General features: G+C 36.1%; 1 non-coding gene across 1 annotated transcript; it reads left to right on the forward strand.

Annotated features, from left to right (window-relative positions):
- Positions 1 to 30059: 30059 nt before the first annotated feature.
- LOC124887512 lies at positions 30060 to 30165 on the forward strand. The gene has a single exon (XR_007045283.1). It is a non-coding gene; the product is annotated as a small nucleolar RNA R71 (small nucleolar RNA).
- The last annotated feature ends 41924 nt before the right edge of the window (positions 30166 to 72089 follow it).

Consider the following 72089-nt stretch of genomic DNA (forward strand, 5'->3'; position numbering starts at 1 on the left):
TTCTTATAAATAATCCTTTTAGGCTATCCAGCCTATGAAATACGACTATCCATATCAAATATCTCTCACATCCCCTCTACATACCACCTCAGATTTCCTCCTCAGGAGGTTCCTCCAAGGTATATATGGATGCAGGACTCTGTTCCTGCTGTACTGGTACCTCATAGGAGGCCTACTCTATAACCTCCTTAGACTGGGTTATATTTGACTATTGTACATATATGGTAGTGCCCTCCTTAGACTGCGTACCGCTGATGACTCCTCTTGCTCGGCCTCTTTAGATGAGTCTTGGGACTCTTCCTCAGACTGAGGGGTCCTGAGCTACTCTCTATGTGCCTAACTCAGAATTTGCCTCATCATTATCATGATCACTCAATGGAGGAGAATTAGAGGTGATCACGATGCTAATTTCATCCTCGGTCAAGCTATATGTACCTGTGCAATCTTGAGAATCTAAGTAGCCTGAGCCCAAGGCCTAGGATGAGTAAAAGTTGTCCCTCTACCCCAAAGTGACTGATCAAGTAGCAGCTATCCCATATTGCCCAATATAATAGTCGCAGCTGGCTAGTGCACCTGTCCTCTAGTAACTCTGCATGCCACCCTACCTGTAGCCTCTTCAAGTTATGCAATAGGGTACTCCTCCACTAAACTACTAGGATCGGTGGAATTATCTCATATCCTTATTATCTCAACCTTCTTCTTCTTAGTAGCTTTTGGTGCCATATGTACCTGAATAACTAGTCCTTAATTTCTATCAAAAATAAGGGATTGCATTAAAGAAAAATTCAAAATTTTAAAAGTTCAAATTTTTCCTCAATTTTCACACCCCTATAACTTATTTGAAGTCCCCATAGTCCAATGTGAACACACATATCAACAATCATGATTTTCAAATCAAACTAACAATCTCAACTTTGGGATTTCTCTATTCCTTCAAGTTTAACTTTTGGTTGGGGCCTAACATCAGAATTTAATTTAGAACAAGGCCCTGCAGTAATATTTTAGGCTACTTCAAGGATTCTTCATAAAAGCAAGATAGATTCTATATATTTTTCTTGGGAATGGACATATCAACTTGTTTATTCAATATATAAATTAATACTTATCCATTAAGAGCTGAGAAAGTTACCTCTTTTATGAAAATCTAGAAGTGAACAATGAAGAAACCGAGCAAAACCCAAGTTGGAACTTGTTTTTAGTTTGTTGGAACAAGTTGGTACCTCTAAAAAGTATTAATTTAGCCTTTATTTAAGTGCGGGATTAGTTTGTGATTTAAGAGGGAAGTTTGATTTAAAATGAAAAGTGAAGTTTTGAGGATTTGAATGAGTTAGAATGAGGCTAAAGATGTTTAAATAAGGATTGGGGGACCGTTTTAGGTCTCAAATACGTGTTGGTGGGACTAACATTTTAATTAAAATTTGGGCCCGCAAGTGACCTACCTACGACACCCACATGTGCTTGCCACATGTGGCCAACCCTGGGGTGCATATACCATATACGGCCAGCATGTGCAGGGCGCATATGGATCAAAATATTTGTCTCACTTTCTTGCATTCCAGACTTGGTATTTTAATAATTTTGCATCTACTTATTATCTCATAATTTGAATTTACAGTCTCAAAAGTATAAATAGGTAATAAATTCCATAAATTCCCATTCTCATCCTAACAAAATTCATCTTTTTAGTTTAATTCTCAACTTACCTAGCCTGTGTGGGACTCGTGGCCATGATAGGTTAGTCACACAGTCTCCTTACTCAGACTTCACCAACAAACCCATGGGTTACCTCTCATGTAGCACTTTATTTAACATCGCGACATGATGCAGGTACCTTGATTACTCAAAATTCATCAAGATACCCATAAGAGTACCCTTCTAGTTCATCAATACAACCTATCATCGACACCACCCTCGTGTTAGTGGACTGCTTTATTGATTTTCTGATTTTGAATATGACCTCTATAACGTTGACTCTAAACTTCATCTCTCATTTCTCCATGTCAACTATCTCTTAACCCGTGGCCATACATGATCGCCCTATTATAATAGGAATCTTAATGTGAACCTCACAGTACAGAATGACAAAGTCAGTCAAAAAGATGAAGTTATCAACTCTCATAATTATATCAAATGAAATGCCATTGGTTTCTTGACTGTGTGGTCAACTTTCAATAGCCAAATTGAAGTCAGTTTAGGAGGTTTCAAGACCAATTACTTGAGTGCATCCATAATAATCAACTTTATGTTGGATCATAAGTCATATAAGGATCCGGAGAATCGAGATAACCCAATATTAAATGGTAGAGTGAGTGCTCTGGGATCACCCTTTTTCTAGGCTAGAGACCTAGTAGTATATGTACTACATTGGTGCAAGCCATCAACATCCTCAGTCGCAGCTCCTTTCTTCTTTGTAACTAATTGCTTCATAAACCTAGCATGTCCATCCATCTGCTCCAATGCCTCAGATGAGGAATATTCAATCTTAACTCTTTCAGTATCTCAATGAATCGCTTTAATTTTCCTTCCTTTCCTTTCTGCTTCAGTTTTTAAGAAAAACATGGGTACGGTCTTGGAATTTACCTTATTTTCTATTCAATAATTGAACCTTTTCCTCTTTCGTTACCAACTGCATAATCACCACCTGTTTCCTTTTCTAACTCCACTATAGGTGTCTCATCAGTAGCATCCTCATCATGTATTGAATTTTCTACAAATGGTAATTTGGGATCCATAGCACCTCTCTTTTTTAGATTTGGTACCTGGCTACCTCTGGTTCAATGTTGCTAACATTTTCCTGAACTGGTGCTCTAACTTCTTAATTGCACTGACATGGGATTCAACTATTTGGGTTAATCCTGAAATATTGGCCTTAATCTACTTAAGGTTGATCTCATGATTTTCTCAACCCTTTACTAGTTTAATCAGCATCTCTTTCATTTTTGGATCTGTATCTTATCTTCCAGGTGGAATGTACCATTATCCCATCTCTCTGTAGTTAGATTTCTTTCTCCAGTCAATATGTCGTTCCTACTACATTTTCTGTATATTGTAATAGTATTCTTAATCTTGGATCCCTTTTTGTTGAGCTCAATAACCCACCAACTAACGATCCAAATAGTTTGTTTCCTCCTCTAATTCTTACTCGTATGTTTTGGAACTTGAACCCTGTGCTCCTACTACATTCACTTTCTCAGATCAAGCTATTGAAAATTGCTTTGCTAGTAACACTAGATTGGTTCTTAGCAGTAAAATCTCTTATGCTACCAAATCATCAGCTACTTTCCACTCGCAGGAGGCCCTAATAGCATATGTGTTAGATCCCTTCTTAGCCTCCCGAGTTTTCCACCCTTGGTTAGTGAGCGAGATTTGTTCTAGAATATCTTAAGTTTCCTCCTAATAGTCTTATAAAAGCTCATCCAGATATGGTGTCTTCCATGGCTCTCGAGCTGAAGGTCAAGGTTTTGTAGAATATCTCTAATAAGTTCATCCCTGACATCTGATGGTTAGGCATCATACTCAGCTTCTTTTTTAACCTGAACCATGCCTCGTACATAGATTCTAATTGTAGCTACCTAAAATTATAGATCTTATCCTTAAGCTACAACATCTTGGATGGAGGAAAGAACTGGTTTAAGAATTGCCTGTGCAACTAGCTCCATGTAGTGACAGATATTATTGAAAGTTCCCCAAGCCATAAAGATGCCTCTCTTGTAAGTGAGGAGGAGAACAACCTCCGTCTAAGTGCTTCCTGAATCACCCCTGAATGGCATACAAACTACAGATCCAAATAAAATTTTCAAGGTGTATATTTGAATCATCTTCAGGATAACCCTCAAACACACCCTTCCGATTTAAGAGCTAGATCATTGCGCTTGTTATGTCAAACTTGATGATTGGAGGTAAAACAGGAGGGATAATGGCTCTAGTTTTTGTTAGCTCAGTGTATTCCAAATCTTCGTCATCATCAATATATGGTTGAACATTTTGATATGTTGGGATCACTTGAACATGGGCTCCTCTAGCACTATTCTGATTTCCACTGAGTTCTGCTCGATGGTCTATTTGTTTTCTTTGCTCAACTAACTCTGTCTCCCTAGCTACCCGATGATCTTCTTCCGTTGACCTCATCTCATTTTCATCTTGAGCTTAAATCTCACTAGTCTATCGATCAACAATATCATGTATTTATTTAGGAGGAGGGGGCGGCACATCATCATAAACCCCTTCAGGAATATCATCTTTTTTTCCATCATCCTACTAGGTGTTTGTAGGATCCTCTCTAGAATCGAATTCATTGAGGTTAAGGGATTTACTCTACTCTATATGTGAGTCATACACTAGAGTATACCCAACGAAGAATAAAAAAACAAAAAGAAAATGTAAAAACTACAACAACTTCAATTCACAAATAAACACTGTATTCCCTAACAACGATGCCAAAATTTGGTAAGGCCCAAGCTATACCTCCACTCTGAAGATGATGCAATCGCTGCCATATAAAGTAACCCAACAGAGGTTGGGGTTGATTCCCAAGGGAATATATGGAATCATTGCTCTCAACTATTGTCATCAACAGATAGAATTGGAAAAGTAAATTGGGGGATTTGAGTATAAATTTTGAACAAGCGGAAAATATCAACTTTGATTGTAGTCAGTCGGAGGTGACACTAGGAGTGTGTTACCCCTAGATTTTTAAATCTATAGGCTAATCGTACTTTGTTGAACCAATCCAATACCTTCCATGCAGAATCAATAAGTTATGTACCTTCTACAGTCTTTTGGATGAGACAGTTTCAGTCATTGATTTCATTTTCTCCTCACCCATATCCCCACTTTCAAGGATGACATAGGTTCAAAGGTAATTGGGGGTTGCAACCCAAAATTCTTAGTTAAATCATAGAATAAATGCAAAAACCAAAATAAATAGATAATTAAGAAGATTAATCAACAACATCCATGCACTAATCACAACCTATTCAAGCATAACCCAAAGATTTAGATTTAGTTACTCATAGAGATAGAGAAGAAAGATATACAAATATTAACATTAAATTCATCCATGAAGGATAAAGGAAAGCTATCTCCAAGCTTTTAGTCATAATAAATCTCCAATAAGATAACTAAATTCTCACTTGGAAATCACTCAAAGCAAATTTCTCACTAAAAATAGTATAACAATGTATTCGAAGCTTCCCAAACTGAAAATTATATCCTAGAAATATTAGGGATTGGGCCTTTTATGTATTGTGATCGAGCGTTGTGAAATTCCATCATTGCCCCTAGGAATGTGCCAATCAGTGGTGATCACAGTTCTTTTTCTTTTGATTGCGACTTTTGCTACTGTCTCGACTTTTGTGATTGTGGGGTATCTTCTCACAATCACAACACATTTCCTTGTCTGGATGAGTCACGATCGTGATGTATCTTCGTATGATCGGGCCTTCTTCGCTCATCTTTATCAACTCCAATCGCTACTCCTCAAATTACAATTATAGTATTTAAGGGCCATTTTTGAGATATCTTCAATGTTTTTCCTGCACAACTTGATTTTTTTCCTTTCCAAAACAACAACAACAACAAACCCAGTGAATTCCCACAAAGTGGGGTCTGGAGAGGGTAAGATATATGCAGTCCATACTGCTACCTCTGAAGAAGTAGAGAGGGCATTTTAGATACACCCCCGGCTCAAGATAAAGAATAGAAAACAAGTGAGTGAATGACATAATTAAATTGGGAATAAGAAATAGTAAAATAAAAATCAGAGAAATATGAAAAATGTGAAATAAGGGTGATACAAAATAGGAACTACGACATAAGACATAGGACACCCGCCTAATCGTACCATACACTCACAAACCAAGGACACATATGTACAGGCCTAGGATTACTAACCGAACTATACATATACTACCTAGACTGCAAGATATAACCCACACACTCCCATTATCCTTCTACCCTTATCCACGACCTCCACACCTTCCTATCTAAGGTCATGTCCTCAGACAGCTGTAGCTACTCCATGTCATGTCTAATCACGTCCCTTCAGTATTTTTTTATCCTACCTTTAGTCCTCCTAAATGCATCCAGATCTAGCCTCTCACTCCTCCAGACTGAGGCAACCACTCCCCTCCTCATCATATGCCCGAACCAACTCAGTCTTTCTTCCCGCATCTTATCATCTACCAAAGCTACCCCTACCTTCTCTCAAATAATATCATTCCTAACTCTGTCCCCTCTAGTAAGCCTATGCATCCAACATAATATTCTCATTTCTGCCACCTTTAATTTTGGATGTTAAAGTGCTTGACTGGCCAACACTCCGCTCCATACAACATGGCCGGCAAGACTGCCATTCTATAGAATCTACCTTTAAGCTTGAGAGGAACCTTCGTATCACACAACAATCCCGAGGCGAGCCTCCACTTCATCCAACCGACTATAATGTAGTTAGAGACATCCTCATCAATTTAACCATTCCCCTGAATCGTAGACCCAAAATACTTAAAACTGTCCATCTTATAGACATCCTGGGAGTTTAACCTCACCACCACTTCATCCTCTGACCTCAAATAACGAAACTTGCATTCCAATACTCTATATTAGACCTACTTAACCTGAACCCCTTAGAATTAAGGGTTTGCCTCCAAACCTCTAATTTGTCATTCACGCATCCCCTCTCCCCACCCCTACCCCCTACCTCCACAACTCATTAATTTGCATTACATTATCCACAAATAACATACACCAAGGCACCTCGCCTTGAATGCTTCGTGTCAATACATCCATCACCAATGAAAATGATACCAAACGATATCTCCAAAAGCATAAAATACTCCACAAACTCACAAAAATAGTCCACACGTACAAGACATCAAACGAGAACAACAAATACACTAACTTAAAAAATAAGGAGATAGATAACTTGACACAAAGAGAACTTATTAGGTAGGAACTAAAGAGTATATCAAACTCTAAAACCTCTATAAAAAAAGTTAACAAACACCAAGTTCTTATGGGAACATAAGAGGAATGCAGTTCTCTCAAGCACTCTCATTTCTAGCCATTTCACAACACAAGTGGAACCTTTCACTTGTGATCTTCAAATGTTTGGTGGTTTACTCTATTCTTGAGAGGAAATATGATGTTCAATATTACAAGTGTTTTCAATAATGAACTAACTAAGGAACCAATCTAAAGAAACACCTTAAATAGTCTTTACAAAAAGGATGGCAAAAGGACCCCTTTGCCCTTAATAAAGGGGTGGCGGGTGTGGTTTGTTTGGGCCATCCTTGGGGTGTATTTTTGAGAACCTAAGGTAATCCACCATATTTCAAGATGTACAATACCTTGGGCAAGTTTGTAACAATCTCAACCACATCCATTTTCAGAAATACGCCTTGAAGTCTTTGTAGTTCACGAGCTTGACTTCTGGTAAATAGTCTCAAGCTCATGACATCCGTATCATCCTCTCCATCTTGAGAGGAGTTTGACCTCAAACTCATGGTTTTATCATATTCAATGGTATCAATCCATGAGAGACAACACACATTAAATGTGTTATGCACTTGGTATTCCGATGGTAAATTGATCTTGTAATCATTATCATTTATTATTTCAAGAACTTGGAATGGACCATCACTTCTTAGCAGAAAATTTCCATTTCTTTGGTTGGGAAACCAATCTTTCTGTAGGTGTACCCACACCCAATCTTCCGGCTCAAGCAGAAGATGCCTTCTCCCTTTGTTAACTCATTTTGGCTACCTCTTGCTTCTTCTTCTTAAGCCGCAACCTCACCATCTCATGTAAGCTTTTCATGGCATTGTCCCTCTTATTTCCATCTAATATAATAAAAACATCACTTTTCAAATGAGTTAGATCAAAGGGGATTAGGGGATTGAAGCCGTAGACATATTCAAAGGGTATGATGCCCGTACTCGAATGGATCACCTGATTGTAAGCAAATTCTATGAGAGGTCGGTTATCTTCTCAAGATGTCAACTTAATTTTAACCATGGAACGTAGAGTGGAACCCAAGGTTCAATTTACTACTTCCATTTGGCCATCGGTTTGTGGGTGGAAAGATGTAGAAAACAATAATTTAGTTCCAACCCTACCCCATATTGACTTCCAAAAGTGACTAAGGAACTTAAAATCCCTATCACTTACAATGGTCCATGGGATGCCATGTAACTTAACAACATTTTGATTAAAGAAAGAAGCAATAATTGCTGAATCTTCACTATTTTTGCAAGGAATAAAGTGTGCTATTTTGGAGAAATGATCAACAACAACAAAGATTCTATCCCTACCCTTTTGAGTTTGGGGCAGATCCGACACAAAATCAATAGAAATATCAAGCCACAGGCATGATAGAGTGGGAAGCGGGGTGTATAACCCGTGAGGAAAGAGCCTAGACTTAGTACTCCTATAATCCATGCATTGGCCGCAAGTTTTGATATCATCTTTGCACATCCTTGTCCAAAAGAATTGCTCCTATAATATTCCGAGAGTCTTATCAATTCCAAAGTGACCCATAAGACCACCGTCGTGTGCCTCCTCACAAACAAATCTCTCCAAGAACTAGAAGGCACACACAACCATCTCCCTTGAAACAAGAACCCATTAAACACAGCATAAGGACTAGAATATGAGGGCCTCCTTTCCCTACCCACGACTTTACTTTCCCTAAATATAGGAGCGAAGTAAGAGTCCTGGGGAAACAAAGTCTTGAGGCTCTCAAAACCCATTAGCTTAGATGACAAAGTGGACACAAGAACATGCTTTCTAGACAATGCATCGGCTACCACATTATCCTTCTCCTTTTTGTATTGAATCACATAGGGAAACGTTTCAAAAAATTCAATCCATTTGGCATGCCATTTGTTAAGTTTATTTTGTGCCCGAAGGTGCTTCAAGGATTCATGATCCATTTGGATTACAAATTCCTTGGGCCAAATATAGTGTTGTTAATTGTTGAACGCTCTAACCAAGGCATACAACTCCAAATCATATGTAGAGTAGTTTAGAGTTGCTCCTTTGAGCTTTTCACTAAAGTAAGCAATGGGCTTTAAATCTTGCATTAAAATAGCCCTTATGCCTACTTTAATAGCATCCCACTCAACTTCGAATATCTTATCAAAGTTAGGCAATTGCAATAATGGTGCCGAAATGAGCATATATTTCAAGGTCCTAAAGGCCTTAGATTGCTCTTCACCCTACTTGAAAGGTTGGTCTTCCGGATGATTTCGGTCAAGGGGGCAGCAAGGGTACTAAATCCTTTGACAAACCTCCTATAAAAATTTTCCAACCCATGGAAGCTTCGAACTTCCCCCATGGTTTTTGGGGTTGGCCAATCTTTAATGGCAGTTATCTTGAATTTGTCTACCTCCACTCCCCTCGAGATTACAACAAATCCTAAAAACATAACTTTATCAACACCAAAGTTGAATTTTTCAATATTAGCATACTATTCTTTCCGAATAACATCAAACACACTCCTTAGATGTAAAACATGTTCATTAAGGGACTTACTATAAACTAAAACATCATCAAAGTACACAACCACAAACTTGCCTATAAACGGCTTTATCACATAATTCATTAGCTGCATAAAGGTACTAGGAGTGTTGTTAAGACCGAGTGGCATGACCATCTACTCATATAGAGTCTTGAATGCACTCTTCCATTCATCACTCAGTTGCCTACGGATTTGATGATATCCGCTCCTAAGATCAACCTTATAAAACACACAAGAGCCATTGAGTACATCAAGCATATCATTTAGCCTAGGAATAGGATGACGATACTTTACCATAATTTTATTTATGGCTCGACAGTCCACGCTTATTCAACACGTCCCATTATTCTTTGATACAAGAAATATTGGGACCGCACATGGACTCATGCTTTCCTTGATGTATACTTTGCTGAGAAGGTCCTCAACTTTCCATTGGAGTTCCTTTATATCTATGGTATTGCTCTTATAAGTCAGCTTGTTCAGTAATTGCAACCCCAAAACAAAGTTAATTTGGTTCCTAATTCCTCAAAGTTGAGGAAGTCCTTGTGGCAACTCACTTGGAAATACATCATCAAATTCCTGCAAAATATTAGAAATAAAAGACGGGATAGGGGAAGTGGATGGGTTAGAATTTAAAACATTAGCCAAAATTAGCATGGGAGTAGTATTATCATACTCTTTGAAGAGGTCGTCCTTTCGAGCCAACATTACCATCGAATACCTACACCTCAATGCCAAAACTCCCTCCTCATTCTCACCCTCCCCCTCTTGGGTTCCTCCTCCTTACCCATGAGTTCCTTCTTCTTTTTCCCTTTCCTTGAAAACTCTTCATTTGTCGATGTGCCTCGCATATTTGTAATAGTGATACTGGTCAGAGGTTGTACTTTCGATGCTTGAACTCAAAGGAATAGTAGTTGGTTCAGCCATCATGCTTGGTTGACCTATCATATAGCCATAGCCAACCCAACAAAAGATTACAAGCTTGCATAGGAATGATGTCGCAAAGTACCTCAGCCTCATAATTTCCAACTTTGAACTGAATCACCACTTGATGGGTCACCTTCAATTCTCCATAATCATTCAACCATTAGAGTCTATATGGACTCGCATGTGGAGTATTCGTCAATTTCAAGTGATCCACAATCGAGGCACTAGCTATGTTAGCACAACTTTCGCTATCAATAATCAAGGAGCACACACTCCCCTTAATGAGGTACTTAGTGTGAAAGAGGTTTTCCCATTGTCTAGGATCATCCAAGTCTTTGCTAATCATAACCCTCCATACCACATAATTAGGTACTTTAAGTTCACCTTATTGTGGCCAAACATCCTCTTTATCATCATCACTAGGCCTCTCTGCCTCCTCTCTCTCTCCATTTTGAGAGACTTCCTCATTTTAAACCATTTCAAGTCCCAATTCTTCTCCCAAGAAATAAAACTTCCCTTCCCTCAATATCATATTTCTCTGATTAGGACACTCACTAGCCTTGTGTCCCCATCCATGACATTTGAAGCATTAGAATCCATTGACATTGGAAGAAATATTTTATTTGCCCCCAAACCGTGGAGAAGGTGGTAGAGTACTCTTGCTCATGGGTGGAGGGGTCTTAAGTGGTTGTTGTTTAAATTTGTTCCACCCCAAAGATGAAGGAACCAGTTTTTTCCACTTGGTCCAACCCGAGGACCCTTTGTAGGCTTTGGTTTTGTATGCCTACCTTTCTTTGTTCTCCCGCTCAATCTCTAAAGCATACCTTCAATAGTTTCAAACTCATGAAGTTTCATGTGCGTAGAGATTTCCTTAATTAGGAAGACCTTGAACCAGATGATGTTGTTGCTCACTTGATCTTCTCTATGATCAAGTTTCAAGATGAGTTGTTGAAACTCGACATAATAGGCTGCCACGCTTTTGTTTCTTTGCTTCAAGTTGTATAATTTTATAAGGAGTTCATGTTGATAGCTTTTGGGAAGGTAACTTTGCCTCATGAGATACCTTAACCGAAACCAAGGAGGGGGTTGTGCCTCAATTAATACATTGCCAAAACGTTTGACATACTCCCACCATGTGGAAGCGTATCCCTAAAATAAGCAATGGCATAGCAGCTCTTCTTCTCCTCCGTGATATCATGCACTTGAAATACTCTCTCGCATATGGATTCCCATGAGAGAAAATATTTCGAATCACTTTCTCCATTAAAGATCGGGAGCCCCATTTTTATGGTGTTGAGGCCAACATCCCTTTCCCGAGCACCTTGGCTGCCTCTACCTTCAAGCCCCTGGTTCTCCCTAGGTTCTACCCTTCTACCTCTCATCCCATCTTCCATCAAATAAGTATCATCATACATTCCAGACCCCCCCTTCGGTTCTACCTCACAAATCCCTTTTCTCGCATTGGTGGGTTTTGGACATTTGGAATTCGGTATGGAGGATTGGCATTTAGTGGTTGAGGTATTTGGATTGGCTGATTTTGGTTTGGAAGATTCGGATTTAAGGGTGGCATTTGGGTTCCAAATCCATCATGTGGGACTTGGGGATGTGGAGAATGGCTAGATCCTTCAAGGCTTCGGCCTTGTGAATAATAGTTGGCTTGAGGTATGGCATTTGGTGGGTACATTCTTTGGTGTGTGTCTTTGGGGGTAATGGTTGGTGATGTTTATTGGGGAGTTGAGGGTCGAGAACACCATTGAATTTCTACCCTTTCTATTCGGCCACTAAAAGAGGACACTTCCACTCCCAACTTCTCAACCGTAGCATTCACTCTAGCCATGTCCCGAGATAAGGACTCAAGATTAGCTACAAGGGCATTCATAACATTATGATCCATGGTTTATGCATTGGATGTTTCAGGTTCCATGTGTGGTGGTTCCATTTGCAAATGTACCTACAAAATGAGCAAACGTTAGCTAAAAATACTATCACACACACTTTTCACTCGGCTCACCCACTTGGCCCTTCAAATGTTGTAAGCCGGCTATCCATCACTGAGTTCTTAGGAATATGTCTAATCTTGAGTTAGAATGGATTTCAGTTTTGAATACTCAAGGAAGGTTTGTATGCACTCGAACCAAGAACAACTACGAATTGTAAATGACAAAAGCACCACAAAGAACGTTGACACGAAAGACGTACTCTAAAACTAGTTCACAACTTAGTTTGGTGTTACCTAGTTGTCAAATAGTATAGGAGACAAATATAAAGAAACTATTAGAGACAAGGAAAGAAACTTGTATGGTCCTATGACTTAAGTTTTGTTGTTGAAATGGCCCACACTTTTTATTTTTTGTCTGTTGGTGTTGTTGTTTTGTTAAAGTTTGATGTTGTCCAACTTGAATGATTCAGTTTTGTTGATTTGGTGAGGCTTTTTTGGTTTTTAGAGTGAAAAGGAAAGACTTGGAACTCTCTTTCCAGAGGTCAAGCTGTCAATCAACTTTCCACCAACTTGCACCAAAATGGCAAAACACCTTTTCGGCTTTGATTTGTTCTTTTCCCGTTTTGAAAAAAAGTTTGACACCCTTTTGGTAAGTAAGCTTTTTGTGAGGTATCTTGTCTATTTTACTCTTTGGTGTTTTCTTGAACTAATTCCAAGACAAATACAAGACTTTCACCTCTCTCTTCCTCTTTCAAATCAAACACACCTTCTGTTGAACATTCACTCAAGAACATTATGAGCAACAATAAGAACACTTAAGAACAACAACAATATTCAAGTCTCTGACCTTGAACAACCCTAAACAAAAGTCTCAAATCTTGGACCTTAGACTCAAGTGTGCAAGAGAAACAACAAACTAAAACACGAAACTACTAATATAAGAAAAATAACACCTAAATCTGGACACTTCTCGGCCAACAAAAGTCACCAGAAAACACCCACTTTTTTATTTATTTTTATTTTTCAACTAGAAGATCCCAAGATTGGTGGTGTAAGAACATGACCAGCCTTTTCTATGATACCAAATAATACCAAACGGTACCTACAAGAGCACAAAATAGTCCACCAACTCACAAAAATAATCCACACATACAAGACATCAAATGAGAACAACAAACACACTAACTTGAAAAATAAGGAGATAGATAACATGACATAAAGAGAACTTATTAGGCAGCAACTAAAGAGTGTATCAAAATCTAAAACCTCTACAAACAATTTAACAAGCACCAAGTTCTTACGGGAACACAAGAAGAATGCGGTTCTCTCAAACACTCTCATTTTTAGCCGTTTCACAACACAAGTGGAACCTTTCACTTGTGATCTTCAAATGTTTGGTGGTCTACTCTCTTCTTTAGAGGAAATATAATGTTCAACATTACAAGTGTTTTCAAGAATGAACTAAGGAAAAAATCTAAAGAAACACCTTAAATAGTCTTTACAAAAAGGATGGAAAAATAACCCTTTTGCCCTTAATGAAGGGGTGGTGGGTGTGGGCTGTTTGGGCTAGCCTTAGGGTGTATTTTTGAGAACCTAAGGTCAGCCCCCACATGTAAAGACGTACACTCCCTTGGGAGAGTTTGCAACAAGCACAAACGCATCCATTTTCATAAACATGCCTTCAAGTCTTTGTAGTTCACAAGCTTGACTTCTAATAAATGGTCTTGAGCTCGTGACACCCGTATTAGAAAATACGAATGGACTAAGATTCAATCCCTAGTGCAACCCTGAATCGACCAAAAAATGCTCTGAGTCTCCTCCCGCCATCCTCACCTGGGTCTTCCCTCCATCATACATGTCCTTAATAGCTGTGATGTACACTACTGAAACCCCTCTCACCTCCAAGCATTTCAAAAGAACCTCCCTTGGGACTTTATCATACGTATTTTCCAAGTCAATGAACACCATGTGCAAATCCCTTTTCCTTTCTCTATAATGCTCCACCAATATCCTAACTAGGTGGATTACCTCTGTCGTTTAACGACCATGCATAAATCTAAACTGATTATCTAAAATGGACACGACCCTCCTTAACCTTCACTCAACCACTCTCTCCTAAATTTTCATAGTGTAACTTAATAGCTTTATACCCCTATAGTTGTTGCAACTCTGAATATCACCCCTCTTTTTATACAACAGAATCAATTTACTCCATACCCAAGCCTCAAGCATTTTGTAGTAGTGAAAATATTGTTAAACAAATCAGTCAACCACCTTAAACCTGCCTGACCAGCATACTTCAAAAAATCCACCAGAATCTCGTCAGGTCATCGCCCTACCCCTCCACATCTTAAAATACCCTTTCTGATCTCCTCAACCTTAAAATACCTATAGTAACTGAAATCACAGCTCTCCTCTGAGTGCTCCAGCTCCCCTAACAGAATGCCTCTGACCCCTTTCTCATTCAAAAGTCTATAAAAGTATTCCTGCCATCTCTTGTTAATGTGAGCATCCTTCACCAAAGAACTTTCATCCTCTCCCTTAATGCACTTCACTTGATCAAGGTCACGACCCTTTCTCTCCCTAGCCTTAGTAAGCCTAAACAACCTCTTTTCCCCACCTTTCTCCTCTATCCCCCATACAAGCTCTCGAATGCTGCCAACTTAGCAGCTATAACTGCTAACTTAGCCTCCTTCCTTGCTACTTTGTAACCCTCCCTAATCACCCGCTTATTCTCTTTATCTTTACTCTTAATCAATTTAACATATTCCACCTTCTTAATATCTACTTTCTTCTTAATTTCTTCACTTCTTTTCTTTTTTATAGGTTTCACTTTATTCCTTATTCACTAAATTTCCCTAAAAATACACAAACACTAGAAATTATTCCATTTTATTAGAAAATTCGTCTCATATCATCAATTTAGTCATAATAGTGTGCAAGAAATCAAATATAAATGAGTCAAAAAATTTCCACTCGTCAGCACCCCTAACTTAAAGACTTTGCTTGTCCTCAAGAAACACAAATTCACAACCTCAATGAGACTATCAAACTAAACTTAACACTGAATCTAACACTTTTGCAATGCACGACCATAATAATTATGAGTTTTGTTTATACAAGCAATTAGTTAATAGGCATGTGAACTTCTAACCATGCAACTCCCTCAAATTCAATCAAATTTTGAATAATGAAATGAAATTTCAAGAATAATCAAGTAACAACAACCCATTCTCAAGAGATTACTCTCAATCAATAGTAAACCAAACTTGCTCCTTTACCTTACTTTCAAAATATGAAAACGTCACCAATCTATCCTATTTTACATGCCTCCTCAAGAAAAAAAGTCCAAAGCACACCATACTTTTAACATGCAATAAGGGATGAATGTTCAAGAACTAAACTTACATAGAAAATTCAAACAATTATCATTCCATATTCTTTCTCATATTTTTTATCGCTACTAACTCAAAAATACTTAGTTGGAGATCCCAAAAGACATTTTCTAGCTTGTAACGTAGGCTCGGGGAAGGGTAGGATAAGCATTTGGGATAAAGTGACTACACCATCCTTAAACTCCACATAACACTAACTAGATCAAACTTGAATCAGTGACTACTTCATCTCTTTTAAACCACACACATTCCTACCTTTTTTACTTTTGTTCACCTATCCATTGGAAGTGTTCTTTTTTTCTTTCCCTTTTTGCAATCTATCACTTTTCTTTCTTTTGTTGTTTCCTTTATTTTTATCCTTTATTTTTCATTATTAATTTGATTTTAGGAACTTATTTATAAGACCATGGCTGATGATCACCTTTTCTAAGTTTTGCCACACCCCTAACTTAGTATTTTAGCCTCACATCGAAATTTCAAGTTCAAAGAGATAGGGTTTAAGAGAAGGATAATTTTCAAATGGTTCATAGCTTGTAATATGGTTGCCAAAGTTAGGTTAATAGGCTCAAACAAGGTGACTAGTGATACATTCATGAATAGGTTGGCTTTTAGTCTAAATTGGTTTCCAAAAATCACAAAGAAGGCCTAAGAACATTTTACCAACCGCGTATAATCCAGACTAGCTTTGAACAACCAATAGGGAAAGTTATAGATGACACAAGTTTTAGAACAAGAATTATTCAACCAATACTCACTGCACATGGCATGCAACCTATTTTAGAAGGATCAATTTTACTTCCTACTTAAGAGAGAAAAGGAGTCATTTACCACATTACCACCAACTAAAGAATTAAGAGTCACAAAAAAAGGCAAAACGTTGTTACAATATCATTTACTTCCATACCCTTGATTTTAACAAAAAAATATTAGATCGAGGGGCATAATTATTTCATATTTCACTATGTAAAACTAACTATAGTTAGCACCAAGAAAGCCACAATCTCTCATTCCGGATCCAACAAGGGTAATAATACTATGACTACTCAGACTTTACCATAACAATTGGCTACTCAAACTTTACCATAGTTACAATGTCAATCCTAATTCATAGTGCTATGGGTTCTCAAACTTCCCCTACATAAATGACTGCACTACCTAAAAACAATGATATTACCTTAATAATGTCGTCACTCAATCCATCATAGTGAAAGGATCATACAAAAGGTTTAGCAAAAGAAAAACTACTTCCTAGAAATAAAGAAATGACTAATCCAACAAAATCCACATAAATCATACAGATAAAAAGGGTGCCTAATATCCATAACAAAACATCAAAATATCTGAATAACAATATTCATAACAAACATAAAATACAAACCCATGGGAACCCCCAACAAAAAGATTGTAGTGTCCTCAATACATAACATCAAAGTATATAAGAGTAAAGAGGCTTCCTGAAGTCGCATCATTGGCTGCTATCACTCTTAGTCTCTTCATCCTTAGCATTCGCAAATTCAGACTCATCAACCTTGCACTACTGTAATGGAATTTCACCATAAAATTCTTGCCTCACAGAAAAAAGTGGCTCTCTTGTCTTCATCATATTTGTAATGCTCCAAGTTTTTGGTCATTGAGAATTTTTTGAGTTCTTAGCTTTCTACCCTATAAATGACTCACCTGATGAGTCGTAGGGTGTCTTGATGGGTCAGGTGACCTAAGCCATAAGATGTCAAGTGAATGGTGTCTAAGTTTCTATCTTGGGTACAAATTAAGGGTATGAGTCATAAAGACTCATGATGAGTCATTGGTTACAAATTATAAGATGTTCAGTGTTTACCCAATTGGGTTTTGTATGGACTACAATTGGACCCTATGAATTGTAGGGTCCCAGTACGAGTGGTACTAGTGAGTCTTAGTGTCAACAGTGTATGGGGGTCCAAGAGATTGTCTTGGTCACGACCCGTGTTTACTAGTCATAAGGGTGGGTACGAATCATTGGTTGACCCATAGTCAATGACGACACTTTTCCAGCTTTTAAATTTAGGGCATTCTGGACATTTCCCCTTTTACCCAAATTAAACACCATGTCTTATAAACCCTTTAGGGTTTTATTAGAACTCTAAAACAATATTATAACTTATCAAAGACTCCAAAAGACTCTCTAAATTCCCTCAAACAAGTCAAGATAAGGTTTTATTAAGTTGGTTATCTAAGGACTCAAGGGTGGATTTTTCTCCAAATCACTTGCTGTTTAAGGCATGTTAATCTTCCCTTATTATTAATTTATTAATGGCATGTGTTCAAAATATTGTTTATGAGATGTTTATGTTGGTTTTTAAATAAGAGTTGAGGGTTTTTGAATATTTATTAATTGAACAATGTTTCTCATGGTTTATATATAATTTTCATGATTTAATTATTGTTTTGAACATGTGGATGCATCGGTACAGTGAATAAACTAGGGAATTGTGATTTTCCCAACTTGTGGTTATAAGACCAAACCCATAATATGAAACTAGTTTTTAATTACGAGAAATATGGGAATTTGCATAATTGAACTAGTCTTGAACAATTGCATGATATAAAGTGGTATTTGAAACACAATGGCTTTATCTAATGAACAAAGAATATCCTGTTCCCCCATCTTTTATTAGTGAACAAAGGGAGTTATTTTCCCTAAGGTAATGGAAATTATTCTGGTATATTGTTATTATCTTGCAAATGTAGTTGGTATGATGATACCAACAATGTATGTCTTAAGTGGCATATGGTTCAATGAATGGGAATATGTGATAATTATTTTAATTGGGCTCTAATAAGGGTTTTGTAACTGAGTGAAGAATATGGAGGTCTGAGTGACCAATACTAGAAACCACATTTGCCGACGCGGGCGTCAAAATTACCAGGGAGGTTTGCGTCCCCCATATTATTATTTCATAATTAGGGAGGTTATAGTCCTTCATAAATTATTACGTGATTGGGAGGTTTGAGTACCCCATCCATATATATGAGGTTATTCTCCAGTTAGTGCGACTACACGCACTAGGGCCCAACCAGAGGGTGAGAGTTAGGGCCCATATAGCCCTGGGTTCATGCTATGATAGTAAAGCTACATAATCTAGGTTAAAGTTTTAAGCGCATGTTAAACTTTGTTCCTTATCCTGGAATGTAACATATATATGTATATGCATTAGTTTTAAATGATTTTAAACTATTAGTCATGTCATTATGTTGTCTTTATCCCCAACTTACATGATAGAGTTCACCCAGCTTACTGCTTAGCCTTATTTTGTCTATAGTAGGGGCAATATCCAAACACTTAATTGATATTTAGTTTTAGTTCTTTGTTTAAAAGTCTTTGTTTGGACTACTGTGTCTATTGGACAGTGTCAATCAATTGTTTGTCTAGTGGTTGGTCGATGGTTATGGACATGGTTTAAATTTCCATAAGATTATTGCATTCTATATTAATATATATTCAAAATTCATCCGACATTGGGGTGTGTAGTTTTTGGTTTGGTTTGGTGCAGAGGGTAATCTCTGATCCATGCGGGGACTTAATATACCCATCATGGACAGGCCCTGGTTCTAGTCATGACAGAGATAATATTAGAGCCTAGGTTTGGTATCATTTGGTGTCTAACAAAGCTGCATTAAGTAGAGTCTAATTTATGGGTGTGTAATGTACCACACTTATAAGGAGAGACAATGAGGCATTTAGGAATGTTTATTTTTATTGTTGTTCTATTTTAAGCTATAGAGTGTAAGGTCTTGAATATTCTCTAATTTCCATGTGTTAGCTTTTTATATTATGCCTCCTAAAAGATATGATACTTGTAAAAACTCTTCTGTCCTATCTGAGGATAATATGGATGGAGCACATCCAACTTTAGAAGTTTAGACCCAGTCTAGGGTTACTGCTTCTAATTTTCCTAAGGGAGCTCCGCCGATTCACTCTATCCCAACTCAGGAACCTTAAGATAATATATCAAATTCTGAGTTTCACCAGTCGATTCAAATTCTTACAAAGTTGGTAGCCTCCCAGACTGAGTATATTTCTTTTGTTGCTCAATTATTTTCTGTTTCTTCTGTTACTCAATCATCTGAGGGATTTATAAGGAAGGGAGGAACAAGTGCTTTAAATAAGGTCAGACTAGTCATCTGTAGAGGGATTGTCCATCTAAGGTTGCTTATAGGGAAAATAAGACTACTTTTTATGCTTTATCCACTTTTATACCAAAGGGGGCTACTTTTGCTTCTGGCTTCGACAATGGTCAGAAACATCGGCGTCCCTCAATGTTGTTACTGGTACACTTAAACTCTTTTCCTGTGATGTATATTGTCTACTTGATCCTAGGTTTACTCTCTTTGATGTGACCCTTTATATGGATATTCATTTTGGTTTTAATCCTAAGTGCATTCTAGATCCTTTTTCTATGTCTACCCAGGTGGGTGACTCTATTATGGCTAGAAAGGTTTATAGGGGTTGTGTGATATTGGTCCATGGTAGAGATATCTTGGTGGACCTAATAGAGTTTGACATGTTAGACTTTGATATAATTTTAGGAATGGATTAGTTGCATTCGTGCTATGCTTATCTCAATTTTTGGACCCAAAGTGTCAATTTCCATTTCCCAAGAAAGTCGATAATCAAATGGGTAGGTAGTTCCATAGTGCCTAAGGAAACGTTCATCTCATATCTTAGAGCCCAAAATATGGTTTCCAAAGGGTGCCTCTATCACTTAGTGCATATTAAGGATTCTTGAATCAGAGGTCCTTCTTTGTAGACTATCTCTACTGTATGTGAATTTTCTGATAGGTAAATTGATTTTGGGATTGATTTTCTTCTGGTCACTCGCCCTATTTCTATCCTTCCTTATAGGATGGCTCTAACTGAGTTGAAGGAACTCAAGGAGTAGTTGAAAGATCATTTCTAGCAAAAGGATCATAGTGGATCCATAGAAGGTTGTGGAGATTAAGAAGTGGCCTAGACATATGACTCCATCGGACACTTGGAGATTCTTGGGTTTGGATGGCTACTACATAAGGTTTGTCAAGATTTTCTCTTCTATTATAGCCCCATAGACTAGGTTGACTCAAAAGAAGGTGAAATTCTCATGGCCTGATGCTTGTAAGGGTAGTTTCGAGAAGCTGAGGATAAGTTGTCTTTGGCTCTGATCTTGACTCTACCTGAAGGCACTGATCATTTTATTTTCTATTATGATGCATCTCAGGTGGGATTGGGTTATGTGCTGATGTAGTATGGCAAGATGGTTTCTTATTCTTCTAGATAGTTAAAAGTTCATAAGAGGAATTACCTGACTCATGATTTGAAATTGCTAGCTTCTGAATTTGCATTGAAGATCTGGCGGCATTATTTTTATGGGGTCCATGTTGATATTTATTCTAACCAAAAGAGCTGGGAATTCATGTTCACCAAAAAATAATTTAAGCCAAGGCAAAAGAGATGGCTTGAGTTGCTCAAGTACTATGACATAAGTATTCACTATCATCTAGGTAAAGCTAATGTGGTTGTTGATGCTCTTAACAAGTTGTCCATGGGAAGTTTGTCCTATATGGATGAGGAGAATAATAATTTGGTGAAGGATATTCACCGTTTTGCTAATCTCAAAGTTTGTCTCTCAGATTCTGAGGATGGTGGTGTGATTGTTAAGAGGTGGCATAGTTATCTCTTGATGCTGAAGTAAAGGAGAAGCTAGTATTGTATCCTACTATGGTGCAAATCAAGAATGATGTATATAGGCAGAAAGTGATGGTTTTTGAAATTGGTAGTGATGGTATCTTGAGGTACCAAGACAGATTATGTGTTCTCAGCATTGATAGGTTATAAGGAAAAATTTTGGCCGAAACTCATAAGTCATGTTATGTTATTCATCCCGGTTTGATGAAATGTATCAGAATCTTAATGAGATCTATTGGTGGAATAATATAAAGCATGATATGGAAAATAATATGGCCAAATGCATGGTGTGCCAGCAAGTAAAAGTTGAATAGTTGAGGTCTGGTGGGTTATCTGAAGAGATTGAACTAGTGGTATGGAAATAGGAGATAATTAATATGGATTTTGTTACCGATCTTCTGCAGTCTTGCCATAAATTTGACTCGATTTGGGTTATCGTTGATAGGATACTAATTCTTCTCACTTCTTGCCAGTAAAGACCAATTTCTCTTCTGAGGATTATGCCAAGTTGTTCATTGCGGAGATCATGAAGTAGCATGGTACTCTAGTTTCCATCATATCTGATTAGGGTAATTAGTTCTTATCTCACTTTTGGAGGTCGTTCCAGCGAGGTTTAGGGACTAAGGTGATCCTTAGTACTACTTTCCACCCGCAGATGGATGGCTAAGCAAAAAGGATAATTCAGGTCCTAGAAGATATGCTTCAATCTTATGTGCTGGATTTTTTTTGTAGTTGGGTTGACCACCTGCCTCTCATAGAATTTTCTTGCTACAATGTTATCACTTAAACATTGGTATGGCTCCGTTTGAGGTCTTATATGGTAGGAGGTGTATATATCTCATTGGGTGGTTTAAGGTTGTAAAAATAAGTTTTTTGGTCCTGATTTGGTTCACCAAGCCATGGAGAAGGTAAAGGTGATTTAGGATAGATATAAGGCCACCTAAAGTCGCCAAAAGTCCTACATAGATGTGAGGTGAAGGGAGTTAGAGTTTTTTGTTGGTGATTGGGTGTTCTTAAAGGTGTCTCCCATGAAGAGAGTGATGGAACTTGGTAAGAAAGAGAAGCTCAGTCCCTGTTATGTCAGTCCATACTTGGTCTTGTAGAGGGTTGGTAATGTTTCATATGAATTGGAGTTTCCTTCTAGTTTGAGCTCCATTCATCTGGTGTTTAATGCTTTAATGTTAAGGAAGTGCATAGGTGATCCTTTAATGGTGGTTCCTTTGGAAGAGGTGGGGGTTTTAGAATCCTTGTCTTATGATGAAGTCTTGGTTTAGATTTTTGATTGGCAAATTCATTGATTGCGGACCAAGGATGTGGCTTTGGTAAATACTCTTTAGAGGAACCAAAAGGTGGAGAAAGGTATGTGGGAAGCTGAAAAGTACATGAAGTCCAAGTATCTTTTCTTGTTTCCCATTTTGAATAATCATGCATAAGATATATATATTTCTTAACATCTTTGTTTGTTGACTTTGTTAAAGGAAAGAGTGATTTCCTTGGAAATTGTTTTTTGTCTTTGTAAAAGGTATGAGTAGTTGTATGTGGAGTCAAATTATTCTAATAAATGCCTTGTCCTGTCATTTGAGAAAGAATGATCCTAAGGGGGGGAGTATGTAATGCCCTGAGTTTTTGGTCCTTGAGAATTTTCCAAGTTCTCAACTTTTTACCCTGGCAATGACTCACCTAACAAGTTTTAGGGTGTCTTAACTGGTCAGGTGACCTTAGTCATAAGGTCTTCAGTGAGTGGTGTCTGAGTTTTTGTCTTGGGTGTAGCTTAAAGTTACGAGTCGTAAAGACTCATGACGAGTCGTTGGATGCATATCATAGGATGACTAGTGTTTACCCAATTGGGTTTTGTGTTGACTACGACTGGACCCTATAAGTCGTAGGATCCCATTACGAGTGGTACCAGTGAGTCATAGGGTCAACAGTATATGGGGTACCTAGACACTATCTTGGTCCTGACTCGAGGTAATGAGTCATAAGTAATGGCTACGAGTCATTGGTTGACTAGTAGTTAATGACGATATTTTTTTGACTTTTAAGTTAAGGGGATTTTGGACATTTCCCCTCTTACCAAATTAAAATCCATATCTTATAACCCCTTTATAGTGTCATTAGCACTCAGAAAAACAAATCAAATAACTTTTCAAACACTCTAAAAGGCTCTCTAAATTCCCTTAAGCAAGCCAAGCTAGGGTTTTATCAAGTACGTCATCTAAGGGCCCAGGGGTCAATTTCTCTCCAAATTTCTTAGGGTTTAAGGCATGTTACTCTTCCCTTGTAGTTTATTTCTTAAAGGAATGTGTTTAAAATATTATTCGTGATATGTTCATGTTAGTTTTGAAACAAGGGCTGAGGGTTTTTGAATGTTGATAAATTGAACAATGTTTCTCATGGTTTGTATATGATTTTCATGCTTTAATTATGGTTTTGAACATGTGGGTGCATAGGTACAGTGAATGAAATAGGGAATTGTGATTTTCTCAAACTTATGGTTATAACCCCAACCCCATAATATGAAACTGGTTTTTAATTTTAAGAAATATGGGAATTTGTAAAATTTAACTAGCCTTGAACAATTGCATGATATAAAGAGGTATTTGAAACCCAATGGCCTGATTTTATGAACAAAGGAAGTCATTTTTCCCCCATCTTATATAAATGAACAAAGGGAGTTGTTTTCCCCTAGTTAATGGAAATTGTTTTGGCATGATGTTATTACCGTGCAAGTTTAGTTGGTATGATGATATTAACAATGTATGTCTTAAAGTGGAATATGGTTCAATGAATAGGAATGTATGATACTTATGTTAATAGGTCTCTAATAAGGGTTATGTAGCTGAATCGTAAAAGTAGAGGTCTGAGCGACCAATAGTGGAAACCATATTTGCTGATGCAGGGGTAAAAGTGACAAGGGAGGTTTGAGTCCCACTACTTATTATTTCATAATTAGGGAGGTTCGAGTCCCTCGTAGATAATTACATGATAGGTTGCTTATTTCACCTTAGTATATGATTGGGAGGTTCGAGTCCCCTATGCATATATATGAGGTTATTCTCAAATTCGTGTGGTACACACACTAGGGCTCGACCAGAGGGTGAGAGCTGGGGCCCATATAGCCCATGGGTACATGTTATGACGGTTGAGATACAAAATCCAAGTTAAAGTTTTAAGTCCATGTTAAGCCTTGTTCCCTATACCTGCATGTGAAGTATATATCTATATGCATTGGCTTTGAATGATTTTGAACTATTTATCATGTCATTATGTCATCCTTATTTCAAAGTTGCATACTAGAATTTACCCCGCTAACTGTCTTTCGATGTTGTATCCCCATGCGATCAAAGAATTAGCCGTACTTCTACTCCTCCTGCTTAGTGATAAGGATTTGGGATCACCTCATGAGTTGATATTAAAGTGGTGAGCTTCCATAATTTGGAAGTTTATATTTTATGTTTTGGTCTCTGATGTCTCAGGTTGTTTAAACTTGTTTTGGCTATATGGGAGGCATGTCCCGACACTTTTTTGATATTCAGTTTTGACTCTTTATTTAGCAGTCTTTGTTTGGACTATTGTGGCTATTGGGCGGTGTCAGTTGGTTGTTTGGCCTATCATTAGTCGTGGTTATGGACTTAGTTTGAATTTCCTTAAGATTATTGCATGCTATTTTGTTATATATTCGGAAATCATCCTACATTGGGGTATGTTGTGTTTGATTTGGTTAGGTGCAGGGGGTGATCTGTGGTTTATAAGGGACTTGAGATACTCGTAACGGCCAAGCCCTAGTTTGGGTCGTGACAACTTTCCACAGGCCCTTCACCCCTTTCCACGTCAAAGTGAAGAATTTGAACTACTTCTTCCCTCTCTTCTTCATCTTCGCATGTGACTCACTCGACTCTTAGTGTGACTTGGACAAGGAAGTGTTAGCTTGCTCCAACTTAGATATGGTAGCCGCTTGCCTCTTTTAATCTTCAAGGAGATTATCATAATCCCTATAAGGGACATAGGAGGTAGGACCGACAGAAAACTCACCTGGTCTTGTAGGTAATCTGGAAACCAACTCCCATACCATTTGCATCTCATTTGTCAACTTCTCAAATAGAACCACTGACGATGGTCTACAAGTGTCAAATTTATACTGAACCAACTTATCCATATAAATTATTCTAATTTTGATTTTAAAAGTTGCACCTTCCCTGCACATTTTCAAGGGGTATATCAATGTCTTTGGTGCTATCCAAGTGTCCAACGGATACTTCTCAATGCCAGCCTATTTGTACAGCTCGGTGATCAGGGATGGAAACATCAGCATAGGCCTAGCTTAGGACTTTTATGCCCTGATCTCTGAGATAACAAATAGACCAACATTCAAAGGAATTTTGTCTAAAATACATGAAACTATCTAAGCTCACATCACCGAGATGTTTGTCCGATTCTTGCATAGAGAGACACAACTGTAAATGATCGTCAACCAAATCCTCGTCTCCACCATGAACTCATTCAATGTAATACCAAATTTTGTGGTCTCCCATGCTACATCTTTACCCAGGCCCAACTGCAAGACCAACTAACTACTCAGAGCACAATCCTTAGCAATGAAAATTGATCGAGGCATCCAGCAATCCATACACCCTATTGATCTCCTCAGATCTAAAATGGAATACCTTCGCCTTATCCTCATTATTGGGTTAGACAATTTTATGGATTTTATATTTTTGTTAAACTTACTTACCCATTGTTGATTAGCATGGCATGGGTTCGTGCAAAACATACCTATTCTGTTGCCTCCAACCTCTAAAAAATATGCAAGAGGTGTTTAGGAACTCGCTCCAAGGATATCCCTCTCTTAGGGAATACTTTCCTTCTTGCTAAGTCCTCGTAGTATGTATCTTGGTAGACGAGAGAGAGAAATTGGTTCTGGTCAAAATCCACTTCAACCTTCACTTCATCAATGTTTGGTATGCCATTTCTAGATTTTGGTTAAACGTCTAAAAACAATACACACATGAACTTTCAATATTATAATGTTAAAACAATGCCATGTGACTGAGAAAAGCTAAAGAAATGGTGGGAGGATCTAATTTGTGCTCAAACATCACTTTTTAGGAATTTAGGAAAACGTGCAGACAGGCCGCAGATGCTGCGATTGCGATTTGAGATTGTGATTGCAATACATGAAGTTTACATGAAGACAAGACTTAGACGTTACGATCACAACCTGAGACCTCAATTGCAATAACTTAGAGTTATCTATAGACGGGTCTCAAGTGTCTCATTCGCAATTTGAGTCCGCAATCATGATACTTGTGTACCCATCGTCCTCAAAATTTTCCAACCCTAATTTTGCATTATCTTTACCAATTGTGTAATAGATGATTTATAAATCAAAGAATATGAACCACCACTCATAATTACCCAGCAATTCCCTCAAAATCACAGAAAAACTCTCAAAGATTTTTTTTGGGCAAATTGTCAAACACTTGGTGTGTAATTCAAACTCTCGCTTCCTTGAATCTAATTAGGTACTCAATACTTCCCCAATCATGTACACACCAAGATAAAGATAAAACACACCAGATAAATCAACTTCAAGCACAAAAAAAAATTAAGATACAATCCAAATTTTAGGCTTTAAACATGAAACTAAGGAGTAATTTCAATAATTAAAAAAAAGATTATGAGTAATACCTGATCTTTGAGTGCAAATGCAGATGATGAACACTTTGAAAACCATTTTAAGATTGATAAAAATTAATGAATTACGGAATTTAAAGGGGAGAAGAGAATGGAACCATTATTGAGGTAGTTCAATTTTATTTATAAGTGATAGCACCACAATTGCAAAAGAGCATCACAATCGTGACTTTACTATCATGATCATATTCCTCCTTTGGAGATCGCAATAATTGAGGTCTCCTGAGCTGCCAAATTGTAATTGCGATTTATGTGTCGTGATCGTGATAACTTAGGCCTCTCAAGAGCCGCTTGGAAATAGCTTAATTCCCCTATTTATTACCTAGTGCATCTCCAAACTCAATCCCAATCCACTTTTTGACTCCAAATTTGTTCAAATCACTTTTAAAATTTTAAGAATTTTTGTATTAGTCAAAATGAAAATCCTAAGTTATTCTAACAATCTGAAACTCAAATGATACATGCAAAATTCGTGAAAATGATGGATTGCCTCTCATTTATTACTTTATTTAACATTGTGGAACGACGTCCCTTAATCATCATTTCGGCGTTTTAAATTAAAGCAACGTAACAGTAGTCTCTTTAAGTTCACCCCTGTGGTAATACTTCAATACTTTACCACTCACCATGAACTTTTTTTCTCATAATCCTCCAACTTAATTTTTTCATTTTAATATACATTTGAGACCATGAATTGGCCTAATAACTTAAAATTTTCTGCAGAATATTTTGACCTTTAGTTTAGAAGGAACACATTATCACTCAAATGAGACTTTAGGTTCAATTTCTTAACGTCATACTGCCTCTTCAGTTTGGGTTTTCTTGAAACAATGTATGGGAATGATGCATTTCACATCCACCACAGGCCACCCAATAGCACAAATAAACATTTTCAACGTAGACTTTGAAGCTTTCTTTTGTCGAGACGCTAGATCATCCATAATAACAATTGGCAAGGTGCTACTCTAACAAGGATTTCTATCATAAGAGCCAAGAATCGTCATTAAATTAACCATCTCATCATTTTCTTCAATCACCTCAAATCCCAAGTTTCGTAGTGCACCCACCAAGGGGTGATCCACAAGATTCTCCTTTATGGTTTTAGTCACCTTATCATCAGCATTATTGATCACTGAAACCACTTGCAAATCTATAGGTTGCTTCATCGACATACACACATTGAAGGAGACCTCTTCATTATTAACTCGAAATTTCATTTCTCCATAGTCAATATCAACTAAGGCCATTCCCATATATAAGAATGGCCTACCAAGAATTATTGGGACCTCGTGATCAATTTCACAATTAAGAAAAACAAAGTCAGCTGGAAAGATAAACCGGTCAACTTTCACTAAAACATCATACAACATATAAATAGGCTTTTTGATTAAATGATTGGCCATTAAAATCCTCATAGACGTTGGTGTGGGGATAACCAAACCTAAATTTCTTAAAAATAAAAGTAGTATCAAATTAATTCTTGCCCCAAGATCATATAATATTTTCCTAAACTTTTGTACCCCAATAGTGCAAGGAATACTGCATGCATCCGGGTCTTTCTTCTTTACCACTATTGTGCTAGACATTATGGCACTATAAGTATGGGTTAAGCATCCATGATTTATTTATTTTTAACCAAGTCCTTCATGAATTTAGCATAATTGGACACTCTTGTAAAGATTTTAACAATGGAATATTCACCGATAAGTTGCTAATTTAGCAAAAAATTTCTTTAACTTGGTATCATATTCCTTCTTCATGAGTCGTTGTATTAATGAGGGAGGAATCTTGATTAAAGACAAAGGAACAACTGGGGTTTTATCCAATTTTGTATCATTACCATCAATTGCTTTAGGAGCTTCCTCTTTTTCAACCCTTCTTTCACTTACCTTCAGCTTTTCAAGAATTTTCTCATTGGCCTTTGGAACTGCATTCTTTGTATTTTCTACCCGTTTTTACTTTTCATTAGCCAGTTCATCACTTCTCCTTTCATTGGGGTCTTCATTAATGTTAACAACATTATTACCAAAAGTTTGACCACTCCTAGTGACAATGGTTATGACATAGCATCATTTTTAGGATTAGTAACTGTGTCACTAGGCAATCCACCCTTGGTCTTGCATTGAGCTGGGTCAAGATTTGGCCTGCTTGAGTTTCAATTTGCTTGATAAAGGCTGAATGAGATATCACTATTTGATTGAGTTTTGAGAAGTCACTTTTCAGCTCTCATCATCTTATCGGTTCCCTCAACACATATCAAAATATGAGCAAGGGCATCTTCAGTTTTGAACTTTTCTGGGTCAATAGAGCTTGACTATTTACCCTTGGCCCTACCATGTTGAGGTACATAATTATCATAGTCTCTATCCTTATCTCTCTAATCCGGTCTCTATTACGATCTTTATCACACGAATATTTATCATGATCCCTTTTCTTTAAACCTTGATTCCCACTTTACCTTTGAAGGTGGGGTTGGAACCCCCCAATTGGTTCAACAAGAATAAAATTTATTCATCAAGAGACTCTAATTCCTCATAATTATAACCCTTAATACTCCTAGAAGCAACGACATTGAACGCCTTTGAAGGAGCTCCCATTATATGCTTGGTGAGAAGATCAAGTTGAGTCATCACTTTATCCATGTTCTCATATTTTTCCTCATCTTTTTTTTGTTCTTGGCTTACAAATGATATAGAGGGATCCGTCACGACTACCTCAGTATTCCCTGTGTTCCAGCCTCTACTTTGCTTGGTCACTTGACCTAACAAAACCACCACAACACCATAAGATATTTTTACAAAAGAACCATCGATTGTAATATCAACTATCTTCTTATTCAATTGATCTAATGCCCTATAGAAAATTTGAAAAAGCATTTTATATGGAACCTCATGATTTGGGAATTGCATTATCTTATGATTGAACCATTTCCAAACTTCATATGATGGCTCGCCATTAAGGTGGAAAAAGTTAGTGATCTCATTCCTTAGTTGCAACATTCGAGAAGGAAGAAAGTACCTATCCAAGAATGTTTCCATAGGCTCAACCCATGAAGTGTTGCACCTCACAGGCAAAGACTAAAACTATAAGACTGCTTCTTTCATCAAAGAGAATGGGAAAAGATGCAATCGAATTGATTATTTATAAATGTGGGCTATGTCAAATGGAGAGCACACATCAATGAAATTCTTCCAGTGTAGATTAGCATCCTTATGTGCTTACCCTCAAAATAACCCTTTTATTTGAAGAAATGAAGCATCATTCTAGTAATATGACACACTCCATTTCCTTTCATCAATGAAATAAAAATAGTACTAGCTCAGCCCTTATGCCTAAGATGATCCTCATTCTCAAGATTCCCATTAAAAGTGTAAACATTACTACTGTGATGGCTCATGTTATCGTCTATGCTATTATATACTATAAATCACCCACAAACAATTATTTTCATTTTAATGAGTATTAAATTATTGTTCTTGATTGAAAAATGTTCACAAATTAATTCAATTTTATTGAAATGGGAACATAAGAATTGTCAAAAACAACAAATAACGTAAACTAAAACACTGCGGCAAACCCAAGGTAACTAACAATGCTATAATAGTGAAAACTATGCTTCATGCAATGTCGCCATTTTTTATAATGCTCTAATTACACTCTTGAATTGATGTAATTGATTATTGTTAAGTAATAACCCAAATTAGGTTTGGATTGAATCCATAAGGTGTGAAAACATAAAATTCAAAATCCAAGTGTTGATAGATAACTAAAAGTTAAATCATAATATGAATAAAACCACCATAAATGTAAAATAGGGGGTTTAATTTGAATGTTTTTATAATGACAATTTCCTTGATTTTAGGACACTACTTTGCTATTGAAAGTTCTAAGAGTGCAATCAAGTTGAGAGACCTTGGGATTATTCAATTCTAGGTGTAAGTTCATGCATGGATAATAATTCATCCAAGTTTATCTAGGAGTAATAGGTATACTAGGTTAAAAGGCATTGATGTCAATTTTTTAATTACAACACTAAATTTACTCAAATGGGTTCTTTTGAACACCTCATTAGTATACTAAATTTTACTAGTCTAATATCTCAATTAACATCCTTATGTCTAAGAGATGTCATTAAATAAATTACTTCAAGTTATTGATTTTATTTACTCCTCAACCATATCCCATCTTTCAAGGATGAGAAAGGTTTAAAGGTAATTGAGGTTTACAACCCCTAATTCTTAGTTCAAACATGGAATAAATGCAAAACCCATAACAAATAGTGAATTATGAAGATAAATGCACTAATCACAACCTATTCAAGCATAACTCCTAGATTTAGATTTAGCTACTCATAGAGATAGAGAAGAAAGATATACAAAAATTAGCATTAAATTGATCCATGAAGAATAAAGGAAAGGTATCTCCAAGATTTTTATCATGATAAATCTCCAATAAGATAATTAAATCCTCACTTGGAAAGCACTCAAAGGAAGTTGCTCACTCAAAAATAGTGTAATAATGTATTCTAAGCTTCCTAAACTGAAATTAAATACTGGAAATATTAGGGATTGAGCAATTTATGTAATGTGATCGAGCCTTATGAAATTCCATCATTACCCTTAGGAATGTGCTCGGCAGTCATGATCATTGTTATTTTTATTGTGATCTCGACTTTTGTTGTTGTTTGGACTTTTGTGATTGTAGTGCATCTTTTTGTGATCGCAGCACCTTCGTTTATCAAGATGAGTCAGAATAGTAATATATCTTCTCGCGATCGCGACATCTTCTCTTGTCTCAATCAATCGATATCATGACTCCACATATTATGATATCCAAATCTGAAGGCCATTTCTGAGACATATCTTTAGCCTTTGTCCTACTCAGCTCACTTTTTCTCTTTTCCAACTTTCACTTTGCTCCCTCTTTGCCAAATTTCCCTAAAAATATCCATAAAGACCAGAAATTAGTGTATTTCATTAGAAAATTAGTCTCCTATCTTCAATTTAATCACAAAACTTTACAAAAAATGAGATATAAATAAGTGGCAAAATTACCACTCATCAATTGGTCCCGAGCTCACTACCTTGCAGGTGTTATCAAATCAACTAAACCAACATATGATGCATAAAAATTGTGAACCAACTCAATATTATAAGATTCAAAAGGATCTTCAATCCAACCAACCCCTTGTATAATGCCTCAATCTCTTGTATCCCTACCAAGTCAACTGTGTAAATATGGAGTTCCTCAGCAATGTCCCATCTAAACCCACCCTTCTCAGTCAGCTCATCATTCTTATCATGTATGTCCTTCATATCTTGAACACACAACATCCTATTTTTTTGGCCTAAAATCATCCTAGATATATATATGGAATCATGTATCTCAGCAGTCGATGCAGATGCAACAGTAGTATCACCCTTACCCTCAACAAACTTGGAGGACTCTTCTCCTTCTTTAGACTAAGAAGCATCTATATTTCTCTCACCACTACCTAGCTTGGTTAATTCCACTCTTTTCTCAGACTAGTGAGAGGTAGTATCATCCTTTTTATTACTAAACTCAGATAATTTCTCTCTCTTTCAGACTGGGGAGAGGTAGGTATTTGTGTAATAGGAGCCAGTGGAATTCATGGTTGAGGTTGTGGTGCAAGTTATGGTATAGGTTATAGTACAACCTTAACTGCAACTTCCTTCTATTTCTATCTCCATTTATGGAGAGGTACTAGTGGGGCATCATCAATCGAATCCTCTTTGGTAGAGCCATTTTTCTCATGGGACTCATCTTGGAGTCTAGACTGTGGGTCCTGGGCTCTATCCATCTTTTTGGGGGTGGTATTACATTTTTTTTATGTCCATTTTGGTGGCATAGTACCTGTGTAGACAAGAGCTAGTATTCAAAACACATAAATGGGTAATCACTTAGGAAGTATTATGAATTATAGGTTTGAGTCACGAATCCAATCTACAAGTCATAGACTGGGTTCACGACTCGTGGACTATAGGTTATAGTACATAAGTCTAGTCTACAAGCCATAGACTGGGTTCACAAGTAGTGACCCTAACTTATGAAAATCAGAAACAATAATTTGAGGTATGGATTCTTAGTTCTAAGTCCCACGAGTCTAGTCCGTGAGTCATGACTCCAGTTCATAAATCGTTGATTGGACAAGTGGGTTCAAACCAAGCCTTAACACACTTGCACAATATTTTATACAATTCTAATTTATAAAATTTTCACCTACTTAGTTCATGTTTGATTAAGCCACCTCAACTACATATATACCCTATCAATTTAGAAACACCAAATCATCAATTTAACCTTACATAGGGTAATAAAGAAGTAATTCAAAATACTCATAAAGTGAATGAAACATACATGGCACGAATGAGAATTTTTGATAGGAAACAAGTTGGTTTCTCACTTGAAACTTCTCACAAATGGTGAAATCTTGCTTAGTATGTTAGGATTGATCACTTTTAGAGAGTAATAGGGTTTATATTTTGAATGGAAAAGGAGGGAAATAAATAGAGTGGTAGAGTTTTGGTTTAATTTTGATTTTTTTAATTGATTTTGGTATAAAAACCATCGGGTATAGGTTTTAGTTAATGGGAAAAGGGTTGAATTTTGTTTTTGGGTAAGTTAACATGGGAATTTTATTTTGAAATAAAATATCAATTAAAAAAAATCACCTGGACCCACGAGATTTGACTTGTGGCTCATATACAAAGTTCATGACATGTGGGTTGAATTCATAGGTCATATTTTTAGACTTAAGGGTCTCTGATTCTAACAGGTTCAAGCTATGGGTCATAGACCAGGTCTACGACTCATGGGTTGCACTCATAAATAATGTCTTTCAACCTAATTTCATTTTTAATTTCCACAAGTTAGGTCTATGGGTATTAGGTATCATTCATGACCCATGGACTCAACCTGTGGGACATGTTCTGAGCACAAGAATTCAGTTCTACTTTTCATGAGTCAAGTCTACAGTTCGTAGACGTAAGTCACCACCCGTAGATTCTCCTTATAAGTAAACTTACCTGGAATTTTATAATTTTTCATGTTTTGCTTATGTCAACAATTCCTGCATACTTTTAACCCTTAGAAAAATAAAACAAAGTGAACACTAAACCCTTGGGTTGCCTCTCAAAATGCGCTTGATTTAACATTGTGGCACAACATAGAAATGTTGGGTACTTAGATTTCACCAATGAGCCCATGAGTTTTCTCCAATAAAGTGCTTGATTTAATGTCACAGCACAACCCAACTCCCTTGACTTCTTATAATTCATCAAGGCTTAAATTCGTATAAAACTTTATCTCTTCAGTGTGTCCCAAATGTTGTGTAACACAATATCCTTCCACCTCTAATATGGCATCTCCATTTAGTTGTATCTCTATTGCACCATGTGGAAATTACTTACCACAATGAAAGGTCCAAACTGTCTAGACTTCAATATGCCAGGAAACAAGCAAAGCCTTAAATTATATAGAAAAACCAAATCTTGGAATTCTCTCTCCTTAATATTTTTGTCATGGTACAATTTCATATTTTCCTTTTACAAGGATGAAATTTTATTGGCATAGATCTGGAACTCATCCATCTTATTCATCTTCTCTAGTTATAAGTGTGCTGCATCACTCAACTCAAAATATAACTTTCTAGTGCCCATAGTGCCTTATGCTTAAGTTTGACTGGCTTGTGGAATGCTTTGCCATATTGATGTGCCATGGTTTCATGGAACTTTTGATGCTTAAAATTAGAAAATTATGTAAGTACTTAGGTCATTTTGTTAGATGTGATATGGTTTTAAGCTTATTTTGCAAGAAAATAAGTTCTGGAGCGAAAGACTAAAAAATAGATAATGGAAAAAAAAATTGACTACTTACCGACCTATTTACTAGTCATAAATGGTACCAACACACATTGTTAGTGGGTTCTTAAGTAGTAGAAAAAATTTTGAAGACGGGATTTACAAAAGACTACTTACTGATCCACTTACCAGCCATAAGTGGTACCTACACCCATCATAGGTGGGGTCATAAGAAGAGAAAAAAATATTTTAAAGTTTGGAGCTCCCACTGAAACCTATGAACCCACCTAGGGTCCGTAGGTAGTACCAACAACCCATAAGTGGGTTCATAGATAGGTGACAACATAATTTTCCTACTTTGTTTTGGATTGAATTTTTAGGGTTTTTGATGTAACTATAAACACCCATTGATATTTCATTATTTTGTTACACACTCTTTATACTTACAATATTATATTGATTTTGAGATACATTTTTGATCTTGGAATCGTTGTTTTTGGTTTTTATGGTTTGAGATTAATTTGAGATTCTAGATTTCATTCTAAATTTATTGTAAGATAATTCATATGCATTCTTTCATAAATTCAATGGGTGTTCTTGTAAACGTGAGTAGCTAAGCCTTATAACTTGGGTTGTGGGAATAATAATGGGATTACAAAGTAGAGAAAGTACAAAGTCTTCCTTGATTGATGTTCTTACATGTATTATGATTTTCTAAAGAAGATCACAAAGTAATTTGAGACCAAAAAAGAGATAGTTAATCTGGAATCTAGGACAAAATGTTAGTAATGTGACACTTTGAGACTTAAAGAAGATGAGTGAAATTTACCAAGGGTGTTCAAAAGGTGATACATAAATTGTTAGATTATGCATGCAAGACATCGAGATAGTTTGATGAGAATAATAAGTATGTGGACTTAGGAAGTTTAGGGGAACACATTCCTAGTATTTATCTCATACAGATCTCAACCTAAAGTGATTAAGATTTGTTACTACAATTACTATTATCAATAAATCCCCCTATTTACTTTCTGCACTTTCTGGAATCTTTAGCAAGTTTATGACAAAGATTCATCTTTTTCTCTATGAGTTTGACCCCGACCTTTGTTGGGTTCTTTATTTGATAGCAGCCCAATTATACTTTCTTGGAGGTGTAATTTTTGGAGACATCAAATTTTGGATCTATTTTAAGGAAATATGGTTGTGGAGTGATTGATTTATTTTTTTAAAGTTGTTAATTTTTGGTTTTTGGCTATTTTTAGGGTATACGTGGTGTATGACCAAGGTGAGTCTTAGTATAGCTTTCCACCCATAGTCAAATGGGCAAGCAGAAAGGACTATTCAAATATTAGAGTACATGTTTCTTGCTTGTGTGATTGATATGGTGGTAGTTGGGTTGAGAATCTACCTCTAGAAGAGTATGCTTACAATAGTAGTTACCATTCTAGCATTAGGATCGCCTAGTGTGATGCCTTATATGGTAAGAGGTGTAGATCTCTAATTGGATGGTTTAAAATGGGTGAGGAGGAGATGTTTGGCTTAGATTTGGTTCACTAAGACATGGAAAAGGTGAAGGTGATTCAGAATAGATTTAAAGATGCCCAGAGTCGCCAAAAGTCCTATGCAGATGAGAGACAAAGAGAGTTAGAGTTTGAGTTTAGGGATAGGGTATTCCTGATGGTGTCTCCCATGAAGGGAGTGGTGCACTTTTGTATGAAAGGAAAACTCAATCCCCGGTATGTTGGTCCATATTATTTTGGTGAAGGGTTGGTAATGTTGCATATGAGTTAGAGTTGCCTTCTAGTTTGAGCTCCATTAATCCAGTGCCCCATGTTTCTATGTTGAGGAAGTGTATGAGTGATCCATCTCAAATTGTACCTATCAAGGATATTGGTATTTCAGATTTTCTTTCTTATAAGGTCCTGATTGAGATGTTGGATCGGTAGGTTTGCCGGTGGCAGACCAAAGATGTAGTTTCAGACAAAGTTCTCTGAAGGAACCACAAGGTTGAACAAGCTACACGAGAAGCGTAAGATGACATGAAGTCCAAGTATCCATTCCTATTTTCTACTCTAGGAATTCGTGCAGAAAGTATATTTTCTTTATCATACTTTTGTTTTTAAACTTTGTTAAAGGAAAGATTGATTCCTTGTATCTTTGTCTTCTAACTTATTTAAAGGTTAGAGCTGAGTTGGTGGGGTGTAAATCATTATAGTCATTCCTTGTCCCATCATCGGGGACGAATGATCCAAGTGGAGTAGAATTGAAACACCTGGGTTTTTATCCTTTAAAAAATTCCATGAGTTTAAGATTCTGGAGATCATACGACTTATGGGTACTTGTTACATGATATGGTATAGTTTAGGGTACTCACCTATTATGATAATCAATATGGTCTAGGGAGCATTAAGTCAAAGGTATGAAAGGACATCATAAGACTCATATAGAGGTGGAATGAGTTAGCTGAGCCAGTCGTATGTTTCTAAATGTGTCTAGCATAGAGGATTTTGCCTAGGGTATAGGTTATGGGTACTTGTCGTATATTTTGGTATGAGTTGGTCATTGGAGTCATATGTTGGACAGTGTTGAAGCACAACATTCTGTCTAGGGTACGAGTGGTGTGTACCACTCGTATGATTGTGTATGAGTTAGGGGCATTCGTACTCTCCTACATGCATTTTTCTACTTTTAAGATAAGGGTATTATGGATATTTTCCCTCTTGACCAACTTAGAAAACACATCTTATAACTTCCTTAGGGCATCATTATCTATCAAAAACATATCAAATAGACTCTTAAACACTCCCAAATTCTCATGTTCAAGAACACTTAGGGTTTTCATCAAGTATATCAATTATGGATTTCAAGGGTGATTTCTCTACATCTTCTTTGGTATGTAAGGCATGTTTCTCCTCTCTCATTGTTAGTTCAAACTAAAACCATGTTTTTCATGGATGTTTTTCAGGGTATTATTGTTGTATGTTTTAGGTTTTGAAATATATGTGGGGTTTTGGTTACTAATGGTTATATAATGTTTTCCCATGTTCTATCTATGGTTTTTCATGTTATAATATTGGTTTAGACATGTGGTTGCATGGGAATGGTAAATTGATTAGTAGTTTTGGTTTTGGAAACTATATTCCCTCAAAATTTTTATTCTAATGCCTATGAAAATGGTTTTGTCTCATAGTTTGACTTTAATTGAAAACCTTGCATTGCATAGTATGGTAATGTAACCCAAATTGGTTTGAATGGTTTGGTAAAGCCTTGGTAGCCATGGTACTGGTTTAATTGGAAATCATGTGGGGTACATGGGAATCCCCTTAGTGTACCTTGCATTGCATAATATGGTAATGTAATCAAAATTAGATTAAATGGTTTGGTAAGGACTTGGTAGCCATGGTATTGGTTTAATTGGAAATCATGAGGGCTATATGGGAATCCCTAAGTGTTGGCTAATGACATTGCTTGCAAGCTATAGTCGGTATGATGATACAACTACATAATACCTTGGTAATTAACACATGGAATTGGTAGTTTAGTTGTATGATAATTGTTTTAATTGGGCAATAATAGTGGATTGTGATAGCTTACTGTGAAGGTGCGAGTCCAAAGGATGGACACTGGAAACTTATGTTTGCCGACATAAGGGTTAATCATGGTGACCTTATACTTGTGGGGTAGATGGGAATCTCCTAAGTTATACTTTTATATATATATATCATGGAGGGTGAAGGGTACACGAGAATCCTCATCCCCTGTTATAGCTCCAGTTCGTGCGGCAACACGCACTAGGGCCCATTCAGGGGGTAACACTAGACCCCTAAATCTTGTGGGTGGATTATGACGGTAAAGCTACACAAACCCAGGTTAAAGGTTTTAAATGCATGATAAACTCGGCTCTCTTTCCTGGCATAGATTTTATATATATATATATATATATATATATGGATGTGATTGCATATGATTATTCACTTTGTTTCAAATGTTAGCATTATTTTATCCTTATCCTGAGTGCATGCTAGAGTTCACCTGCTAACCCATCGTCGGGCACTGTATCCTTACACGATGCAGGAACTGGCCATACTACTCCTCCTGCTCAGTGATTGGATTTAGGGATAACTTGTGTCGGATTAAAATGGTGAGTTTCCATGCTCCGAAAGGATCCATTTCATTTTATGGACTTCTCTACATACTTTTGTTATTCCTTAGACTTTGGTTTATCCTATGGTCAGGGACATGTCTTGATCGAGTATTGTTTAAAATTTGGATAGAGGCTTTGTTGGACTACTTTGGGTTTCTATGGGCAATGTCGAGAATAGTGTTTTCCTTGGCATCGGTATTGGTATTGGGGCTGACATCGGTTTACTGTATTTGATTTATGATTGTTCCATTTTGTTATGTTATTTATATTCAGAATTCATCCGACATTGGGTGTAGGGTGGTTAAGGTTGGGTATTTGGGGTGGTCTGCGATCTCGGTTGGGCTTGAGGCACCTAACATGACTAGGCGTTGGTTCGGGTCATGTTAGCATAGGTGTCATAGAAAGCTCATGTTTGTGAAAAATATTCCCTTTCCTCTGGCATTAGTCACAAGACCTAGCATAATCATATGCATCCTTATAAATAGTAGGCCAATAAAAACCACATTGCATAATTTTGTGTATAATGCGTGTACCCCCATGACGACCCCCAATTGAGGAAGAATGACATGCCACCAGAATAATCATCATTTAAACCTTAGGAATACGTCTCCTAATAATACAACCATCACACACCTAAAACAAGTACAACACATCCCAAAAGAACTTCCTAACCTCATGTATAAATATTTTGCACTGTTGAAATGACATATCTTCTGGGATGCATTTTGCGCCCAAGTGCATATGCAAATGTACGTTGTCTACCAAAGTAATACAGTGTCCTTTTGAAAATCTAAGTATCGATCCCACAGGGACTAGTGTTAAGCAACTATTAAATTCCAATTCAACTATTATGATTAAATCGTAACTACAAGGTGTTTGAAAGTCATAACTAATAGTAAATTAAATAATGTGTTACTTTAAAGTTTTTTGGTCAATCAATGGGGGTAAACCCAGGGGTAAACCCAGGGTTAAGCCACCACGAACAATCATACTATGCTTTAGAACTTTGTTGATTAGGTTAATTATCTTGGTTGTTGGTCCAAAAAAAGGCGTTGATATTGCGACTATGGTCTTTCGAATCTCTAATCACTTGTTTAACTTAGCCCCACAACTACATTGTAGAGCGGGATGCGAGTACTAAGTTACATGCATTCATATTTCATCCCATTATTTAACCAAATAGGGCACTTAGGTTTATTCCTATCCTAAATGTAAATCATAACTTCAAGCAATTGAAAGATTACGATCCTATTCTATTTATCCCATGTTTTACCTTATCATTAATCCTTCTGGGTTCATAATATAGTTAAGCATGTATTATAAGGGTAGATACTCCTTAAAATAGAGATAAAAAGGATTAATAAAACAATTAACAATGATAACCAGCCAAAATCAAATCAATTCATAACAATAATACTCTAGTTCTTGGCCTTAACACTGGAAAAGGTTGTTTAGCCGATCATGGACATTACTGTAATCACAATGAATGAATACATGTAATGGAAGAAAAAACATAATTTAAGTGTTATCCATCCTTACTTCATGTCCCAAGGTCGTCTAGTGTGTTTATACAAGTGTTTAAGTGTTCTATTTATAGTTGGAACACAATTGCCGAATTGACATAACCTCGGTGCCATGCCCCTATCATGGTGCTTAGGGGTCGTGGAATGATAATATATCATATTCCTACTGTAATTTTACATTCCAAAATATTTACAAGGGCGTTCCATGCCAATCTCGTGCCATCTAGGCTGCCTGGCACACCAAGGACTTCAAAACACCCAACTTTGCACAATGTTTGTGACATGCTTTTTTCCTTATAATCCAAGCTTTGTAGTGTTGTGTCCACTTGATTTAAAGCTTTTAAAGAAACTATATATCATAATTATCCAATAAAAAAAATTCCTATGACATAAAAAACCACTCATTAGAGATCAAAACAACATAAATGCAAGACGATTAACTAGTAAAGAGCATAGCTCAAGCTAAGAGTACTAGTTTTGTCCTTTGATTCTTAACTTAGTGTTTTGACTCCAAATTCATTATGAACACACCTTAAATACTATAAATACATAAATTGACACTTATATACAATACTAAATCATTAAGAAAAATAGAAATCCTCAAAACAAGACTAATCAAGTCCGGATGACAACACTGAGGTGCATAAATCCACCTCAGATCACCACCCCATAGTTAAAGCCTTGCTCATCCTCGAACAACTCTTTAATCTAAGCATCATAATACGATAAGACTACACACTTCTAAAACAAGAAATACGTTCAAGCTAGTACAATGATGACTACAAAAAAATCAAGTTTCACATACCAACATGTCTTGTACAATTGAGAACTCAAGAATACTACATCAAAACATCCTAACCTTAAGAGTTGACTCATCATGTTGGTAAACTTGTGCATATTGCTCATTCATATAGATCATACAATTAATGTAAATATCATCAGATATATGTCCTCACCACAGGAGAGATACCCATATCCACTCACATAAATGCAGCTTTATCACACATAGGGTTCAAGAATCAAATTATGTTCATTCTCACAAAGAATTCACAGGTTACACATGATGAACTATAGGCTTTCCCTTAGTGTAGTAATCTACTAATATTAGAATATTAAGGCTTAGGATCAAATATGTCTTTAAGGGTTTTAATGTGTTCTAAGAGGCGGGTAGGAATATTTTTTTCCAAGAATAATGACTATCTTCCATAAGCGCTTTAATACTTTACACATACATTAAGATCAATCTCTGAACAACTAATTTTTTACCACTTTTATCTACACACTCTTTTTTGTTTTGCCCCATCTTATTAAGCCAGACAGATATAATGTGTAGGGAGGATTATTCATCAACTAAGGATCAACTTTAGCATAATTTTTCTCTATGTTTATTACACAACTCACAACCACACTACACATCAATTTTATAACACCAATAGATACTTTTTGGGGCCTCACTTTCACCTATTTTATTCTTATTTTAACACTCCTTCACTTCATTAATTTCAACTAAAGCGCTTAGGAGATTTGGCTTAAATTACGATCAACTAAAAGGGGAAATAAGATACATATACAGCTTCCAACAAAATATGCTAAAGGCTCAACAAGGCTAACTAGGACTATGCACAAGGGTAGGTAAAAGAGATATTAAATATGGCTATCGGTTAAATGCCTACATCATCTCCTAAACCCACAGTCTTTATTTTGCTTTGTACATACACTAGGCAAATTCTAGACATCATGTGCAATAAAGAATATACAAATAAACTCACACACATATGGTATATGATCAACTCAAGTAGGATCATATTGTATTGTCAACCAAAGAATATCATGAATTAAACATTAAGACAACAACATACAAGAGTCATAAACTAGAGCCTAGGAGTCTCAAAAATAGTAATTCACGGACAACATGCTTTTGCACACAAACCCACTTGCATCATACAATCATACATAGCACCAATCAAAAAATCTCAATTACTCCTAACACCAAAATTTAAAATTTCCTCCTATAAAGGATACTAGTTTCAAAGGGGTCTCCGTGGAAAAGAATCGAAGAAAAACAACCACGAGGTGGGTCAAGTGTGCACCTACTAAATAAAACCCACAAAATAAAATCTAAAAAGAAAAATCTTTTTTAATTCTTCAAATTTTTCAATTTAACCCAAAACAAACTAAGAAAGCAACTAAAACTAAGACCTTACAACATCACTTTACTCGAAACCATGGGAATTTCCCACCCGATTCTTAAAACATACTTTGTCCCAAAATTAAACTTAAAAGTACAGATAAAAATACTCCTTGAGACCTCTAGTCCTAGCTAGCAGCATCTTTAAACATCAAGAGGGTCCAGGGACCCTACACTAAGTCTCTATCATGCTTCTTAGTTCGGGTCTCCAGTACTCAGACTTCCCATCAACCTATGACTCAACAAAAAAAATATGTAAAGTAAAAACTAAGAAATACAAAAACTAAAACCTACTTTAACTTGGGATGCCTCCTAAGCAACGCCTGCTTTAGTGTCACGGCAAGACACAACATCCCTAGTTAGCTAAATTCTTTCATCCTTTTCCTCTGTAATGACCCAATTTATGAGTCATGATGGCACCTACCAATTTCCACTATTATATAAGCCAATGCCACAACTCGAAGCTAACATAATGGGTTAATAAGTAAGAAAGGCCCAACATAGGCAAAATCCAAGGACATCAATTGTAAATAAGGGTTATAGATAGAATAAATAGTCAAACGAGATACCAATCTCAAAACCCGATAGAGCTAGTATAAGAGCAACTAATAGGATCAATATAATTTTAAATCTTGAATAGTTAATTCTTCTGTCTCAAATAATAAAGACTGGATACAAAAGATAGAAAGAAAAAGGGTAACTCAAACTTCAAGAGCTTATCCTATCTCCAAAAATCAATCATTTCATGAACCACAATCAATGGCGACAAGTAATACTCAAATCTACACCGAAAAGGAACAGAAGTATAGTATGTGTACCAAAATAATGGGTACTTAGTAGGCATCATCAGTTGACTGAGCTAAATTATGATATAATAACAATAAAGGAAAAGAAAATCATAACGAAGTCAAGGTACAGAATTGAACCTTAATCATCTCCATCATTACTTTGTATAATCAGTAAGTGATTCGGAATAACAGTATAACATAAGGCATCAAAGGCATCAACATATGCCAATATCATAGTACATAAAAATTATAAAATATCATAATCACAACATGTTACAAGGTATCAATGCATGCCTATATAGCCGTACATAACAAGTATGAAATATCAAAATAATAATATAGCATAAGATATCAACGCATTCCCACACCGCCGTACATAAGAGATAAATAATTTGGAATCATAAAGCAACACAATTACAATCATAAGAAAATACAAGTAAGTAGTTAGCGATCATACAACAACTAGTGTATAATGTAAAGAACCCATAATGGCATCTCATTCCATCGGAGAGCACATCTAAGAAAGCATAAAAGAATCAACTTGTCAATATATATATATATATATATATCCAACCTTCTCATTATGTAGTGTGCTAACCTATTTGGTATGTTAATCAATTATGTAGTGTGCTAACCTATTTGATCATGAAATGAGATCATAGAGATCCCCTAACACAAGGTCAAGTTGAAAGATTTCCTATCGTTCGAATTTTAGTAAGCGTCGAAACTTAATACAACTTCAATCAACCATAACTCCTTGTATATGACAAACTGGGTGTCCTACTATATATCAAATTAAATCTCTTAGAATTATCTTTCCAGCGATATTAATTTCACCTAAATACAATATCGGAGGAAAATGTTATGCCTATTTTACTCCAGCATGCCAGCCTGGAAAACTGAGTGACAATTTCTGATAACTTATCACAAGTATGACGACTTATCAGGAATGTAGTCAGCCTTAGGTAGAAATCCATCAATTCCAGCCCCCCAGTGAAGACATTTGTGATGACTTATCATAAGTCTGATGGCCTATCACAAATATCGTCAGCCTTAGATTTTCAGCAACTGGGAAGCAGTTTAGTAAGGGTATTTTGGTCTTTTTCCTTCACTTCCCGTGACTTATAACCTTCAAGGAGCATATTATATTCCATTCTCTTTAGTTAAATATCTCAAAATTCACTGCACACCTTCAACCACAAGGTTAGGGTTTTAACATAAAAACCCAATTATCTAGAGATTCAACCATGAGAATTTGATAATTCTTGCATATTTGAATTCCCCATTAAGAGGGATACGAGGGACACCCAATACTTCAAGAATAACCTTCAGGAATTTTTAAAGTCATCCAAAAGCTCTAAGTTTAAGGTATGTGGGTTTTAAACAAGAACACCCTTTCGTTCTTGTGCCCAAAAGTTTTAGTTTTTCTAAAAAAAAATTCGTATTTTCAAGATGAATTCATATTATTTTCCTATATTTTAAGTTTATGAAATTATGGAATTGTTCAAGTCTTGAATTGAATGATTTTCTTATTTAATTATGATATAAATTGAGAGTTCATGAAATAAATTGCACATTCCTATATTGATATCATATTTTCAAGATATTCCAAGATTTGTTGTCGTGAATTGAGCCTTATTATGAAATTATGAGTCTTTGAGAATGACTTATTGATACTTTTTAAATTGTTTTAAGAAGAGAACATATATTTCTATGTTATTGACACTTTAAAGCTTACTCATGATAAGTCTATTAAGATTTCAAGAAAGAAGTGAGTTTTGATCCTAAGTTAAGAAAGAAATCCACATCCTTGATTTTGATATAAAGGGGATGCATTTTGTCTCCCATCACATTTTGTTGAACTATTTATAAGGTAGATTTTCTTAATTTCTGAGCTATGTAAGGGAGTAGTATTTAGCACCGAGTTGGGCTTGATTCCAAGGTCTCATGCCCTAGAACTATGTGCCCCTATAGGTTTCTGATCTACCCCAAGTAGGTTAAGATAGTGATCACTAAAGTTAAGGTTCTATCCAATGGCAAGGATAGAACGACTCTCCCTAATGTAGGTAAGACATTGGACTCCATGTAGCTCACATGGTTTATGTCGGTTAGAAGAAACTCCCAAAGTAGTCCTCCACTCTATCTAAGATACCAGTATATGTATTTTGAAAGATATGAGTCCAAGATTTCTAAGGCTCTCAAGTGTCAAAATCTTTAAGTTTCCAAAGAAGTTCCTAGTTTTCATAAGATTAAAGTGCATGCTCTAAAAGATATTGTTTTAAGACTTTATCTATCGTACAAGTTTGAGAATATAGAAAGAATAAAGATTTAGAATGAAGTGTAATGACTCATGTGATTTACATTGCCTGTTTTCTTATTCATGATTATAACGGTTTTAATTCAAGCTATGTGAGTTATCTATACTAGCATGCATGTTTTCTATAAGGATTTTTTATATTGATTATTTAATTGCATACACCCCTATATACTCAATACAATCCCAAAGTCCTGATCCACATATACATCTATGTGCTACATTATCTCATAATGAAGGTACAAAACTTAGTATACATATTTAGATTCAGTCAGCTCGCAGCTTCCAGTCAGCAAGCGATGAATCCTTTTGATTTAAGGGTTTTAGCAGAATAGACAGTTTGAGCAGTTCTTTGTTTTCCTATTTCAGTCGTATTGAGTTGGGATAGTTAGGAGTCATGACTCAGCTATCTAAAGTCAGTACTAGTAGAGGATTCATAGACAGTCAGTAGAAGTTAATGTATTCAGATTCAGTTTTGATTTGTAAAGTAGAGTTGTAATCTTGTAAATTCAGTTTTGTATTGAGCAAATTTAGAAAAGAGTTGTTTTCCACTAATTTGTATAGATTTATACTTTTATTCAGTTGCTTATGAGTTATACCAGTAGAAGGGTTAGCTTGGGGTCACTTATGACCCTAAGCACCGTGTGACATCTCAGGACTCATTTTTGGGGTGTTAAAAACTTGGCATCAGAGCACCGATTTCAAGATTCCTAGGGTGTCTGTGAAGCTATGTATAGTAGTGTCTTACATAATGGTATAGAGACGTCTGTACTTTTCTTTGAGAGGCTATAAGGCATTTAGGAAATGTCTCCATTCTTTCAAGTCTGAAATCGATCTATAGAAATGTTCTTTAAGAAACTTACATAGATTCTCATCTTACTCTATTTGAGCCATCTCTACCTTATTTTCAAGGTATCAGAATTAGTCAAGCTTAAATCTTTACAGATAGTTCTTTCTCAGATAGTCTCCACAGATAGTTATCAGATTGTACGCGAGCTAGAAAGTATCCCATCAGTGCTTTTGAGTTTCGATGATTGAAGTGCTTTATTCATGATTCATAAAAGTTGTGCACTTAGCCCAAGTCAGATGTACTTCCAGATTCCTCCTCAGAATCTATAATGTAAAGCTATACTTACCTATCCATGTATTATTTTTGAGATAGCATGATTTATAAGTTCTAGTTCCTTCCCAGCTAACGCTCTCAGATTGGCTAGCAAGAAGCTTCAGAAGTCACACAAAGCAGCTTGAGAGTAGAATTCTAGTTTTTTATAAGTCTCTCAAGATCAGAGCTATGTCCTCACTCTTATGGGTCATATAAGTAAGACAGAATAAGATGTGTATTCTTAGATCATTGAATATTGTGTGTCAAGTTTCTATCTCTTGTAACCTTTTTATCATTGTTTTGTTGAAAAATCAAAGTCAAGTGAAGTCATGTGAGGCCTATTTCTATTCACTAGCAACTTTTTGTGCATCTTATTATTTTTGTGTTGGTTGAAACTGGGGGTTTAGAGGTGTATTGACAAGAAAAGTGGTAAGGGCAATTCACTAACTATATGTATAGTCGAATCTTGTGCATAGGATTGAGTTAGTAATGAAGTGATATAATAGGTTTTACTAGTGTATGCAAGAGCATAAGTTTACTTGATTCATAATCAAGTTTGACGTTGTATATATAATGCATAAGTACGCCCAAGGTTCTATGGGGCTACATTTGTTTTTTAGGATTATTGCATATTGTGGGGCCAGTAGTACCATTGAGATGTTAGGTGGAGAAAGACTAGTTCAATAATGAGCAATGTTCTTGATAGCTAAGTTAATGAGTTATGATTGAAGATGTTGAGCCTTTTTAAGTATGAATGTGATTCTTATGGTTTAGAAATATAAATTTACAAGAATGATGTTGGTAGACTATGACAAATTGTATGGTCCATCAAAGGTTTGGAGATACCCATGCTAAGAGTTAGAATCTAAGTTTGAAATTTTGATGTTGTGCACTCCAACTATGGGTATGCTCATGCAGATTCAAAGTTAGTAAGTGTTCAAGTGTTATATGATGACTATTGGGGCTATAGAAAGATAGGGTGTAGCTCAGAAGTAAGTATTAGAAGTGGGTTTTATGCTTTTAGATGTAGTCATTCAGGTTAAGTTCTTTTGTTCTTATGTGTTGCTATATCCCAGACACTAGAGTAAAGTGATTATAGTTAGACTAGAGTTTATATAGTAGTTCACAGCCTTAGAGTGATGGCTTACATCTAAGGGGGAGATAATAGAACAAGCAACCAAGTTAAGCCTTCAGATTCTAGTAGATGTACCAGTAAGTTGTAGAATAGCTGTGAGAAATATTAATGCTTGACCCAATATTATTTCAGTATTTTTAGTTCTCCCAATACCTACTCATGCCTTAAGTTTAGTTCTATGATCTTAATTCATGTTCATCCATATGATGGAGAATTATTTACTCTCCTAGTTCCCAAAAATTAGGAGTTCCGGTTCTTTCAGAAGTTGGAATCATATTCCATAAGTTATGAACTCCAAATTCAGGTCATGCAGCTCATGACTCATGTACTCAAGCTTTGGAGTATGCTCAGTCCAAGTACTCAAGCAATACTTTTAATGATCAGCGAAATTCGGATTTATATCTTGCATGTCCTCAGATCATACTTCTTTGATAAGTCCATGACGCTATATATTCTATTTCTCAAGCCTCAGTTGAGTGTCAAGTTATTCATAGTATCCCTTATATTTTGGGCCCTCATGTTCTAACCTTCTATTACCTTTCCTTCGGTAAAGATAGTGATGATAATCAGTTGTCTGGATGGGAAAGAGTAAATAGTTCTTGTTACTAGAGGATTGTTGTATGCTTATTTTAGCTAAGGCAGTAAATTGTGAAGTAAGATAGAAGCCAAGTCTTTAATACCCATCATGGTTAGTCGAAGTTTTATATGAGATGTTTGGGTAGTTGAAATCGTATGTATGTCTTCTTAGGAGTAGTGTATGGAAGTTTTTCTTGATAGAGGTTTGTAAGTTGTGACAAAGATATTTTAGAGGAGTGTGTTTAGAAGTGCATATGTGGTTATAGAAGTGAGGTTTGAACATCATTTTTTTATATTTAGATGAATGCACTGCACATCAGTAAAATGTCTAGTATGAGGTTAAATGTAGTTGTTGGAGTAGTAATGTGGATTTTCATGAGATAAGAAGTTATGAAGTGCAGGATGTGTTGAATTATGGTTCAAATAGTAGTATAGTGTTATGTGGTATACCCTGTAATTATGGGTTAGGCTTGAAGATGGTAAGGGAATTTAGTTCAGTTTAGACATGAGTATAAGGAAATATCAACGGCCTGTTAGAATTAAAAGATGAATCAATAAGTATGGTTTTTAAGGTAAAAGATTAGTTGACAGAATATTTTAGAAGTATGTCTAAGTTTTAAGTAAGGTGTTGCATTTCCTAAAGCCTAGTAAATTCTATCCCAGTCTACGATTCAAAGGTCTATGATTCCAAGTTATCGAATTGCAGCAATAATGTAATCCCTTATTCAGATGTCTTGTTCAGATCTTGACCAAAATTCTTGGCTCCTTCAAATCATTAGAACTCCCTAGAAGGGTGTTGAAGAAACCCTCCACTTGAACATGAGTATCTAGTATGATTCTGTTTGAATAGACAGTAGTTCAGTTTAACAATCAGGAACATAGATTTCTATGGATTTCCATTTTTCAAACTAGCCTAGTTTTACTACCTGAAGTTTTATAAGTATGGTCATTCCGAAATAGTTTTGCAATTACAAATTCAGCTCAATTTATGTATCAGGTATCAGTTTCAGAATTCAAATATCTAGTCATGATTTGGTTCATAAGTATTCACCGAACGATCTTTGTTTCCCAAGCATTCCAACTCAGATACTGTTATATCCATTGTGTGATCTTAGCGTTGTTTTCTCATGATTTGTGCCTACATAAACTATCACCTCGCAGTCTATAAGTACGATCGCACCTTGATCACATAAAGCAAATTCTAAACTCTTAGCATGAGTTAGCTCTTCATAAATGAGTAAAAAGAGCAAGTTAGCTCAGATTCATATGAAGGTAACAGCCTTCCGTTATTCAACTCCTTTCTAACCAAAGATTCAGTTAGATATCTAATTTTATCATTAGTATATGCATTCATCGAAGTATGACAAAGTTTAGAAAGATATAAATTTAGTTTAATAAGTTATTTCAACTGTGTATCCTCAGTTTTCTCTGTATTCTTAACCAAAAGAGCAATATTCGGGGATGAATGATCCCAAGGGGGAGATAATGTAACACCCCGCATTTTGGGCTAGAATGAAAATCGTCTTTTCTATGTTTAGATGTTCCAAAATTCATAAATCCTAGGAAAATTTTGTATGTTAATCAATTATGTAGTGTGGGAACCTATTTGAGCATGAATTGAGATCATAGAGATCCCCTAACTCAAGGTCAAGCTGAAAGGTTTCCTATCGTTTGAGTTTTAGTGAGCGTCAAAACTTGAGTTGACTTAAATCGACCATAACTCCTTGTATATGACTAAATGGGAAGCCTACTATATATCAAATGAAAGCTCTTCGAATTGTCTTTACAATGATATCAATTTTAGCTAAATATGATATCAAAGCAAAATGTTATGCCCATTTGACTTCATCATATCAGCCTGGAAAACTAAGTGACGACATTTCTGATAAGTTACCACAAGTGTGACGACTTATCACAAATGTCATAAGCCTTAGGCAGAAATCCATCAATTTCAGCACCCCGGTGATGACATTTGTGACGACCTATCACAAATGTCGCCAGCCTTAGATTTTCAGCAACTGGGAAGCGATTCAGTAAGGGTATTTTGATCTTTTTCCTTTACTTTCCACGACTTATAACCCTCAAGGAGCGATTTTCTTCCATTCTCTTTAGTTAAGCATCTCAAAATTCTCTACACACTTTCAACCACAAGGTTAGGGTTTCAACATAAAAACCCAATTATCTAGAGATTCAACTGTGAGAGGTCGATAATTCTTACATATTTTAATTCTCCATTAAGAGGGCTTCGAGGGACAACCAACAGTTTGTGAATAACCTTCTGGAATTTCTGAAGTCATTCAAAAGCTCCAAGTTTAAGGTATGTGGGTTTTGAACAAGAACACCTTTTCGTTCTTGTGCCCAAAAGTTTTAGATTTTCTTAAAGAATTTTGTATTTTCAAGATGAATCCATATTAATTTGCTATATTTCAAGTTTATGAGATTATAGAATTTTTCAAGTCTTGAATTTCATGATTATCTTATTTAATTATGATATAAATTGAGAGTTTATGACATAAATTGCACATTCCTATATTGATATTATATTTTCAAGAATTTCCAAGATTTGTTGTCGTGAATTGAGCCTTATCGTGAAATTATGAGTCTTTGAGAATGACTTATTGATACTTTTTAAAGTGTTTCAAGAAGTGTACATATATTTCTTTATTATTGAGACTTTAAAGCTTATTTGTGATAAGTCGATCAAGATTTTAAGAAAGAAGTGAGTTTTGATCCTATGTTAAGAAAGAAATCCACATCCTTAATTTTGAGATAAAGGGGATTCATTTTGGAACCCATCACATATATTTGAAATGTTTTTAAGGTGGATTTTCTTAAGTTCTGAGCTAAGTAATGGAGTAGTATTTAGCACCAAGTTCGGCTTGATTTCGAGGTCTCATGCCCCAGACTACGTGCCCCCGTAGGTTTCTTATTTACCCTAAGTAGGTTAAGATAGTGATCACTAAAGTTAAGGTTCTATCCGATGGAAAGGATAGAATAGCTCTCCCCAATGTGGATAAGATGTTGGACTCCATGTAGCTCACATGATTTATGTCGGTTAGAAGAAACTCCCAAAGTAGTACCCCACTCTATCTAAGATACAAGTATATGTATTTTGAAAGCTATGAGTCTAAGATTTCTAAGGCTCTCAAGTGTCAAAATCTTTAAGTTTCGAAAGAAGGTCCTAGTTTTCATGAGATTAAAGTTTATGCTCTCAAAGATGTTGTTTTAAGACTTTATCTATCTTACAAGTTATGGAATAAAGAATCAATGCAGATTTAGAATGAAGTGTAATGACTCACGTGATTTACATTACCTATTTTCTTATTCATGATTATGATGGTTTTAATTCAAGCTATGTGAGTCATCTTTACTAGCATGCGTGTTTGCTATAAGGATTTATGATATTGAGTTTTTAATTGAATACACTCCCATATACTCAGTACATTCCCAAAATGCTAATCCACATATACGTCTATGTGCTACATTGTCTCATAATGTAGGTACAAGAATTAGTGTGCACATTCAGATTCAGTCAGCAGGTGATGAATCCTTTTGATTCAAGGGTTTGAGCAAGATAGACAGTTTGAGCAGATTTTTATTTTCCTATTTCAGTCGTATTGAGTTGGGATAGTTTGGTGACATGACCCTGCTATCTAAAGTCAGTACTAGTAGAGGCTTCATCGATATTCAGTAGAAGTTGATGTACTTAGTTTCAGTTTTGATTTGTAAAGCAGAGTTGTAATCTTGTAAATTTAGTTTTGTATTGATCAGATTCAGAAAAAAGTTGTTTTATACTAATTTGTACAGATTTATACTTTTTATTCAGTTTCTTATTAGTTATACCAGTAGAAGGGTTAGCTTAGGGTCACTTATGACCCTAAGCACCATGTGACATCTCGGGACCCATTTTCGGGGCATTACAACGGGTATAGACTAATGTGGCCACCGACCTTATTTTCTCCTATTTTGTTTGGGATTTTGTTTTAGGGTTTCCTCATGTACTATAAATACTTTTTTTGAATGTTTTAGTAGGAGTTATGTACTTTTGATATTCACATACATATTTTGATTTCAAGATTCAATTTTGATCTTGAGATTTACGTGTATTGACTTTAGTTGATTAATTCAGTAACAGTTACGGGTTTTTATAATTCTTATTATTGTTATTTCAACTATGAATGATATTGATTTCTTTAGAAGTATGAGCAGCTAGAACCCATAGCAAGGGTTGTGGAAACCCTAGCGGATTGACAAACTAGGGGAAGTTAGATTGTTGTATTGAACCGATACCCAGGGCATGCATTGCATTATCTTCACTATAATACATTTCTTAGTGGTGGCCAATGTAAAGATCCCGTCTAAGTTATTTCTACTTACTCCAAAATAGAAGTAGCGACCAGGAAACGATAATGACCAAAGTAATTTGTAATTTAACTATAAATTCATGCTACTAGGTATTATCTATGTAAGATGGTTAGATATCTTCAATAACTACTGACTCAAAATGTACTAGTTAACTGGGATCAAGATAAGGGTTAGTAATTCGACATCCTGAGACTCAAAGGGTAAAGGGTGAAATCAATCTACTCATCCAAAAGACTACAGATGTCACACAACTTATTGATTCTGGCTGCAAAGTATCTAGTTGGTTCAATATAGCACGATAATACTAATAAGTTTAGAAGCCAGGGGGGAAATAATCCTAATGTTCACTAATACTAATCACAACCAAAGTTGAATTTTCTCTTTATTTGACATTTCCATTTAAATCTCCTATTTACTTTTCTAGTTCTTAATTGTCGATTACAACATTTGAAATCCATGAGTCCACATATTCCCTTTGTATTTGACCCTAACCTTTGTAGGGTTACTATATTTTGAAAACAATTTTATCATCATCTGATAGGAGGTATTGTTTGGACGTCATCAAAATTTTGGTACCATTGCCAGGGAATACAGTGTTGATTTATGATTTGAAGTCATTACAGTCTTTGAGTTTTTCATTTTGATCTTAGTTGGGCATACACTATTGTATGCCTAGCACACAAAGTAGGGAAAATCCCTTACTCCCACTGAATCTGAATCCAGAGAGGATTTTACAAACACCTAGTAGGATGTCTATGTATAAATGGGATAAACTTCCTAAAGGGATTCGTGATGTTTTACCTCTCCCTTCTTTTGAAGGAGTTTAGGATATTATTAGTCAATAGACTTGTCAGCTTTTAGCTCAATCTAAAAATAAGAGAAGGATAATAGAAGAAGCTCAACATATAGATCAGGAGGCAGTGTTAGCTGAGTAGAGACATATAGCAGACCGCCGAGCACTACTCGATGGAAACATAAATAGGAATAGAGGAGGCTGGCCTTAAGTGATCCCAGCATATTAGTATGTTTATTTTTATGATAATGAGGAAGAATATTTTGGATACGTTAAGCCGGTAGAGGCTGGAGCAATTATTCCTCCTATTTTTCCCTCTGATGTCAAGTTTAACATTTTTAGTACTATGATTCAGCTCTTACACTTGAAGGGCATGTTAGCAGGGTCGCCTGCAAATGATGCAAATATTCATCTAGCAAATTTTACTGGGATCTTCACTTTATATACCATAGCTGGGGTATATCAGGAGTATTGAGACTGAGGTTCTTTCCCTTCTCGCTTACTAAAGAGGAGTTTTTATAGTTAGGGGAACTTCCAACAGGTTCTATCACTTCATGGAGCAAGTTACGCAGGCAATTCTTTAATAGATTATTTCCTCCATCCAGAGTATTGGAGCTCAAGTATGAAATTTAAAACTTCAAATAGTTGGTGTCAAAATGTAATACCCCGTATCATTCTTAGTTCAGTTCATCCCATAGTGCATGCATAAGAGGCTTAAAGCCTAAAAATTTAGCTAAGTGTTCAGGACTTAACCTTATTTATCCATGGTCCCTTTCCACCCATGGAGTTCAAGAATCCTTCTTTTATATCAAATTGTGAGCTTTTATATGTTTTATGATGAATTATCCCCATGATTGTTATGAATTTTGATTATACATCATGTTTATAATTATTTACAATGGAATTAAACCTTACATGTTGGAATGATAATGTTTCCATGTAAATCCCTAAATTATGGTTTTTGTATAGCATCCATATGATTATTACATATTTTAAGCTGTTCCCATGCTTTAATTCATGACCCTCATGTGTTTGATGAATTGTCTTAGAGTCAAATTTTGAACAATGATCCCTTTTATGTATTTAAGGCTTCATATGTCCTTATTGTTATTTCCATTTAGTGTTGGGGGTTATGAATACCCGAAATTTAGTTGTTTACCTAGTTTTTCAGTATCTACAAAATGGTTTTAGTTATACCATGAACAATATTATTCAGTCAGTAATATGGTTAGTTATAAGCCTAATTAAGCTCAGTTCAGTCTAGTAACCAATGTCTTTTAGTTGGGAGTAAAGACTTAGCACCGAGTGAATGTAGGGATGGTCTCACCTATGTGTAGGCATGAAGTACTTGTCTCCCCTCTTAGTATGCATGAGACGTTAGTAGAAGTCCCTAGGTTCCAGACCAACGGCACCACCATAGACTTTGAGGGATCCCTGGTCAGTTAGGCATGACACCCTCATCCTACGGGATATCATATTAGTGGATCCATACAAATAATGTTAGTACCAGTGGCATGGTATTGAAACCCTTCCAACTGTGGTTACATTTTGGACAGTATAGTATATTGGAGCATATCGGTTAAAGCTAACCCCTACAGTCTCAGTCCGAAAGTCTATTCAGGTTTGCCTAACCATAGCATACAGTTATCAATTATTGAGTTATCAGATTTTAGTATTTCAGTTTACAAACTACTTCAGTATTATGTTATATGCTTTATCATGCATTCTCAGACTTTACAACTTTCACGCATACTATGCATCAGTTATTTTATGGTATTCATTCAGTCATTTATTATTCATGGACATGAGCCAATGAATATCATCCTAACCCCATCTAGCAAACCAGTATGTTCAAAGTACTGACCGTATACTTATTTCTTGCACTATGATGTCTCATATCATAGGTTCAGATGCTCAGGTTCTTAACCGCACTTAGATATTATAATGCATTAGCAACATCAACAGTGGTGAGACGTCATATTTTAAGGATTGATTATGTTTATTTTAGTGTTTTGAGTTTATTAGTCAAATTTAGAGTCTTTTGGACACATCAAATAGTCAGTAGTTTTTCATTACTTTTATCAATTTTTAGACTGTTATTTTCCAACAGTTGTTTTTAGACTTATGATTCAAAAATGTTTTAGCATTTAAAACCTTTTGGTGTATTCAGATATTCTACACATGTGTATTTCATTATTATTATTCAGTGCTGATAGAAGGTACCAGTTCATGGGTTAGCTTATGGTCTTTTAGAACCATAAGCCCTAACCGTTCTAGTGGTTAATACCCCCATAAATGGGATTCAGTACTTCACTTGAATGAATCCTCTTTTGTTTATGGGATCCAAGTCAGATGAGGATCTATAAGAGTTCCTTGACATAGTTCAGAAGGTAACTGACATTATGGGTGTAACTTTTAGTGAGATTGCAAAGTTGGGTGCTTAATAGTTGTAGGATATAGCTTACACCTAGTATAAGCAGTGGAAGAAAGATAGAGGTGCAGATGTAAGGCTTGTTAAATATAAGTTTGCTACAGACTTTTTAGATAGATTCTTTCCCTTAGATTTGAAGGAATCTAAGGTACTGGAGTTTATTAATTTGAAGAAGGGTAGTATGAGTGTGAAGGAGTATTCTCTTAAGTTTATTGAGCTGGCAAGGTATGCTTCTTATGTGGTGGCTGATAACAGGTCTAGGATGAACAAGTTTGTGTCTGGTGTATCTGATAGTATGGTCAAGGAATATAGGACCGCAAGTTGATTAAGGATATGGATCTGGCTAGGCTTATGGTCCATGCTCAGCAGATTGAGGAGGAGAAGGTTAAGGAGAAAGAAAGACAGAACAAAAGGGCTAGAATAGGTAGTTTCAACTTTGCTAAGACCAGGTTGGAGGGTGGTAATCGTCTTTATTTCCATAAAAAATCTTTAGCTCTATCTCTATCTTCAGCTAGTACACATGTACCAAAGTTCAAAAATAATAATTGGGATAGGGCATCGGTCTCTAAATCTCAGGGCAACATAAACAGTGGTAGTACAAATCCCTTTTGGTAGAAATATGGTAGAAATTATCTAGGTGTGTGTAGGGCTGGCAGTGATGTATGTTTTGGTTGTGGCAAGCCAGGCCATAAAATTAGGAAATGTCCTAAGGTGGATTTGTAAAGTCAGCACAGTCGTCCTTCAGCTCCAGTCGGTCGCCCAACTCAGTAGGGTGCCGCATCCAGTACAAACAGTGGGCAGCGCCCAAATTGACTATATGTACTTCAGTCCCATCAAGATTAGGAAAGCTCTCCTACTGTGGTTACAGGTACATTATAGGTCTTTCATTTGCATGTTTGTGCTTTGTTAGATCCCAAATCTTTCCTTTCTTTTATAACCCCCTATATAGCTGTCAACTTTAGAGTCAGTCCAAAACCTTAACAGATCCTTTCTCAGTGTCTACCCCAATGGGTAAGTCTATCATAGCATAGTGGGTATACAGAAATAGCCCAATAATAGTATTCCAGAAAGTCACTTCAGTAGACTTTTTTAAGTTAGAGATGATAGATTTTGACGTCATTCTCGGCATGGATTGGCTCCATTCATGCTATGCTTCTATTGATTGTAGAAACAGAGTTGTTCATTTTCAATTTCTAAATGAACCAATCCTTGAGTTAAGGGGTAGTACCTCATCCTTAAGGGTCAGCTTGTTTCGTACCTTAGAGCGAGAAAAATGATATCCAAGGGGTGTGTTTACCATATTGTTTGAGTCAAAGACTCTGGTTTAAAAAATCCTAGTATTGAGCCAATCTCAGTAGTAACGGAATTTCTAGATTTGTTCCCTGAAGATTTTCCCAGAGTTCCTCCCAAAAAGGAGATTGACTTAATAGATCTTCTTACAGATGCCTAGCTATCTCTATTCCTCCCGATTGAATGGCTCCATCTGAGCTTAGGGAGTTAAAAGAATAGTTGAAAAACCCCTTAGACAAAGGATTCATCAGGCATAGTGTTTCCCCATGGGGTACTCCAGTCTTTATCGTGCAAAAAAATGGTTTTTTAGAATGTAGATTGATTATCGTTAGTTGAACAAAGTTACAGTCAAGAATAAGTATCCACTCCCCTAGAATTAATGACTTGTTCGATGAACTTCGGGGTGCAAGTTATTTCTATAAGATAGACTTCAGATTTGGCTATCATTTGCTCAGAGTCAGAGAATGTGACATTCTGAAAATAGCTTTCGAATCTTGTTATGGTCACTTTAAATTTCTAGTCATGTCTTTTGGTCTAACGAATTCCCCAGCAGCTTTCATGGACTTGATGAGTAGAGTTTTTAAGCAGTACATAGACATGTTCATCATAGTCCTTATAGATGACATCCTTGTTTATTCCTATCATGAAAATGATCATGCAGACCACCTTAAAATAGTATTACAGAATCTTAGAGCTCATCAGTTATTCGCCAAATTCAGTAAGTGTGAGTTATAGCTAAGATCAGTAGCTTTTCTTCTCCATATTATTTTTGGTGATGGCATTAGAGTTGACTCTCAAAAGACTGAAGTAGTGAGAAATTAGCCCAGACCCATCTCTCCATCATATATTAGGAGTTTCTTGGGTTTGGTTTACTATTACCAATAATTTATTAAAGGGTTTTTATCTATTGCGTCTCCTATGTCCAAATTGACTCAGTAAAAAGTGAAGTTTCAGTGCTCAGATTGTTGTGTAAAGAGTTTTCAAGAGTTAAAGACTCGACTTACCTTATCCACAGTTTTGATGTTGCCAGATGGTTCAGATGGGTTTGCTTTTTACTGTAATGCTTCTAGAGTGGGATTAGGTTGTATGTTGATGTAGAGAGATACGATCTTGAGTTGGTATTTGTTGTTTTTGCCTTGAAAATTTGGAGGCATTATTTGTATGGGGTTCATGTTAATGTATTCTGGATCACAAAAGTTTGCAGTATATGTTTTCATAGAAATATTTAAAAATCTTTATTAGAAAAGGTGGTTAAAATTAATGAAATATTACAATATGAGTGTTTTGTATCATCTGGGCAAGGCTAATATAGTGGCAAATTCCCTTATTAGATTGTATATGGGTAGTCTTGCTCATATAAATGATGATAAGAAGCAGTTAATTAGGGAGGTTCATTAGCTTATTAGGTTAGGTGTGTAGTTGGTGGATTCAGCTGAGGGTAGTGTATAGGTTCAGAGTAGTTCAAAATCTTCTCTGGTTTCCAAAGTGAAGGAGAAGCAAGATACGGATTCCAGTTTAGTTAAGTTGAAGGAATCAATTAGAGATTAGATAGAGGTTTTCTCCTAAGATGAAATAGTATGTTGCGATGTTAGGGCAGGCTGTGTGTGTCGCGTGTTGATGGGTGAGACAGTGAATCCTTATAGAAGTGCATGGTGCACATTATTCTATTCATCCAAGAGCCACTAAGATATACCATAACTTGTGGGAAATTTATTGGTAGAGTAGTATGCAGAGGGATATTGCAAAGTTCGTAGCTAAGTGTCCTAATTGTCAGCAGGTTAAAGTTGACCACTAGAAGCCTAGTGTCATAATGCAAGGGTTTAGCATTCCTACTTGGAAGTAGAAAGAGGTAAATATGGACTTTATGACAGGGTTGCCCCTTTTGTATTGTCAGTATGATTCGATATGGGTTGTTGTAGATTGGATGAACAAATCAACCTATTTTTTGCCAGTTCATACCTCTTATACAGTTGAGGACTATGCCAAGCTCTATATTAGAGAGTTGGTTAGGTTGCGTGGAGTCCCATTATCTATTATTTTAGATAGAGGTACTCAATTTACCTCTCACTTTTGGAAAGATTTTTAGAAGGTTCTTGGTACCCAAGTCTATCTCAGTACAACCTTTCACCCTCAGATAGATGGTCTGGTAGAGTGGACCATTCAGACCCTAGAGGACATATTAAGAGCATATGTTATCGACATTAAGGGTAGTTGGGATGATCACTTATCTTTGATAGAGTTTACCTACAGTAATAGTTATTAAATTAAGTATTCAGATGGTTTTGTTTGTGGCTCTCTATGGGAGGAGATAAAAATGTCCTATTGGTTGGTTTGAGGTAGGTGAAACCACATTGATAGGGCCTGATTCAGTGTTTGATGTGATGGAGAAATTTTAGTTAATCAGGGAGAGGGTTAAGACAGTCCAAAGTCATCAGAAATCCTATGCAACTGTATGTAGGAGAGGTCTTAAGTTTCCAGTTAGGGATATGGTGTATTTGAAAATCTCTCCCATGAAGGGAGTGAAGAGACTTTGCAAAAAAAGGAAACTCAGTCCCCTATATGTTGTCCCTTACAAGATCTTGAGTCGTTATGGGAAGGTGGCGCATATGCTTGAGTTGCCTGCAAATTTTGCATTAGTACATACAGTTTTTCGTGTCTCCTTATTAATGAAGTGTATTAGTGAACCAGTTGTAGTTGTTCCTTTAAAAAGTGTAGATGTTAAGAACAGTATTTCTTATGAAGAAATTCTAGTCGAGATCCTTTATTGCCAAATTCGTAAACTAATGAATAAAGAAGTTCCCTTGGTCAAAGTTCATTGGCAGAATCAGCCCGTTAAGGGTGCCACTTGTGAAGAAGAAGCAGACATGCATACCAAGTACCCTCATATTTTCTCCGCAAACTCAGACTAGGCTTAAGGTAACAATTTTTCTTAGATTATCTTTTTTCTATTTTCAGTTCAATCTATATAATTATTTCATGTCATTATATTCACTCACGAATCAGTTCAGTCATGTATCATGTTTCAGACTCAGTCATGTAGTCATTTTTTGGTTATGCATGTTCAGTAAGTAATTTTATTTCCTCAGTATTCTTAGCTTATTAAATCTTTTTCGAGGACAAATGTTCCCAAGAGAGAGATATTGTAATACCCTATATCATTCTTAGTTCAGTTCAACCCATAGTGCATGCATAAGAGACTTAAAGCCTGAAAATTTAGCTAAGTGTTAGGGTCATAGCCTTATTTTTGGCCCCTTAACTTTGATGATTTTAAAGTGACCTTTCCGACCCCAAGACATAAGTTTTTGAGTTCATTCATGTTCAGGGGTGTAAGGAGCATGTCTTGGGTAAGTTTTGGATTTTTTGGATGAGGATTAAGGGATGTTTGGATTTTATTTCTAGTAGCTCAATGCTATTGCACTGCATCGTAGTGGGTATAGTGGTGAAGAGTTCATCGCATTGAGGTAAGGGTTCAATTGGCATTTCAGTTATGAATTTAAATTCTAGAGGGCCAGTCTTGTCTTTTCTCGGCACCCCAATTCGTAAAAACATAGGATTAAACCACTGATAAGGCATTATTTGCCCATATTCCCCAATTTTATTCTCAAATAAACCCTAAGCTTACCACTCGTTCATCAAATTAAATCCTCTCCCCTTCAAGAAAATTCAAGAATTCAAGTTTCATTATCCAAGAACTTTCAAGAAAGTTGTTCCCTTTTAAGATTTAAGTATTAAAGGTATGCATGATGTTTATCCAGGGGCCCTTTCGACCCATGGAGTTCAAGAATCCTTCTTTTATATCAAATCGTGAGCTTATATATGTTTTATTATGAATTATCCATAGGAATTGTTATGAATTTTGATTATACATCATGTTTATAACTGTTACGATGGAATCAAACCTTACATATTGGAATAATGGTGTTTTCATGTTAAATCCCTGAATTATAGTTTTTGTATTGTAGCCATATGATTATTACATTTTTTAAACTATTCCCATGCTTTAATTCATGACCCTCATATGTCTGATGAAATGTCTAAGAGTCACATTTTGAACAATGATCCCTTTTATGGTATTTAAGGCGTCATGTGTCCCTATTGTTATTTCCATTCAGTGTTGGGGGTCATAAATACCCAAAATTTAGTTGTTTACCTAGTTTTTAAGTATTTATAGAATGTTTTCAGTTATAGCACGAGCTATATCGTTTAGTCAATAATATAGTCAGTTATGAGTCCAATTAAGCTCAGTTCAGTCAAGTAATCAGTGTCTTTTAGTTGGGAGTAAAGACTTAGCACCAAGTGAATGTAGACCAAGTGAATGTAGGGATGGTCTCCCTCATTATTAGGCATGAGGCACTTGTCTCCCCCATCAGTATTCATGAGATGTTAGGAGAAGTCCCTAGGTTCTAGACTAACGGTACCACCATAGAATCTAAGGGGTCCCCCGTCAGTTAGGCAAGACACCCTCATCCTCTGGGACATCAGATTAGTGGATCCATACAGCCAATATTAGTGCCTGTGGCACAGTATTGACACCCTTCCAATTAAGGTTATAGGTTGGACCATGATAGTACATTGGGGCATATCAGTTATAGCTAAATCCTACAGTCTCAGTTCAAAAGTCACTTCAGATTTGCTTGACCATAGCATACAGTTATCAGTTATTCAGTTATCAAATTTTAGTATTTCAATTTACAGACTACTTCAGTATCATGTTATACTCTTTATCATTTATTCTCAGATTTTATAGCTTTCACGCATACTATGCACCAGATATGTCATACTATTTATTCAGTTAGTTATTATTCATACACATGATCCTATGCATATCGGCCTAACCCCATCTAGTATACCAGTCTCAAAGTACTGACCGCACACTTGTTTCTTGTGCTATGATGTCTCATATCATAGGTTTGGATGCTCAGGTTCCCGATCGCACTTAGATATTCTAGCACATCAGATGCAGTAGCAGTGGCGAGTCCTCATATTTCGAGGAACAATTATGTTTATTTTAGTGTTTTAGTTTAGTAGTCAGTTAGAGTTATTTTGGGCCTGTCCTATCCACTCTTATCCAGTCAGTTTTTAAGTCTTTCGAACACTTTAAATAGTCAGTCAATTTGTCACTTCTTTTATTAGTTTTCATACTATTGTTTTTCAATAGTTGTTTTTAGACTTATGATTCAAAAATGTTCTAGCATTCAAAACCTTACGTTGTATTCAGATATTTTGCACATGTGTATTTTATTATTATTATTCTGTGCGCACAGAAGGTACCAACTTATGAGTTAGCTTGTGGTCTTTCAGGACCATAAGCACCGTATGGCTTACAAGGTGTATTTTTGGGGGGATACAAACTTGGTATTAGATCCTAAGGTTTTACAGTGTCCTAGGGAGTCTAAAATTCGTGTTTAGTAGAGTCTTGTGCTTGGGTGTAAAGTGCACCCCACGTATAGACGAGAGGCTACAAGATGCTTTAGGAAAAGTTTCCTTTTTTCAGTATTCATGTCATGCAAATGAGCATGAGCTCTATTGAAACTATCTTTCTAATTAAATCCTCCTTTGATTTATAGAACATACCTTCCATAAAGAATAATGGAAGGAGAAATAGAAATTAGCCTGTACCTTCGCCTATTCAGGAAGATCCCCTGAATGAGCATATCTCTCATGCCAAATTCAAAGCTATATTTACTAATTTATCTCACTCAGTAGCAGCTTAGAATAATCAGCAGGTTGTTACCCCAGCCATTCAGTGGCTAATACTGCCGCAGCTAGGATTCGGGACTTCACCCGAATGAATCCTCCTTTGTTTACGGGATCCAAGTCTGATGAGGATCCGCAGGAGTTCCTTGACATGGTTTAGAAGGTAACTAACATTATGTTAAGTTGGATGATTACCAATTATAGGAGGTAGCTCACACCTGGTTTAAGCAATGCAAGGGAGATAGAGGCACAGATGTAGGGCTTATTGAATATGAGAAGTTTACTACAACCTTTTTAGATAGATTCTTTTCCTTAGAGTTGAGGGAATCTACGGTGCTGGAGTTTATTAATTTGAAGCAAGGTAGAATGAGTGTGAAGGAGTATTCTCTTAAGTTTACTCAACTGGCAAGGTATGCTCTTTATGTGGTGGCTAATAACAAGTCTAGGATAAGTAAGTTTGTGTCTGGTGTATCCGATAGTGTGGTTAAGGAGTCTAGGACTGCAAGTTGATTAAGGATATGAACTTGTATAGGCTTATGGTCCATGCTCATAAGATTGAGGATGAGAAGGTTAAGGAGAAAGAAAGAGAGAAGAAAAGGGCCAGAATAGGTGGTTTCAACAATCCTAAGCCAAGGTCGGAGGATGGTAACCATCCTCAATTCCATCACATTTAACTTCTATCAAGAAGTTAGAGTAGTAGTATAGGAAAATCTCTGTTACTTTAGCTGAGAGACAGTTAGGATCACTTCCTAGAGAGAATGTGCCAAATTCTCCAACACTCATTCATTGTCTAGATATTAACACAAGGAGTGATTCCCCACCTGATGAGCACTTTTTGTCCACTACTAATGAGCTAAAGAAAGAAAATATTTTTTTCAAATGAGCCACCTAAGCTGAATTTAAGAAGCTGACTTATAGTGATGATGCTTTTGGGAGTAATAAAGATGACGACTAGTAGCAGGAGAGCTCCAAGATATAGTACAGCAGTTTAGTGCATATTTTTATGCTCCATCATTAGAAAAGATGGGATATCTAGGTTAAATCAACATAATATATTCTATTGGGCCTTATGATATTAATCAGGCTTTATGCGATCTGGGAGCAAGAATAAATGTAATGCCTTCGGTGATATAGAAAGTATTCGGGTTAGGCAAACTAAAGCACACATCTGCAAGATTGCTGATGGCTAATTCATATATAAAGAAGCCAATGGTTATTGTACACAATGTAGAAGTTAAGTTGGCTTCATTCACTTATCCAACAGATTTTATGATTTTAGATTGTGAAGAGGATACCCATATTTTTATTATCTTAGGTAGACCTTTCTAATCCATTAGTCGAGTGTTGAATGATATAGACCTAGATGACATCACTTTCAAATGGAATGAGAGTCAAATAGTGTTGAATATATGCATGATAGTTCAGCATTCTGATGATATGAGAGTGGTAGCAGTAATTGATGCAGTAGATTATGATGTGGTTGCAGCGGATGTGACTATTGAAGAGAGATTAGGGTTAGAAACATTATCAACTATGATTATGAAATTTAAGAGTGATAGGATAGATAATTATGATTAGTTGGTTCAAGAATAACATGGCATAGGTTCTTACAAATATGCCCCTAAGAAGTTGGATCTTGACTTGAAGAACCAAACCACACCTTTTACAAGACTGTCGATTGAACAACCACTGATATTAGAATTGAATGCCCTCCCACCTTACTTGTAGTATGCTTTCTTAGGGGCCAATAATACTTTATCGATAATTATTATAGCAGATCTAGAAGGAGCACAGATAGAAGCTTTGATATTAGTGTTCCAAAATTTCAAGAGAGCTATTGGGTAGACCATTACAGACACTGTAAGGATTCCACAAGGTATATGCACACATAATATATAGCCTGAGCTAGATAGCATTCGCAGTATTAAGCATTAGAGATGATTGAATCCTTCTATATAGGAGGTAGTAAAAAAGGAGATAATTAAGTAGTTAGATATTAAGGTGGTTTTTCCCATTGCAGACAGCAAGTGGTTGAGCCAGGTTAAATACGTGCCAAAGAAAAAAGGAATCACAATGGTTCCAAATGAGAAGAATAAATTAGTACCAATGAGTAGTGACTGGATGGAGAGTATGCATGGACTACAGAAAGCTGAATAAGTGGACACAAAAGATCACTTTCTAATGCCATTCATGGATCAGATGTTGGACAGACTAGTAGGTAGGGTTTAGTACTATTTTATTGATAGGTACTCAAGGTACAATAAAATCATAATTTCTCCTAAATACTATGAAAAGACTACCTTTACTTCCCCCTATGGGACCTTTGCATTTATAAGGATGTCGTTCATACTATGCAATATGCTTGCTACTTTTCAGAGATGTATGATGTCCATATTCTTTGACATGGTAGAAGACACTATTGAAGTATTCATAGATGAATTATCAGTTGTTAGGGACTCATTCGATGACTAACTATCCCATTTGTCTAGTACACTACAGAGATATAAAGAGACAAACTTGGTAGTAAACTATAAAAAAGGATATATCATGGATAAAGAAGGTATCGTGCTAGATGACAAGATATCCAAACATGGTATTGAGGTAGAGAAATTAAAGAATGAGGAAATTGAGAAGTTGTCACTACCAGTGTCAGCCAGAGGCATACGAAGTTTCTTGGGTCATGCAGGCTTTTATAGGAGGTTCATCATGGACTTCTCTAAAATTGCAAGTCCTCTATGCAAGCTTTTAGAGAAGGAGGTGAAATTTATGTTCTATGATGATTTTCTCAAGGCTTTCAAATGCCTAAAGGAGTGGTTGATTTCATCACCCATCATTATTTCTCCTGATTGGTCTGCACAAATTAAGGTAATGTGTTATGCTAGTGGAGTAGCCTTGGGAGCTATTCTACGCCAAAGAAAATAAAAGATACTTCATCCTATCTACTATTTTAGAAATCTTTAAACCCCGTACTAAAAAATTACACAGTTACAAAGTAGAAGCTACTTGCGGTAGTTTTTCTTTAGAAAAATTTTGGTCATATTTTATTAGGCCTAAGGTTATAGTCCATACTGACCATGCATCCTTAAGGTACTTGATAATGAAGAAAGATTCCAAATCCAGACTAATTCATTGTGTTTTTTTACTGCAAGAGTTTTATTTTGAAGTCAAGGACCAAAAAGGGAAAGAAAATCAAATTGCAGAACACTTATCCAGACTTAAGAAGGAGACCATACAAAAACTAAGGGATAATCTTTAGATAGATGATGCTTCTCCTAATGAATGAGTGTTGCAGCATCTCATGATTTGATTCCCTGCTTGCTAATTTAGTGAACATTTTTGCAATCGATACTATCCTAGATGATCTATCCTTCTAGCAGTGATGAAGATTTATGTATGAGGTAAGGAAGTTCTTCTAGTATGATCCATATTTGCTTAGTGTCTGCGTTGATGGTATGATTTGGAGATGCATTCTAGAGATGAAGATGATGAGCATTTTGGAAGCTTGTCATTCTTCAAAATTTGGGGGTCATGAGAGGCATACAGACAACTCATATAATTCTACAGTGAGGATTTTACTAGCCTTTAATTTACAAGGATGCTCATGATTTACAAAAGCCTATAACCAATTTCAACATCAAGGTAATTTCACGGTGTTAGGAACTCTCCATGACACCTATTCTTGAGTTGGAGTTATTTGATATATAGGGGATTGATTTTATTGGCCCATTTGTGAGCTCCTATGGTATAAGGTACATTCTGGTAGAAATTGAATAAGTGTCAAAGTGGGTGGAGGCAGTTGCACTTCCAAACAATGAAGGTAGAAGTGTCACCGCCTTTTTAAAGAGGAATATTTTTTCCTGCTTTGGGACTTCGCATGTAATTATCAGTGATGGTGGATCACACTTCTGCAACTATTTGTTCAAAGCACTGCTTAATATATATGGCATGATTCATAAGGTGTCAACACCTTACTATCCTTAAATAAGTGGGAAAGTGGAAGTCTCTAATAGAGAGATAAATCCATATTAGCAAAAACTGTGAATGCAAATAGGACTGACTAGTCTAGAAAGTTAGTCGATGCATTATGGACCTATCGGACAGCCTATAAGAACCCCATAGGTATCTCTCTATATCAACTTATGTTTGGCAAAGCATGCCATTTACCAGTTAAGCTTGACCATAAGGCACTATAGGTGTTGAAAAGACTAAATTTTGAGTGGTGTGATGCAGAAAACTTGAGGTTCGCCAAGGTGAATAATTTGGATATATTCTATCCTTCTATCCACCATATACAAGGATAGAATTAATATCGAGAAGAGAATATTCCAACCCGGTGATTTGGTCTTGTTATACAATTAAAGACTACGCTTGTTTCCTGGCAATCAAGATGGACTAGACCAGTCACTGTGGTTAAAGTGTTCCCATATGGTGCTATTGATATAAAGCGGGATAGTGATATCTCATTTAAAGTGAACGGGCAGTGAGTGAAACACTACATGGGAAACCTAGAAGAAGTAAGAGTTTGTGTTGAAATAGGCCTTGCAAAGTCTTAGTAGGCAAGAAAACTGAGTCGTGCTGCGACAGTAAATGAAGCGCTACTTGGAAGGCAACCCAAGGTACACGGATTCCTCGTGCATCCTAGGTATGTTCTCACTTCCCTCTATTTTAATTTATTTTAACGCATTGGAGATAATGCACAGTTTTTAGTTAGGGGTGGGCATACTATTTGACTGTGGGTTTTTGTTGTTGTGTTTCTTTTCTTATCAGTTGTGGTATGGTTGTAGAACCGGCATGTCTAGGATAATTTTTTGTCTTATTGTGTTTTATTTCGTATTATGTTATTTTTTGTGTAATTAGGAGATTTTATATATTAGGGTAGTAGTCATGTTTTGATTGATTTTTGATACCCCTAGAAAATTTATGTTTAGAACTGTGTGAACGTATATATGTGTGAATAGTGTGGATCTTGTTGTGGCATTAAAATTAGGGACGTGATAATCACTTTCAAATATTTGCAAGAGTCGGATAGGTAGTAGTTGGTAAGATTGACTATTTGTTGTGTTTGTATGTGAGATATACTACCTAGTTCCCTTTGTGTATTAAATTCAGGACTTGTCTGGTTCTTCTTTTCTAGGTTGAAGAATAGTTGGTTAGGAAAGGATCATAGACCTTTTTTATTTTAGTCCACTTTTAGCCTAAATTACCTTCCATGTGTAAATTGTATCTCTTGATCCCTATTTTGATCCTTGTAGCCTATTTTTCTTGTTTCACAATTCACCTTCCCATTTATATTTACAATGAACCCATTTTATCTTGGTCCTCCTTGGATATTATACACCTCAACTAAAGCAAAATAACTAAGTTGAGGGTGGCTATCATGGAGGGCATAGTATAAAATGGGTATGAAGAAGGGTAAAATAAGAGAAAAAAGTTAGTAAGGCTGGGTGCGGTAGAAAAAGAAAAGAAAATTTTTGAAAAAGAAAAAAATAAGAATAAAGAAACCACACCCAACCTGAATGTGCATAAAAGAATAAAAAGGGATAAATAATGATGGAATAAAAAGAAAATTGGCCAGTAAGTGAGAACCTAAAGTTTGTGTAATGCCAAGGAGGATAAGTCACTTGATATGTCCATATGTACCATACCATCCCCCTAGCCTACATTATAAGCTGAGAAAAGCCCTATAGTGATCCTAACCTGACTATCTGAATGCTAAGGTAAAGAAAATAAGGGCAAGCCTATGGCATTTGACATGCAATGATTGGAACCTATCTTCTGAGTGTGAGTGTCTCTTGACCATCCCTGTATTGACATACATGATTTCATATGAGTGAGTAGGGAAACCTTATTGTGAGGGCACTTAAGTCATATTACTAGTTATTTGCTTGTTTCGGGTAGTGTAACTTGTTTATATTAGTGGTTGTATGTTGCTAATATAATTACCATACCTTGATCCCATTGTGTCACATTGCTGTGCTTTATGTTCATACACAATTGCTTTAGAAAAATAAGATTAGAGGGGGATATTGTAAATTGAGTTTTACGTGTTGACTAACTACCTTGAATAGCTTAGTTTCTCCTGGTTAAGCATTATTTTTGTTTTTGATGTGTTTTCTTGACTGAGGACATGCAAACGTTCTATGTTGAGTGTGTTGATGTACTACAGAAACATAGCACTTTCGAAGCTTAAAACAAAAAAAATATGCAAGTTTCTGAGGTTATTTTGTTAGATATGATGTTTTTGGGGTATGTTTTGTAGGAAATTATATTTTGGATGATAACTTCACGAAAAAGGTGAAAAAGGTGTTTTTGGAAAAATTTGGAGCAATTATAGATGTTCGGGACACTTTTTGTCTTGATCATGATCAAATCATGTTCGAGAATAGAAGAAGAGCTAAAATGATGACTCTCAGCACCTACTAAGTCAACCAACGGACCGCATGTAGGACCTATGGACCGGATTTAGCAAAAGCAAGTGCTAGAAGTCCAAAATCCTGAGAGCTTACTTGTAGGATATTTTCCATACACTACCTGCGCCCAGGGCCAGGACTACAGGTACTACCTACGTTCGGTGCCAAACCGCGGGTACAGACCACATATGGCCACCGACCCTATTTTCTCCTATTTTATTCAATCTTTGGTTTTAGGGTTTCCTCGTATACTATAAATACCCTTGATGTATTTTTTAGTAGGTGAGTACACTTTTGATATTCACAAACATATTTTGATTCCAAGATTCAATTTTGATCTTAGGATTGATATGTATTGACTTTAGTTGATTAGTTTAGTAAAGGTTATGGGTTTTTACTAATCTTATCATTTATATTTCATCTATGCTTTCAACTATGAATGATATTGATTTCTTCGCAAGTATGAGTGGATAAAAGCCATATCTAGGGTTGTGTAATCCCTGGTGGATTGACGAACTAGGGGAAGTGCGATTGTGAATTGAACAGATACCCATGGCGTGCATTGCATCATCTTCACTATAATATATTTATTAGCGGTGGCTATTGTTAAGATCCTGCCTAGATTATTGCTACTTACTCCAAAAGAGAAGTAGTGACTAGGAAAACAAAATGACAACAATAATTTGGAGTTTATCTTTCGATCCACGCTACTAGGTATTATCTATGTAAGATGGTTAGATTTCATCGAATAACTAGAGACTCAAAAGGCAATAGTTAACTGGGATCAAGATAAGGCTTAGTAATGCGACATCCTGAGACTCAAAAGGTAAAGGGTAAAATCGGTATACTTATCCACAAAACTATAGATGGTACATAACTTAGCAACTCTGAATGCAAGGTATCGGGTTGGTTCAACATAGAATTATAAGCATACGGAGTTAAAAGCAAGGGGGAACACAATCCTAATTTTCAGCAATACTGATCACAACTGAAGTTGATATTTGCTCTTTGTACGACATTTCCATACAAATCCCCCATTTACTCTTCCAGCTCTTACCTGTCGATTATAGCATTTGAAATCAACAAGTCCATGTATTCCCTTGGGTTTCGAACCCAACCATTGTTAGGTTACTATATTTTGACAGCGACCATATCATTATCTGATAGAAGGTGTTGTTTAGATGTCATCACATATCCAAACCACTATGTAAGAACCTATCTCATCAATACACTTTATTCACTCATTATTAGCTAGCCAACGCTCATTACTAAACCAATTACTCACTAGCCATTATATAACCTCTAATTTTTATCTATCCATTATTCATCACATAATCACTATTCATGGATCAACGACTAACTATTCAATGTTAAGCATCTAGTCAAGATTCACCACTAGACCATATTCTCCAACAACTAATATTCATTCTTAGACAACATAATTCCACTAGTCACCATCTAACAAAATGCCACTAAACATAATATACACATATTCATGTCTCAACCAAAATCTCTTATAAACTAGCATCATTAATCTAAAAATCCTTGTTAAACAATTAATCAGTATCATAACCTTAATCATCAATAGGAACTAATCAACGCCATCACTAAACCTATTTCACTAACCACCATAATGAAATAGGAATCACCATTAATATCCATCAATGTCACTAGTCCTTTTTATCACTAAGGTTCACAAATCCACTAGTCACTATTAGCCACTTAAGTAATATCAACCACAAAGCATCTATCCACCTTAAATGAAGACATATACCACTTCATTTACTATAACTCATTAGAAGACTATAACCAGTATTGCTAATATCAACATTAAACCCAACTACACAAGAACATAATTAAACATATAATAGCCATACATAGGGCTAGCTGAATTAAACTGATAGGTGCACATATAGGCACATCAATAAACATATCTTCTAGCCTTTCCAAGCATTATTATATCATCATCATATCCTCTGAATTGAAATCGAGTATCAATAGCATAATCATATTCTCCGGACTCGAGTCGGGTAATAATATCATAATTATATCATCTAGACTGAACCGGCTATCAATATCATAATCATATTCTCTAGACTTGAATCGGGTATCAATATAATAATCATATCCTCCAGACTTAAACTGGGTATCGATATCATAATCATATTCTTCAGACTCAAATTGAGTATCAATATCATAATCACATCCTCCAAACTCAAACCAGGTATCAATATCATAATCATATCTCTGGACTAGAACTGGGTATTAATATCATAATTATATTGTCCTTCAATTTTTTTGGGCATCAATATATCATCATATAGCATCCAGTCGCATTGG

The sequence above is a fragment of the Capsicum annuum genome, chromosome 9 (assembly GCF_002878395.1).
Source record: "Capsicum annuum cultivar UCD-10X-F1 chromosome 9, UCD10Xv1.1, whole genome shotgun sequence".
Classification (NCBI taxonomy): Eukaryota; Viridiplantae; Streptophyta; class Magnoliopsida; order Solanales; family Solanaceae; genus Capsicum; species Capsicum annuum.